This window comes from Eleutherodactylus coqui, chromosome 13 (assembly GCF_035609145.1).
Source record: "Eleutherodactylus coqui strain aEleCoq1 chromosome 13, aEleCoq1.hap1, whole genome shotgun sequence".
In the NCBI taxonomy this organism is placed as follows: domain Eukaryota; kingdom Metazoa; phylum Chordata; class Amphibia; order Anura; family Eleutherodactylidae; genus Eleutherodactylus; species Eleutherodactylus coqui.
The window spans coordinates 30705003-30777091 of NC_089849.1; the positions used below are offsets into that span (position 1 = coordinate 30705003).

The window sequence follows — 72089 nt, forward strand, 5'->3', positions numbered from 1 at the left end:
TGGGGACTGGTTCCCTTTAACTTATTGGAAAGTGTGATTAGTCTAACAAGATCAGCCCTGTACGGTGTATGACAGCTGTAACCCTGACCTCCATAGCTGGGAAGTGACATGCAAGCACTGAAAACCAGCTCCATTCGTGATGTCCAGAGGCTGCTGGCACTGATCACAGTCAACATTTTGCATGCAACTTCTCTTCTGATCCTCTAAGCAAGTTCATTCAAATGAACCAAAAACTTCCATACAAGGGAGACCCATTTCATTTGTGACTTCCACCCATAGTCAAAGACACACATCAGTGTAAAATCTGATGTGTACAAGATAATGAGCGCATGGGCCAAGACAGAAGAGGCTGGCTCAGTTATTAAAACAAGCCACGCCCCTGTGATGACCTCACCGAGGTCCATAGCACATGCGACAACTGCTGAGCCTGAACTGGATCAGGTAAGTTTTTGCTTCCCTGGATACTCAATCAGCAATGACTACTGCATTATGGTGGTATTCTCCTACAGAAGCACTTCAAGGGGATAATCTAGTCCCTCCAGGAGGTGCCATGTAGTTGCACAGGGACTCCAGGTGCAATTATGCATTGCTGTGTACATGAGCAGGTAGGGGTATATTCACACAGGCAATTGCAAGATAGATTTTTTTTACTAATCAGTCTGATTTGTCCGGTGCTGCATGCATTTTACAAGCATTAAAAAAAAATCTTTTTTTTTTTTTAATTTATGGTCCCATGTGGTAAAAAAAAAACAAAAAAAACCCCACCATCATGAGGCAAAAGCAGCATGTTACTTTTTTTTCCTTTTTTGGGGTAGGGGTGCTAGATTTTAATTTTGTGTTGTGGCCCCTGTAAGAGATAGAGGGTAAAACCCAATTGCTCAGTTATAGAGTAGCAGATGAGAAGCAGAAATCTGCTGTGACCACAGCTACGACTGAAGGAAAGCGTATGGGGTGTGGCCTCCTTCCGCTACGATCGGGGCAGATCATCCAGGAAGTAGTCAGTTGTCTGCAGGACATTCAGGTAACGATCCACGTTGAGTTCCTGGCATCAACACCGGTCCAATGAGGCGATTGCGCCAAATTCCAACCCATATGTTCACGCTGAAATCTGCAGAAGGCGGCCACTTCCAGTCTGCTTTCCTTCAGCCATAGCACCAGGCCTACAGGACTTAGAGATGCAGCAAGTACATTTCTGCTACTCTTCAACTTTGCAGTTGGGTTTTAGGCCTTATGTCCACGGGCGGGGTCGGGTTCAGTGAGCGGGAGCCCCACTGCAGGATTCCACCCTCCCGCGGCATGAAGACATTACTTACCAGTCCGGATGCGTGCGGGTCGTCCATCGTCTCCTCTGTGCATGTGGGCGGGCCAGACTGGAAGGTCCGGAAAACAAATCCGCATGCTTTAATACTTTGCAATCCAATTTTGGATTCAGGGTTTCCTAGGGGGCTTGCTTTTTCTGCCATTATACAAGGGTGCCATCTGCTGGCTAGAGCCAGTACTGCGGTATGGGCTATGCTGGAGAGGCCCCCGACAACAGAGCGGCCAGTAATCTACAGTAAGAATACCCTGCCGGACGTCTTCCAACATCGGAGCTGTACAGCCTTCAATCAGAATGTCTTTATATGTCAGACAGTGGATTGGAAAGGGTTAATTAAGCTGCGGGCGCCCATGATTGTCTATGGGTAGCTTGAACTCCGGATCATCCGCGCAGGTGCCCCACGCGGATCCCGGAATTCAAACCCGCCCGTGGATATGAGCCCTTACTCTTAGAGGCCGCAACACAAAATTGAAATCCAAGTTCCAGGGCCCCACGAGCCAAATCATCATGTAGCGCATCCATGCCTTCCTACTCAAGTACACCATTGTAGTTCCAATAAAAGACACCAATACTGAGACATCGCGCTGGATCCGGCTTTGACATCACCCTGTACACATAGCAGCTTTGATGTCCCATTGACCAGACCTTTGCTAAGGTGATATGGACAGCCACATGCTATAAGAGATCCAATCTCTACTGCTCCTGGATCGATCTACATCCCAAATCAGAAGCGCACAACCCCCTTCATAGACTTAAATACAAAATTTTATTCCAGTGATCTCACAGTTGATTGAGTGATTGGACAAGTGTTGGTTTGGCGCAATGAAACCGAAGTAAAAAGCATTAACTTCTGGTTTCTCAAGGACGGGGCTTCAGCTCCTTCCACATCAGATCCCACCGCAGACTCCCACTCCGACTACACTGGGCTCCATAGTTTAGACACACGTGGCCGTACGGACAGCAGTGTACTCTATCGGGACAGCACACCCCCTGCCGAGGAAAGCACACAGTCAGCCGTAGTATACTCAACAGGAGCATAACCCCCCGCCATATACCAAATACTCACCTGAGGGTAAGGGCAGCATGTCCAAATCCCACCAACCCCTACACAACAAGTCTGGCCGTCATAGCATGCGTGAGAGGAGTCGCACCATACATAGCCCAGCGGCTGGATAGGGGTAGCCTTCTCAAGGGCTCCAGATGGTTTATTGCAAGTCCCCGATGCCAGGTCACAGGTGTAGCCAGAGGGACAGCAGTGAAGGTGGTCTAAGCAGCACACCGCCTTATAAGGAGGAGAGAAGAGTACAGAAGGTCAACAGCTGCAGTGCAAGGAGGTCAAAAGAAGACCGAAGACACAGGATATGTCCCGTCCGTTTCATACATGTGGTAAGCAACGGTTGGGCTGCACTCCCATCTCCAGGAGTTTATTGTATAAGAGGCTTTAATCTGCAGATGGACACAGACTATGCAAGCCAATTAGCCCCTTCCCAACACATACGGCTATGTATATTCCAACTGCATATCCCATGTGCAGTTATTATATGGCCATCTCTGGTATATACTGTGTATGCAGTAGGTTCAGGAGGCAAGACTGCTCTATACACAGCGGGCGCCGGGTGTCTAACTGCAGCCACGATCAGAGTTAAGCCTTTAAACCGCAGCCATCAATTCTGACAGTGGCATTTAAATGTCCAGATTAATTGGGATTCAAATGTGCCAAAATGTGACCTGAGATTAAATTGCAGGGCAACATATGGCTGTCACAGCAGCCTGGGGTATTCTGAAGGCCCCCAGGGCTGTCATGATTGGTTGCCTACCAAGACCTGCCTATGGCATGTCCTAATAGGATGGCTGTTAAAACAAAGTATAATCAATACCATAGAATTGCGTTACACTGTATAAGAAATCAAACCATTGTAAGTTCAAGTGACCCTATGGGGAATAAAAAAAAAAACCAAAAAGTGAATTACAAATAAAATTTAACAAATTAAATACCTTTCCCAGTTGTCATATCAAAGAAAGTAAAAACTGGCATTGCTACACCAGTAAAAGTCCGATTTATCAGATATCACATTATTAATCCCACGTGGTAGGCATAGACAAAGTTACACAATCCCAGAATTGCGCATGCTATAGTATCCCCCCCCCCCCCAAAAAAAAGTTGTATGCCAAAGTGGGACCCATAAAAAGTTATAGGCTGAGCTGCCAAACACAAGTCCTCCCCTCCCACATCTGTATCAATGGAGGAAAAAAAAAAGTTTGCCAATTCATAAGATATGTTAAATTGTACTATTGAAAAAACAAGCCCTCATGTAGTCATGTTATTTAAAGAACACAAAGTTATTTTTATTTTTTTTAAAGCGGGGTTGGCATACCAGAAAGGCAAAATGTAACCTGGGCACAGGAGCATCAATGACCCTTAGTCATAAAAGGGTTAACAAGAATCAGCATGAGAAAGACTACAAGCAGCATAAAGAGAACCTGCCCCCACAGGCCTGGAGTGCCATTATAGCTTACAGGGAAAACGGTTAAAAGGGTGCCTTCACCTTCAGAGCGCTTCTGCTCTGTTGGCTGTTTTCGGCTCCTTCTGACAGCTGAAGGTGGCCTTATAAAACCACATAGCGCTATATGGGTCCGTCTTCAGCTGGCGGAAGGATCTGAAGCGCTCTGAAGCTGTAAGTGCAGGTACTTTGAGATTTTGTTACAAATGGAAGGTCGAGATTGTCTATAAGATAGGTGATAGCTAAGATGACCAGGACCCCTATCAATCATTAGAAAGGGAGGGCCAAGTCCCTCATTCTTCCATCAAGCCCATAGCTTCATGTGGAGCTATGGGCATGATGGAAAAAGCTGAGTACTTGCAAGTCAGCAGGGCACATATTTCCAGCCCATAAGCTTTGCTTATAGGGCTAACAGATAGTGACAGTCTTTAATTTAGTGGTTATTAATAATTCAGCCTGTTGCCATAGGCCGGGTCTTGAAGGTACCTATCCCCCATGCAACTGAAAACTCAAGTCACTTCGGAAAGTTCAGCATTCACCACTGTTGGCTGGAATTGTAGCTCACCTCTTCCAGGGGGCAGCATGCCCAGCCTCCACCCTCTGTATGGCAGCATGTGTTACCCTGGGCACAGCTGTGAGACCTGTCACACTTTACCTCAGGAACCTGTGCACTGATCTTGCTGGACCTTGAGGTTGAGAACTGACCTAACACACAGATAGTCTGCTCATCACATGTCGACCCATTGGGACAACAAGTGGCCTATTTAGAGTGGGGAAAGACAGTGGTGAACGACAGATGGCAGAAGAGAAGACAGAAGCAGAGAAGTTGGTTAGCCAGTGTTGGGGGCAAGTTGTTACAAAACACATTAGAAGATACCTTCTCATAAGGACAGCAACCCCACTCCCCAGACTGAAGCCGGCAGCAGGTTGTGTTGTCAGGGCAAGAAGTTGACTCATCACATTGGACATCAGAACCTACAAGGGTAGAAACGTTGAAGTGACAAGTCCATCAATAACTTGCAAACCCTGCAAGTTGACTACAATGGAAGCCGGCCATGCGTATTCCCGCGGCAAATAGGACATGCTGCGGGCTATTTCACGCTGCGGAATTCCGCAACGTGAACTTTGAGCTATTTGGTTGAATAGAATCTAATAGCTGCGGTGTGACGTGGCGGAAATCCGGCCATGGGCATTAGCCCTTACTGGAAACCCATGGCATTCTAAATAGCAAATGATGTCAAAAAGTGTGCTCCCTCCCCGTTAACTCCTTACATGCCGAGATCAGTTTGCTCACAGCATATATAGGGGGTTAAATGTAGTTTATGCAAATTAGACAAAGGGTCTTGTAGGTCAGCTGCTTTGTATTGTTTTTAATTGATTTTAAATTTATTCAGACATTTAAGGGAGTGACGCAACTTCCTAAGATCAGGTGATCAAGATCTACTAATGGAGTAGAAACGCGTCCTGTCTAGGCTCATCTCTTGTGCTCATGCCATATAATAATAATAATCTTTATTTGTATAGCGCCATCATATTCCGCAGCGCTTATAGATGTATGACATAGGGTGGGAAGGGCCAAACTTACTCTGTTGAACACCGCAGGTGACAATTCAATCAGACACTGGGAGTTGTAGTAACTAAAGAGCAACAATGTCGCAGGTACCAAATCATTAAAAGCCAACATAAACCACCCCGGTGAGGCAAGTCTTCAGTAGATACATTTACCTTTCTCCTGTAAGGTTGGGATCTTGTTGTACATTGGAATCTCAAAGTTTGCGTTCACACACTTCTTACGTGGGATGTCACAGGAGGTCCCAGAAGGACAGCAGTGGACAAGGTCACTACAGCACACGGCCTGCAATACAGTCCATGAGATGGGGCTGGGGAAGACGAAGATTAGCCCCAGTTAGCTTGCTGCCCCGAAGATACTTACAGACAGGAAGGGGCAGCAGCCATAACGCTTGTCTGTAATTTGGCAACAAGTTGTCCCATCAGGACAGGAGGATCCGTCCGAACATTTCACTTCCTGCACTTTTCCTGCCAAGTCAAGGAGGGTTGCTTTAAAATTAAGTTACATTAAAGTATTGACCGAGCAAATCTCAGAAAGGTGCAAGCTGGGCTTTAACCCCTTAACGCTGCCTGGCATATAGTTACATCCTGCAGCTTCAGGGTATGTATGAAGGGAGATCGCGGGGCGATCTCGCTCCATGCAATGCGGGTACCGGTTATCAGAGCTACTAAGCCTTTAAGTGCTGCCAATTCTGACAGCAGTCTTTAAATGTCCGTGTGGATGCAGCGTAAAGCCCCCCAACACGTCACCTTACCTATGGTATAGGGCAATACCCCAAGATATGGCCGGCTATCTGGCAGCAGGTTGCATCATTCGGACACTCTGATCTCCCATCAGGACAGATTATGGCCGACAGGTTTGATAATGAAGAACAAGTAGGGTTATTAATAGAGATGAGCGGGCATTGCCCTTAACGAGTACCTGCCCGCTCAGAAGAAAAGGTTCGGCTGCCGGCAGCGGGCGGGGAGCGGCGGGGAGGAACAGAGGGGAGATCTCTCTCTCCCTCTCTCCCCCCTGCTCACTGCCGCAACTCACCTCTCACCCGCGCCGGCAGCCGAACCTTTTCTTCCGAGGGGGCAGGTACTCGCTAAGGACAATGCTCGATCGAGTAATTGTCCTTAGCGAGTATGCTCGCTCATCTCTAGTTATTAACCTGGAATGGGAGAAGTGGAACATGAAATAACAGATTTCTTACCTGGGACACAAGAACCATCTCCAGAGCAGCGACTCCCTGAGGGACAGCAGTGATGTCCATCCTGGCAAGATGCTCCCTGGTCAGGCCAAGAAAACTTCAGTTAGTTATGATGGCCTTATCATGGCGTCTTCCTCCACACACACCAGGAATTAGAAGACGCAACTGGGCCATACACTAGGCACATGTTTTTTAGCACAGTGAGTCACACCATCTAGTAATATCGTGTTTCCCTGAAAGTAAGAACTATCCGATAAGCCCCAGCCTGATTTTCAGGAGGAGGGGTGATGGTGGTCTTGAAATATAAGCGCTACACCAAAAATGAGCCCTGGCTGGAAAAAAAAGGAATACTCAACTAGCAGGCGCCATCCGGGTCCCTCCCACTGCTCTCTGGCGTTACAGCAGTTGTCAGCGCCAAAAGAACATCCCTTGCTGGTAATGGGGTATAAAAAACCCCGCCTCCAGCAAGCGATTGCTCCGATTGTTTCTCGAGTGCCGTGGCTCAGACAATCAGAGAAATCTCTTGCTGGAGGCGGGGTTTTCAAACCCCATTACCAGTAAGAGATGTTCTGTCGGCGCTGATAACTGTACGGAAGCCTGCAGGAACGCCGGAAAGCAGCGGGAGGGACCTAGATGGGGCCTGCTAGGAGAGTATAAGACATCTCCAGAAAATAAGACCCCGTGCCCATTTTGGCGCAAAAAATTTATATAAGACAGGGTCTTATTTTGAGGAAAACAAGGTAGGTGGGGGTCCGTTAATTGCTACATATGTAATAGGGGTTGTCCAGAATTTTACCATTAGTGACCCATTCTTAGAATAGATCGATAGGTGTTCGCTGCTCAAATCCTTGACCACACTGTTGCAATACTGACAGCACCATTTGCTTCCAGCATAGTCCATACAGACAACGGGCCAAATATTCGGCAGTAATACCAAGCATCAGACCCCAGCTGATGTAGTATTGATGACCTGTCCTCAGGATAGGTCATCAATACTACAAGTCCCAGACAACCCTCTAATGCTCTGCGGGTATAGCCCATGTATTATCAGTGCCTACTCCTATATACAGAGAATGCAGAAGACTTCTTACCTGGGTATAAGGACAGCAGGCAGATCCTCCTTGAGAAGTGCCAACGCAGGAGTATTCTTCAGGACAACCCTCATCATCCGAACAGGAAACCCCAGATGTGATCATTGGAAGGGCACGGGTCACGACCTGGCACGGTGACAAGATAACCGATAATGGAGAGAACTGGTTGTCGCTGCCAATCATTACAGTGATGTAGACTTTGCCCGTTACCATGCCAGGCAGTCACACACCAGGAACCTTATCTGATATCCTCTCTGAACAGCCATTCACTATGACAGGGGTGCAGAATTGGGAGTCCACCATATTGTTCGGTGCAGCATCACAAATATCCACAGGACATGCCGTAGATGTCCAATAAGTGGCGTTTCCTTCTCTTCTATGCACGCAGCTCCAAAAATATGCAAGCCTCCTTTCTAGAGAGCCATAGAAGTAATGAACCGCCAATCTTCTCTATAGATGGGAGTCTCAGAGGTGGATCCCCCATAAATCAGATACTTCTGACATACTGCCACTAGGCTATAGATGTCTCAGATGGTAACACCTTTATGTTTTATTGCAGCCCTTGAGTGGTGCAGTCTGACAATATGACCCTTAGACCAAAGCGCCTATAGATATTGCCATGGCCATCCAGGCCTTCACTCACAGTAATCACCCCATAGTCACAGAGCTGTGTCCCATATAATGGCCAGATTCTGTTACCTCCTGCTCAGCAAAATATGGCGGCTTGAAGTTGGAATATAATAGCCAATCAGAAGATACCTGTCTTACCTCATTGTCTGGACAGCACCCGTAGCCATTCCCGTCAGGCAGTTCGCAGCACAGCGTTCCCGCGCCACATTCTCTCCCATTGGGACATCGTACAGCGGCAGCCGAGGCGACCAACAGCAGGAGGGACCAAGGAGGGACCATTCTGCAGTAAAATAAAGACAGACCTTAATAACTCAATCGGGAAGGACCCATGTGGCTATCTCTCAGGAAGCACTGGCAGCATATATGTGGTGCCAACAATGCCACCCCTGTGCAGGACTTCTATTACTAATGGTGTAGAATAACGTCCTCCGACCTATATATACTGCACCAGTTATAGCAGACTATGTGCGGAATCCGATGGTTACAGTACTTGTGGGCATCACTTGGCACTGAGTGCTTTATCCGTCATCTTATCTAGCAGCACTTCTCATACCAGTCTTATCTAGCAGCACTCCTCATAAGTAGTCTTATTTACTTCCTCTTCTACCACCGAAACTTATTATTTTCTCTCCTCGCTGAAACTTGTTATTTTCTCTCCTCGTGATAAACCGCCGTCACCGCTATCAGCAGACCTCATCCCCTGTTATAGCACTATCTCCCCTCAGATAACACTGATTTTCAGATTCCTACAACAGGAAGAATAAATACAGCAGTGCCAGCAAAACTACAGTACTGCCCTCCATATACAGGGGGTGGACAAAAATATGGAAACACCTTAGAAATGCATTTTAACAATTAGCACTGAGCTGCCCTTTGATCCCTGCTTGGCAGAGAGCTTTCCCACCATATTTGTGTTGACTTCACCTCTTACCCTGCTCTGGGTGAGTTAGAAGCCAGCTGGTGCCAGTAGCTGAGTGGCTCAAACCCCTGACTAATGGAACCTTGTTGTCAGGCAGATGTTCACTTCTGCCCGGCAGCATCTGTGTCATATTACCTACACTTAAAATTGGTCTCTACATGTCTTATTGAAATATGATTTATAATTCCCTGTAACTACAGGCATGCATTTCATACAGCGTTTCCGTATTTTTGTCCACCCCCTGTATACCAACTATCCAGAGCGATTGACTGTATATGACTAGGTAAGCTGGGTGCCCACCACTATGGCGGCACTTTCAACTATTCAGCCAATGATACTGGAGTGCAAGCAGTGCAATTAAAAACTGCAACAATAATGCATGTATACCCTACCTAAGGTGCACAAGAATTTGAGGGACCCTCCGGGATGGCCTATCATATCTGGCCATGGGGCTCTGTTCAACAATGCTTCGAGGTTTTTGGACAGAGTCCTCAAGCAGTTTGTGATTGGCACCAAATCGTATGTACAGGATAAAACTGATTTTCTTATTAAAATTAAGGATTTACAGGTATCAGATGGCAGCCTTTTAGGCTCGTTTGATGTTGTATCCCTGTATACGATTATTGAGCATGATCAGGGGTTAGATGCGGTCAAATGGCATCTGTTGAATTCAACCTTGTCTAATCATCAAATGAACTCTGTCCTTGCTCCTAGAGCACAACAATGTTATTTTGTACAACGGTACATTGTACCGTCAAATTCGGGGTACAGCCATGGGGTCAAACGTGGCCCCTGGCTACGCAAATTTGTTTTTGGCACATGTGGAAGAGACATCTCTATATATACCTCCCCAGCCTGGACCAATGTCCAGGGCTGCTGGAAGCTTATTGATGATATATTTTTCATTTGGACAGGAATGGAAGATGATCTCCATGATCACAATGAGCTTAACAACATTTTGCCTGGATTGAAATTCACTATGGTATGTTCTCACACCCAGGTCTAATTTTTGGATGTTATGATCATTAGAAGTGGTGAGACGTTGAAAACAGATTTATATCGTAAGCCCACAGACAAGAACAACAGCCTCAATTTTAGTTACCATCCTCCAGGTACTTTAAGATCCCTCCCATGGAGCCAAATGCTCCGAGTTAGGAGGATAGTAGAAGAGGACTTTGTTAATGTCAGGCTGGATGAAATAGCCAATAAATTTATAGAAAGTGGCTACCCAAAAGAATTGGTTTATGAACATAAAGTAAGAGCTTTGACCAAATCAAGGAATGAGCTTTTACGCCCTAAACAGAATAGGATTGATACTCTTATAGGAATTAATCATATTCCAGAAGATTTTACTGGTTTGCTGCAAATTGGTTATAATGAGAAGCTTCATGCAGGTCCCCTTTGTTTCCACATATTGAACGGCGACGGTGTTCAATGAGTGGAACAGGTTACCACGGGAGGTGGTGAGTTCTCCTTCAATTGAAGTGCTCAAACAAAGGCTGGACAAATATCTGTCTGGGAGGATTTAGTGAATTCTGCACTGAGCAGGGGGTTGGACCCGATGACCCTGGAGGTCCCTTCCAACTCTACCATTTTTATGATTCTATATTGCACCGCTAGTTTCAAAATTTCTAAAATTTTGCAGAGACATTGGAGTATTTTGTCCAAATGTCATCCACATATTCGTGAATTTAGTCAACCACCCTTAAGGTCATATCGTCGTGGTACTAATGCTCGTGACAGGATTGTGCGTACTGGAAGGCTTTTGCAGGGTGTTGAGTCAAGGGATCAGTCAGGTAGTTCCGGGTGGGGGGTGGGGGGGAGGGGTTGCTTTACCTGCTTAGGATGCGCCTCTTGTGGCAACCTCCTCAAGGAGGACACGTTTACCCATCCCCGTATGGGACAGAGTTATCCAATCAAGAGTAGGTTTACATGCAGGTCCTCTTACGTCGTATACACGGTGGTCCCGCCTGTGTGGCTTTTTGTACATTGGGGAGACCACCATGGAGGCAACGCATATCTAAACATAAGAGTACGGTGCGTACGGGCAATAGAGAAGTACCTGTGACTAATCACTTCCTGGAAGTGGGACATTCCGTAAGTCAGCTTCACTTTCGGGTCATTGATGAGGTGCCTAAGGCACATGGAGGAGGTGAAGATTAAAGCTGTGTGAATTACGATGGGTATATGAGCTGGATACGGAGACACCAGGTGGCCTTAATATCGAATACAATATTGCTCACTTTATTTAGAGGTATTCCATTGCATATATTAACCCCTTCCTGACGCGGCCCCCTTTTTTATTTTTATTTTTTCCATTTTCATTCTCCTTTCGTAACTCCTTTATTTACCCATCAACGTCGCTGTATGAGGGCTTGTTTTCTGTGGGACGAGTTGTATTTTCCAATGGTGCTATTTACTGTACCATAAAATGTACTGAAAAACTTTTAAAAAAATTCTAAGTGGAGTAAAATGAAAAAAAAAATAACTACATTCCGCCATCTTTCAGCGCGTCGTTTCTACAGCGCACAAACTCCAACAAAAATGACAACTTTATTCTATGAGTCCATACGATACTAAACGTGTATAGTTTTTTTTTGTACTATACTATTTTTTTTTTTCGAAGACATTTAATTTTTTTCAATTATTTTCTGCTGTCCTCTTGTGCACGCAATAACTTTTTTACGTCGACGTAGTTCAGAAATGGCTCATTTTTTGTGGGATTTCCTGAAGTTTCCGTTAGTACTAATTTGGAATACGTACGACTTTTTGATCACTTTTTATCACGGTTTTTCTGGGAGACAGGATGACTGAAAGTGCATTTCTGGCGTTCTTTTTCTTTTTTTCAGACGATGTTCACAGTGCGGGTAAATATTTGCGCTACCAAATATGTATTTTTATTTTATTATTTAGACTTTTTAATTATAGATATGGCAAAAGGGGGGTGATTTAACCTTTTTTGTTTGTTTGTTTGTTTTACAATTAAAAAAACTTTAATGCTCTTTTTTTCACTTTACTTTTAAGTCCCCCTGGGGGACTACAACATGCGATGCTTTGATCGCTCCCGCAGTATGATGTAATGCTATAGCTTTCCCAGGACTGTTTATGCATTGGGAATCGTGATCCCTCATTTTTGTGCATAAACATTTATCTCTTGGGTATAGCAGGGAGGTTGTCTGATCAGGTCATTTCTCGTTCTTGTGGTGTTTAGGGTAGGTGTATGCACTTTTGTAAGAAATGGCATTGGGGGGGGGGGGGGGGGTGTAATTTCTGTGTACTGTTGACACATCTAGCACCGGCCAATCGGTGAGCCTAGTTCTCCTGATGCTGCAGATGTAGATGCTAAAAGACCGGCAGCAGTGAAGCCCAGGGAAACAATAAGGCAAAAAGTATTTGAATGTCTATTGACTTGGCTTAAAAGAAAAAAAAAAAGGGGACTTTTGGCTCCAACAACCCCTTTAAGGCTGCGTTCGTACGTTGCGAAAACGCTGTGAATTTTCCGCAGCGAAATGTTTAAGTGAATGGGATTAAAGTGAATTCTGTTCACATGTAGCGGAAAAGAAAAACTGCTGCGGATTACTAATCTGCTGCAGAAAGCCTGCGACTACAGCATCTCTGCAACATGTGAACGCACCATAAAAGAGTCTTCTGCAACTTCATAGGTCGCCATGAGATTGGTAGAGATAGTCTTCCAGCACCCTGTGGGAATCAGTTTGAATGGACCATGGCGCTCAGATGGGCACTACAGCCTTCTCACATTGTATACCAGTCATGCCCGCTACCGTTACTCAATCCAATCACCAGAATGGGACTAGGCTACAGAACGGCCAAGGGATTGATGAATGATGTCAGCGGCCAAGTGCCCACCCCCTCTAAACATCTGATAGGTGAGGCACCAAGAGTCAGATCATCAATATAGAAGTCCTGGAAACGGAGCTATGGCATATGCTGATGGATTACATATATGGGCCGAGCAGTCATCAACATGCCAGCACTGGAATTGGTTCCCCTGCCTGGTAAATCCTGTATTGCACAAGTCCATCACTCTTCCACAATGATGAGTCAGCGCTGCAAGAAGTTTCATTTCACAAAACCTAAAAGAAAACAACTCGTTCTCTCCCGCTATTAAAGCTGCTCTCAGTATGGGCTGTTATCAGGTCGGCGCACACCACCCATAGTCACTGCCTATACTCCGTTGTATGGGCCATAACCAGTTTTGAAACCAGTCTAGCATTGCTAATCACAAACTATTGAAATAAGTCAAACGTGCGTCAGCAGGAGGACGGAATCCCTCGGATGACCGGGTCTCATAACGGAACCAAACTGCGAACAGACCCTAGACTATAATGGGGGCCCCCTCGCTTTCTGCATGCACAACTTTTTGTACAGCATTTCCTGCCGGATCTGCGCCCGGGGCTCTGACGCAGACGGGAGTAGCACCCAAGGGTATGTTTACATGTAGAGGGAACGCTGCAGCAACAAATTCCACATCTGAAAACCGTTGCCTATCCGCAGCAGATTGCAGAAGATACGGCTCTCACGTTTGAAGTCTTTGCGCCGTCGGCGCTCCCCGCTGGCCTCTTGTGAGCACAGCACAGCTGGTCAGGTGATGCAACTTCAGCATCACCTGACCTGTGGTGATGGGCTTACTAGAGGCCACTGGGGAGTGCCCCATCTAAAAGATGATTGCTAGAGATGAGCGAGCATACTCACTAAGGGCAATTGCTCGATCGAGCATTGCCCTTAGAGAGTAACTGCCCGCTCGGGAGCAAAGATTCGGCTGCCGGCGGGGAGAGCAGGGAAGAATAGAGGGGAGATCTCTCTCTCCCCTCCGCTCCCCCCTGCTCATGGCCGCAACTCACCTGTCACCCGCGCCGACAGCCGAACCTTCTCTGCCGAGCGGGGAGATACTCACTAAGGACAATGCTCGATCGAGCAATTGTCCTTAGCGAGTATACTCGCTCATCTCTAATGATTGCTCAAACTGTCATTTGTAAATGGGCCTTTAGGCAGCATTAAAACCGCCCAGGAACTGCCAGCCAATGAGTACAGTACATCTGGTGGCTATACGTTTATGGCAGACAAGTGCCACGTGCGCCCGCATCTATGCCTGCTGCCCTCTGGACAAATCCCTCTGAGATTGGCTTATAAATCAGAGCTCCAGCTCCCCGTAGAAGGGTTTCCTATTACGTAACAGGATGTAATTCTCTGGGTGGTGTAATCCCTTTTGTATGGTACCAAGAAAGCGGAAGGAATGGCGCAGACATCTGCTGCTGAACCCTAGCAGGAAATAGGCGCCGTGTACCACCAGGTCTCCATACAGTGAAGTCAGACTACATTAGCAAGAACCGCCCTACGGTCAGATATGGGGGCTGTATATTTTAAAGGGGTTGTCCAAATCTGTTAACACCCCACCTGTGGTACATACCTGTCCTCTTCCACTGCATGGTCCTCCCGCTGTCTGCTTTGGAACGCCTACCTCCTGACTGCTTCCTCCAAAAATCAGTGCAACTGTCCAGAGAACAGCGGCAACACATATCTAATCACATGTACACAGCACATTCACTAGCACATCCCATTTCTCCCATGTTCCTGGTTCCGGTCATTTATAAGTCCCACCTCCAGGAAGCGATGGCTGTGATTGGTTTCTTTGACCACTGCTGAGCCATTGCTTTATGAATCCCGTAACCAGGAAGTGATGTTGTATGAGTGGCTGAGGCCTGTCGGAAGCAGCGGGAGAGACCTGGACCGAGCCTGCCAGGCAAGTATAATAAGACCTCCTGAAAAAGAAGGCGTAGTGCCTCTTTTGGGGCAAAAAAAAAAATAAAAATGTAAGTCTTATTTTGGGGGAAACGTTGTATATGTGCAGTCTATGGAATTAAAAGGTCACTACATAACTATATGCACACTAGTATAAATTTGGGGCCAAGTTTAGAAATAGCAGTTTCCACTAACTACAGAGGAGCAAAAATAGCTTGGAGGAGTGTGAAAAAGGGGACTGGTTGGAAAGTGTGATTAGTCTAACAAGATCAGCCATGTACTGTGTATGACAGCTGTGATCCTGACCTCCATAACTGGGAAGTAACATGCAAGTATTGAAAACCAGCTCCATTCGTGATGTCCAGAGGCTGCTGGCACTGATCACAGTCAACATTTTGCATGCAACTTCTCTTCTGATCCGCTAAGCAAGTTCATTCAAATGAACCAAAAACTTCCATACAAGGGAGACCCATTTCATTTGTGCCTTCCACCCATAGTCAAAGACACACATCAGTGTAAAATCTGATGTGTACAAGATAATGAGCGCATGGGCCAAGACAGAAGAGGCTGGCTCAGTTATTAAAACAAGCCACGCCCCTGTGATGACCTCACCGAGGTCCATAGCACATGTGAAACCTGCTGGGCCTGAACTGGATCAGGTAAGTTTTTGCTTCCCTGGATAATCCCTTTAAATCAGCAATGACTACTGCATTATGGTGGTATTCTCCTACAGAAGCACTTCAAGGGGATAATCTAGTCCCTCCAGGAGGTACCATGTAGTTGCACAGGGACTCCAGGTGCAATTATGCATTGCTGTGTACATGAGCAGGTAGCGTATATTCACACAGGCAATTGCAAGAGAGTTTTTTTTTACCAGTCTGCTTCATCCTGTGCTGCATGCATTTTTCACAAGCAAAAAAAAAAAAAAAACAACAACTTTTATTTATGGTCCCAAGGAATTGCGCTCACATCATGCAAGTGCAATCCATTTTTAAGCCCATGCAAATACCCCATTCAATTGCTTAGGCTACAGCCAGTTACAGTCTATAGCAGTAAGGCTCTGTTCACATCTGCAGTCAAGGTTTCTGTTTGCCTGCTCTGCACTAGGGAACAGGAAAAATGGCAACCCTGTAGGGAATCAAATCATAGTAAGGGTGCATTCACATGAATGTATATCGGCCCGGTTTTCACGCCAAGCCGATATAAGTCGTCCTCATGTGCAGGGGGAAAGGGGCGGGGGGCAAGCCAGGAGCAGGAACTGAGCTCCCACCCTCTCTCTGCCTCCTCTCCACCCCTCTGCACTATTTGCAATGAAAGGGGGTGGGGCTAAGTTCAGAGAATTAGCCCCGCCCTCGTCCCACCTCTCCTCATTGCAAATAGTGCAGAGAGGGGGCGGGAGCTCAGTTCCTGCTCCTGACTCTTCCATCCCCCCCCCCCCCCCCCGCAGATGAGGACGACGTATATCGGCTCGGCGTGAAAACCGAGCCGATATACGTTCGTGGGAATGCAGCCTTGGACTGAGGCTATAAAAAAAAAAAAAAACAGAAGCAGTGGGTTACATTTTTTTTTGTTTTTTTGGGGTAGGGGCAACTGGGAACATTGATTTTCATTTTGTGTTGTGGCCCCTGTAATAGATTAGAGTAAAACCCAATTGCAAAGTTGAAGAGTAGAATGCAAGAAGCAGAAATCTGCTGTGACCACAGCTACGACTGAAGGAAAGCGTATGGGGTGTGGCCTCCATCTGCTATGATTGGGGCAGATCATCCAGGAAACTGTCCGCCGTCTGCAGGAGATTCAGGTAACGATCCACGTTGAGTCCCTGGAATCAACACAACGGTCCAATGAGGAGATTGCGCCAAATTCCAACCCATACGTTCACACTGAAGTTTGCAGGAGGCGGCCACTTCCAGTCTGTTTTCCTTTGGCCCTAGCACCAGTCCTACAGGACTTAGACATGCAGAAGCGGATTTCTGCTACTCTTCAACTTTGCAGTTGGGTTTTACTCTTAAGAGGCCACAACACAAAACTGAAATCCAAGTTCCAGGGCCCCACGAGCCAAATCATCATGTAGCGCATCCATGCCTTCCTACTCAAGTACACCATTGTAGTTCCAATAAAAGACACCAATACTGAGACATCGCGCTGGATCCGGCTTTGACGTCACCCTGTACACATAGCAGCTTTGATGTCCCATTGACCAGACCTTTGCTAAGGTGATATGGACAGCCACATGCTATAAGAGATCCAATCTCTACTGCTCCTGGATCGATCTACATCCCAAATCAGAAGCGCACAACCCCCTTCATAGACTTAAATACAAAATTTTATTCCAGTGATCTCACAGTTGATTGAGTGATTGGACAAGTGTTGGTTTGGCGCAATGAAACCGAAGTAAAAAGGATTAACATCTGATTTCTCAAGGACGGGGCTTCAGCTCCTTCATCATCAGATCCCACCGCAGACTCCCACTCCGACTACACTGGGCTCCATAGTTTTGACACACGTGGCCGTACGGACAGCAGTGTACTCTATCAGGACAGCACACCCCCTGCCGAGGAAAGCACACAGTCAGCCGTAGTATACTCAACAGGAGCATAACCCCCCGCCATATACCAAATACTCACCTGAGGGTAAGGGCAGCATGTCCAAATCCCACCAACCCCTACACAACAAGTCTGGCCGTCATAGCATGCGTGAGAGGAGTCGCACCATACATAGCCCAGCGGCTGGATAGGGGTAGCCTTCTCAAGGGCTCCAGATGGTTTATTGCAAGTCCCCGATGCCAGGTCACAGGTATAGCCAGAGGGACAGCAGTGAAGGTGGTCTAAGCAGCACACCGCCTTATAAGGAGGAGAGAAGAGTACAGAAGGTCAACAGCTGCAGTGCAAGGAGGTCAAAAGAAGACCGAAGACACAGGATATGTCCCGTCCGTTTCATACATGTGGTAAGCAACGGTTGGGCTGCACTCCCATCTCCAGGAGTTTATTGTATAAGAGGCTTTAATCTGCAGATGGACACAGACTATGCAAACCAATTAGCCCCTTCCCAACACATACGGCTATGTATATCCCAACTGCATATCCCACGTGCAGTTATTAAATGGCCATCTCTGGTATATACTGTGTATGCAGTAGGTTCAGGAGGCAAGGCTGCTCAATCCACAGGTGCCAGCTGTCTAACTGCAGCCACGATCAGAGTTAAGCCATATGTACACCAAAGTTGGACCAAAAAAAAAAGTCAGGCAGAGCTGCCAAACAAGTCCTCCCACAGCTGTATCAATGGAGAAAGATGAAAAAAAAAAAAAAAAAACAGTCACAGGGGTCAAAAGATGGCAACAATTTTTTCTTCTTGTTTCGTTTGGGGATGGCATACCAGAAAGGCAAAATGTGACCTGGGCACAGGAGCATCAATGACCCTTGGTCATAAAAGGGTAAACAAGAATCAGCAAGAGAAAGACTACAAGCAGCATAAAGAGAACCTGCCCCCACAGGCCTGGAGTGCCATTATAGCTCACAGGAAAAACAGTTGAAAGGGTGCCTTCACCTTCAGAGCGCTTCTGCTCTGTTGGCTGTTTTTGGCTCGTTCTGGCAGCTGAAGGTGGCCTTATAAAACCACATAGTGCTATATAGGTCCGTCTTCAGCTGGCGGAAGGATCCGAAGCGCTCTGAAGCTGTAAGTGCAGGTACTTGGAGATTTCGTTACAAATGGAAGGTCGAGATAGCCATCACCTATCTTATAGACAAAGATGACCAGGCCCCCTACCAATTATTACACTGGGAGGACCAAGTCCCTCATTCTTCCATCATGCCCATAGCTTCATGTGGAGCTATGGGCATGATGGAAAAAGTTGAGTACTTGCAAGTCAGCAGGGCACATATTTCCAGCCCATAAGCTTTGCTTATAGGGCTAACCGATAGTGAGAGTCTTTAATTTAGTGGTTATTAATAATTCAGCCTGTTGCCATAGGCCAGGTCTTGAAGGTACCTATCCCCCATGCAACTGAAAACTCAAGTCACTTCGGAAAGTTCAGCATTCACCACTGTTGGCTGGAATTGTAGCTCACCTCTTCCAGGGGGCAGCATGCCCAGCCTCCACCCTCTGTATGGCAGCATGTGGTACCCTGGGCACAGCTGTGAGACTTGTCACACTTTACCTCAGGAACCTGTGCACTGATCTTGCTGATCCTTGAGGTTGAGAACTGACCTAACACACAGATAGTCTGCTCATCACATGTCGACCCATTGGGACAACAAGTGGCCTATTTAGAGTGGGGAAAGACAGTGGTGAACGACAGATGGCAGAAGAGAAGACAGAAGCAGAGAAGTTGGTTAGCCAGTGTTGGGGGCAAGTTGTTACAAAACACATTAGAAGATACCTTCTCATAAGGACAGCAACCCCACTCCCCAGACTGAAGCCGGCAGCAGGTTGTGTTGTCAGGGCAAGAAGTTGACTCATCACATTGGACATCAGAACCTACAAGGGTAGAAACGTTGAAGTGACAAGTCCATCAATAACTTGCAAACCCTGCAAGGTGGGCACATTGTAAGAAATTAAGGTCACTCCTAGACTGTTATGATTGTTTGCAGCACCACGAATTCTAGTTCTTGAGGTTGCACCATGTTTGCCATAGAAGAAAACTAAACTAAGAAGCCACCAAAATGTCACTTGTTGGCAACTACCGAGACATTAGGCCCTGAATAAGGTTCATTGTATAGTTATAACTGGATACTTACTAGTCTGCTTTAAAGCTGGCCTCTTCTCAGCCCAAGGGATGGACCGCTCCTGCTGCTCACACTGGCCCTCAACACAGGTGTATCCGCTGGGACAGCAGTGCTGATGATCGTCGCAGCACACGGCCTAGCAAGAGAAGATCAGAAATATCCCATAGCCATTCCTCCATCCCCCCCCCCCCCTCCCATAAATTACTGGTACAAACCTCAGTATAGGGACAACAACCCCACTCTCCAGAGGGCAGGCGGCAGCAGGTCTCATCGCCAGGGCAGGTGGCAGTATCGTCACATTTAACTTTGGCTGCAGAGGTAGGAAAAATTAAGGGAAATCACGTCAGATAGCAAACAGCTACTCATTAGGGCACGATGCTGGTGATGACCCCAAGCTTAAAGCATCCTGAGACAACAGTGTAACTTGCTACTCCCACCAGATCAGAAGATTCAGAGTCAGAAGTTTAAAAATGCTACTTTTAGCCCCTTAAAAAAACCCACTTTTGGGGAATTTTGATCCCCAGTTTTCAAAAGCTATAGTTTATTTTTTCATCGCTATACCTGTATGAGGGATTGTCCGTTCTGCAGTGAGCTGTAGTTCTTGCTAACATTTTTGGGGCACATATAACGCATTGTATAACTTACTTTTGGGGATGGAGGGGCAGAGTGAGATCAATGCTGACATTTTTAGTTTATGGCATTCATTGTGCTGTATAGCCTTTTATGGGTTGGTGCAGTACCAAAGTTAAAAGATAAAAACCCTTCTTTGGAGAATAAAACTTCCCTCATCTCGGCATTGAAAGACCCAGAACTTTGTTTCTCCATGGATTGAGCTGTGTGAGGGCTAGCTGATTGTGACGAGTTGTAGTTTTTATTGATACCATTTTTGGGTATATATGCTTAGCACTTATTGCTTTTTTTAGGGGGAGGCCAAAGGAACAAAACAAAAAGTACAAAACAAAAGGAAAAAAGTGTGCAAACAAGGGTTTTATTTTTTGCACCCCTTTTTTCTTACTTTTCTAGAGGGACCTTGAACCTGCGATTTTATGATCACTCAGACAATACACTGCAATACTTCTGTGCAGTGTATTATCTCTATTCAATTACATTGAAAGGCATAGCAAACCCTGAGAACACTTACTGGCAACCCATGGCACTCTAAATAGCTGGCCAATGATTTTAAAAAAAGTGTGCTCCCTCCCCGTTAACTCCTTACATGCTGAGATTAGTTTGATCACAGCATATACAAAGTGACCTAGATCCCCACCGATAAAGCAAGACCCAGTCTGTCAGCCATAGCCAGCTTCTGCTGCAGATGGCATAGGCTCATCTCTTGTGCTCATGCCATCTACATGTATGACATAGGGTGGGAAGGGCCAAACTTGCTCTGTTGAACACCGCAGGTGACACTCCAATCAGACACTGGGAGTTGTAGTAACTAAAGAGCAACAATGTTGCAGGTACTAAATCATTGAACCCCAACATAAACCACCCCGGTGAGGCAAGTCTTCAGTAGATACATTTACCTTTCTCCTGTAAGGTTGGGATCTTGTTGTACATTGGAATCTCAAAGTTTGCGTTCACACACTTCTTACGTGGGATGTCACAGGAGGTCCCAGAAGGACAGCAGTGGACAAGGTCACTACAGCACACGGCCTGCAATACAGTCCATGAGATGGGGCTGGGGAAGACGAAGATTAGCCCCAGTTAGCTTGCTGCCCCGAAGATACTTACAGACAGGAAGGGGCAGCAGCCATAACGCTTGTCTGTAATTTGGCAACAAGTTGTCCCATCAGGACAGGAGGATCCGTCCGAACATTTCACTTCCTGCACTTTTCCTGCCAAGTCAAGGAGGGTTGCTTTAAAATTAGATTACAAGTCTCAGAAAGGTGCAAGCTGGGCTTTAACCCCTTAACGCTGCCTGGCATATAGCTACGTCCTGCAGCTTCAGGGTATCTATGAAGGGAGATCGCGGGGCGATCTCGATCCATACAATACGGGTGCCGCTTATCAGAGCTGCTAACCCTTTAAGTGCTGCCAATTCTGACAGCAGCATTTAAATACCCAACTGATGTTTGGGGGTCCTGTACGGTTGTCATAGCAGCCGGGGGCCTTCTGAAAGGCTGCGTGGCTGCCATTGCAGAGTGCCTATCAAGTTATGCCTGTGGTGTGGCTTGATAGATTGCTTGTCAGATCGCGGTCTGATGTTAATGCAGTATGGCATTACATCATACTGCAGGAGCGATCAAAAGAAAAAAGGCAAAAACTCAGTCAGAGGGGCATTTTTTTTTTGTGCAAAATGCATGCGCACAAACATTCGCGTGACTGAAGCGGGCGTCACGCTGAAAAAAAAAAAAATGAATAAAAGAAATGTACTTGGCTGCGTTCAAAATTCACACATTAAGTGCACTGCCCGCTATCCCTTGCTGCGGCAGCTGCAGCAGGGGATTCCTTGGATGTGAAACCCCTGGATGCTGTCACATCCAGGGGTTTCATCGTGCAGCCAATGGGGCCGGCGGCAGCAGCGCTGAGCCCATTGAGAACATACAGAGAAGATCCCAATCCTCTGCCACGCTGTGGCTGGGAAATTCTTCATCTCTACAGGGAGTCCCCTCATCACTGAACACTGACAGCATTATCAGTGTTCAGTAAAAAGGGGACTCCCCACGGGGATGAAGAATTCCCCTGCCAGAGCTATGGCACAGGAGCATGATGTTCTCCCATTGCTTTCAATGAGATCGGCACTTCTGCAGCCCCATTGAAAGCAATGGGCTGCCGGCAACCCCTGCAGTGATTTTTAGGGAAGGGCTTTAAATATAAGGCCTTCTCTGAAAATCATCCCTAGAATGTGCAAAAAAATATACTCACCTCTCAGTCGCTGCCGGGGCTCAGGCGCATCTAGCCACTTGTCCTCCTGACCTGCTCTGCAGTGCTTTCAGCAGCAGGGGTTTAAAATCTCCGCCTGCTGAAAGGGCTGCTTCTGATTGGTCCCTGTGTGCGCATGTATATAAATAAATTTGATACTGTAGTAATCGTACTAACAAATAGAATAAAGTGATGTCATTTTGTTGCAGTTTGCACACCGCAGAGACAAGATGCACCAAAGATGGCAGAATTGTTTCTCCCCCCCCCCCCCCCCCATTTCATCCCACTTTAGAATTTTTTTTAAGTTTCAGCACAGTATATGGTACGTTAAATAATACTATTGAAATATACAACTTGTCCCGCAGAGAACAAGCCCTCATACAGCTATGTCGATGGATAAATAAAAGCTATGATTTTTTTAAAGGGGTAGGGTGGGGGATGAAGAAACCAAAAATGAGGGAGAAAAAAAAAAGAAGCCCGCATCCTTAAGGGATTAACTACCCAAGTTGCATCTAGTCAATATTTCAATATATAGGAGGCAACACTTGGTACAAAGTGACCTTCAGGCAGCGCTGCACATGTACTCTACTGCCCCAGGCTGCATCTACCAAGTCAGGACCCTAATGTAATCTGCATATTAGAGCATCCAAGGCCAATAGTACAAACCACACTGGACCCCACAACTCACCGGCACTAGCCAGCTTGACCATGGCTGGGACCTTCTTGAACAGAGGAACGTCTCCATTCTCAGAGATGCATGTGCTGTGTTCCAAGTCGCACACCGAGGCATGAGGGCAGCAGTGCACATGATCGCTACAGCAGGTGGCCTATAAATACAAGGCGGAAGTCAAGCCAACAGATCAGGGGAGCAAACCAAAGCCATTACTGGTTATCTATGAGCATTGTAAGTTATGGTGCTGTTCCCAACAAGTCCATGCTCGGTTTTCTTATACGTACCCAGCTACCTGTGGACCGTGCAACGGACTTGTCTCTGCAGGCTGCACACGGCTGTTGTCCTCTATGGGTGTGCACACAACCTGCAGAGACCAGTCCACTGCACTGTCCGCAGGTGACAGCATGGGAGATGGACAAGTATATAGTGCATACCCCCAACTCATCAGGACCTGCACTATGAGGGCACAGTTTATAAAGCCCATAAGGGCTGACCGGATCCCTTTAAGGGGTTTGTCCAGGATGAAAAAAAACCATGCATTACATCTTCTACAGGTTGTGTGGCGTTACAACCCCTATTCACTTCAATGGAGATGAGCTGCGATACCAGAGAACCCATGGACTGGAGGGGTACTAGGGTCTGTATAAAAGCAGACATGTTTTTTGAATATTCAATATCCCCTTTAAAGGGGTATTCTGGACACAAACTAACACTTTAAAATCTAAAAAGATGATCAGGGAGGCGCTTCAAATGGCTAACTTGGAGAGTTCATTAGGGTGTCAATATTACAAAATGTGAATGAAATAAAATAAATGGGACTCACCCGGTGTATGGTGGAAACTCCTGTGGAGAGGAGTCCCACCAACACCTCCTTGTCCAAGTTGGCTTATCAGATCTCCGTGGGATCTTTTCCTCCGGCGTCGACCAGGTCCCCTGGTTGCTGGAGTCCGCTGCAGGGCTTCTGTGTCCAATACTGGATTGGACCCATGGTGCAGTGATGAAACTTATAAAAAAAAGTAAAAATGCTCCTGCGCTGCCTCAACGATCAACCGGGCTTGACAATAGTGATATTGTCCAAAAGGTTTATTTAAGTACAACGTGTTTCGTCGCATGCAAGCGACTTTATCAAGTACAGAGAGAATTGTATCACATTACATCTTTATATAGACTTACATTTGTGATGTGGCATTCCTGTAAGTGAAGTTCCGGGTGGTTAGTGCTCACATGACCTCCACGTCATGCGAGTAGCGTCAGCTTGAAGGTTACCAGAGATAAAGTGAAACCGAAACTACTTGCGGGAATGTAGGGGTCACATGAGTGGGGATGTTGGTGTGTCTCTCCGCCTACTCTGATGACGTGTGGACGTCTAGTTTGCCGTGGGCGAGTGCGTGACTGGAATGCATCCATGCTAAATTAAGGGCAGCGTCGGAAAGCGTAATGACGCGGGCCGGCGTGATGAAGTCATTGGCGTGATCCCGCGTCATCACGCCGGCCCGCGTCATTACGCTTTCCGACGCTGCCCTTAATTTAACATAGATGCATTCCAGTCACGCACTCGCCCACGGCAAACTAGACGTCCACACGTCATCAGAGTAGGCGGAGAGACACACCAACATCCCCACTCATGTGACCCCCTACATTCCCGGAAGTAGTTTCGGTTTCACTTTACCTCTGCTAACCTTCAAGCTGACGCTACTCGCACGACGTGGAGGTCATGTGAGCACTAACCACCCGGAACTTCACTTACAGGAATGCCACATCACAAATGTAAGTCTCTATATAAAGATGTAATGTGATACAATTCTCTATGTACTTGATAAAGTCGCTTGATGCGCCGAAACGCGTTGTACTTAAATAAACCTTTTAGACAATATCACTATTGTCAAGCCCGGTTGATTGTTGAGGCAGCGCAGGAGCATTTTTACTTTTTTTTTATAAGTTTCATCACTTTAAAATCTAAGGTCCATCACAGTAAGTAATTTTCAAATAAGAGGGATGGAACAATACCTCTGCAGCGCCACCTATTGGAAGGCAGCATTCCTGCAAGTCAATATTAGGCTCTTTATACAAGCCTTGTAACAGTGACTGGGAATGGAAAGCGAGGCTCACTGTACATAGTCTAACTACATCATTTTGTAGGTCATGTGACCCTCCACCTTAAAAGAAAAACAAAATCCAATTCCTCTGACATCCTGTCCACATTTGTTACTTCCTCTCCTGTCCATAGCCTCCAACATTCTGTGAGCAGTGCATGATGGGAGTAAGTACTATTGCTCATGTGCAGTTCAGCGTGCCGGATGGTCCCGTCTGTTCCAGTAGGCTCTCTGGCACTCTGAGGGAGGTTGGTGCGAGTTGTAGGACCTGCAAGCTGTGGGCGGAGCTACAGAGTTGGCCGAGAGACAAGTCCTATGCATGAGGAAAGTTCTAGGTAACTGTTGCATTTACTGCGGAAGTGATGCATGTAAATAGCAGATTGCCGGCCGCACAGGATGAAGAGGGTTCAGAGCGGCAGATAAGCGGTACAGGCTGCCACTGCTTAGCTGTACCACCTAGATTTCAGAATTTCCATTTGTGCCCAGAAAACCCCTTTAAGTGGATCTGTCAACTGAATATGCCGCCCTGTGTAAGGATGGAATATGTAGTAACAGACCCATGTTAAATACTCCAAGTAGAACTACCTCACCCAACTGAACTCTGCCATCTCTGGAAGTTGAGTTGAAACAAATGGAGCAGCGATATACATGCGTACCACCACTTCATTTGGGGACCTTTGTGACCCCTATTCTTGTGATTGGTTGTAATTCCAGCGGTCAACCTCCCAACAACCAAATTGTTATTCCCCATCCTGTAACCAGATGGCTTATCAATATTCTGAACTTAAGGCTGCATCCGCACGGGCTACAAACAATCTCATGTGAAAGAACCCATTGGAAACCAGGGGCTTCACATGGTAGCGATGTTTTGTAGTCCGTGTGGATGCAGCCTAAAGACCCCCCCAACACGTCGCCTCACCTGTAGTAAAGGGCAGCACCCCCAGCTTTGGTCGGGCATCTGGCAGCAGGTTGCATCATTCGGACACTCTGAGCTTCCATCAGGACAGATTATGGCCGACAGGTTTGAAACTGAAGAACAAGTAGGGTTATCAATCTGGACTGGGAGAAGCGGAACATGAAATAACAGATTTCTTACCTGGGACACAAGAACCATCTGCAGAGCAGCGACTCCCTGAGGGACAGCAGTGATGTCCATCCTGGCAAGATGCTCCCTGGTCAGGCCAAGAATACTTCAGTTAGTTATGATGGTCGTATCATGGCGTCTTCCTCCACACACACCAGGAATTAGAAGACGCAACTGGGCCATACACTAGGCACATGGGTTTTAGCACAGTGCGTCACACTGTCTAGTAATATCATGTTTCCCCGAAAGCAAGCCCTACCCTGATACTCAGCAGGGGAAGTGGGGGTTTGAGGGGAATGGGAGGATGGGGGCTTGAAGTACAAGTCCTACCCCAAAAATGAGCCCTAGCTGGGGGGGGGGGCAGGGGGAAGCAATACTCACCTAGCAGGCACCATCCGGGTCCCTCCCGCTGCTCTCCAGCGTTGCAGCAGTTGTCAGTGCCGACAGAACATCTCTTGCTGGTAACAGGATTTGAAAACCCCGCCTCCAGCAGGAGATTGCTCTGATTGAGGCACGGTGTACAAGAACCAATCAGAGCAATCTCCTGCTGGAGGCAGGGTTTTCAAACCTCATTACCAGTAAGAGATGTCAGTGCTGACAACTGCTGGAATTGTGGAGCAGCAGGAGAGACCACGGATGGCGCCTGCTAGGTGAGTATAAGACATATCCCAAAAATAAGACCCTGTGCCTCTTTCAAGGCAAACATTAATATAAGACAGGGTCTTATATTCAGGGAAACAGTAGGTGGGGGTCCGTTAATTTCTACATACATTATAGGTGTTGTCCAGAATTAGTGACCATTAGTGACCCATCCTCAGATTAGATCAGTAGGGGTTCGCTGCTCAGAATCCTTGACCACACTGTTGCAATACAGAGAGCTCCGTTTGCTTCCAGCATAGTCCATACAGACAACGGGGCAAGTAATCGGCAGTAATACCAAGCCTCAGGCCCCAGCCGATGTAGTATTGATGACCTGTCCTCAGGATAGGTCATCAATACTACAAGTCCCAGACAACCCTCTAATGCTCTGCGGGTATAGCCTATGTATTATCAGTGCCTACTCCTATATACAGTAAATGCAGAAGACTTCTTACCTGGGTATAAGGACAGCAGGCAGATCCTCCCTGAGAAGTGCCAACGCAGGAGTATTCTTCAGGACAACCCTCATCATCCGAACAGGAAACCCCAGATGTGATCATTGGAAGGGCACGAGTCACGACCTGGCACGGTGACAAGATAACCGATAATGGAGAGAACTGGTTGTCGCTGCCAATCATTACAGTGATGTAGACTTTGCCCGTTACCATGCCAGGCAGTCACACACCAGGAACCTCATGCGATTTCCTCTGAGCAACCACCCACTATGACAGGGGTGCAGAATTGGGAGTCCACCATATTGTTCGGTGCAGCATCACAAATATCCACAGGACATGCCGTAGATGTCCAATAAGTGGCGTTTCCTTCTCTTCCATGCACACAGCTCCAAAGAGAGCCATAGAAGCAATTGACCCCCCAATTTTCTCTATAGATGGGAGTCAGAGGTGGATCCCCCATATATCAGATACTTCCGACATACTGCCACTAGGCTATAAATGTCTTCGATGGTAACACCTTTATGTTTTATTGCAGCCCTTGAGTGGTGCAGTCTGGCAATATGACCCTTAGACCAAAGCGCCTATAGATATTGCCATGGCCATCCAGGCTTTCACCCACAGAAATGACCCCATAGTCAGAGCTGTGGCCCATGTAATGGCCAGTCAGAAAATACCCGTCTTACCTCATTCTCTGGACAGCACCCGTAGCCATTCCCGTCAGGCAGTTCGCAGCACAGCGTTCCCGCGCCACATTCTCTCCCATTGGGACATCGTACAGCGGCAGCCGAGGCGACCAACAGCAGGAGGGACCAAGGAGGGACCATTCTGCAGTAAAATATAGACGGACCTTAATAACTCATCGGGAAGGACCCATGTGGCTATGTCTCAGGAAGCACTGGCAGGATATACATGGCGCCAACAATGCCACCCCTGTGCAGGACTCCCTGCAGCAGAACAGTTTCAATAGGACCACTTATTAATGGTGCAGAATAATGTCCTCAAACCTCTATATACTGCGCCAGGTATGGCAGACTGGGCGCGGAGTCAGATGGTTACAGTACTTGTGGGCATCACGTGGCACTGACTGTCTTATCCGTCATCTTATCTAGCAGCACTTCTCATAAGTAGTCTTATCTACTTCCTCTTCTACCACCGAAACTTATTTTCTCTCCTCGACGAAACTTATTTTCTCTCCTCGTGATAAACCGCCGTCACCGCTATCAGCAGACCTCATCCCCTGTTATAGCACTTTCTCCCCTCAGATAACACTGATTTACAGATTCCTACAACAGGAAGAATAAATACAGCAGTGCCAGCAAAACTACAGTACTGGCCTCCATATACAGGGGGTGGACAAAAATATGGAAACACCTTAGAAATGCATTTTAACAATTAGCACTGAGCTGCCCTTTTGACCGCTGCTTGGCTGAGAGCACATTTGTGTTGACTTCACCTCTTACCCTGCTCTGGGTGAGTTAGAAGCCAGCTGGTGCCAGTAGCGGAGTGGCTCAAACCCCTGACTAATGCAACCTTGTTGTCAGGCAGATGTTCACTTCTGCCCGGCAGCATCTGTGTCATATTACCTACACTTAAAATTGGTCTCTACATGTCTTATTGAAATATGATTTATAATTCCCTGTAACTACAGGCATGCATTTTGTATGGCGTTTCCATATTTTTGTCCAACCCCCCCGGATACCACCTGTCTAGAGTGATTGAAGAATGCAGGGTTTTTAAAAAATGGCGCTTTTGTAAGAAATGGCGTGGGGGGGTCATTTCTGCGTACTGTTGACACATCTAGCACTGGCCAATGAGCCACCGGTGAGCCTAGTTCTCCTGATGCTGCAGATGTGGAAGTTAACAGACCGGAAGCAGGGAACCCCCGGGAAACGATAAGGCAAAGGGGTCTTTATTGGCTTGGCTTATGAGAACGGAGCTTTAAAACAAAGTGACTTTCGGCTCCAACAACCCCTTTAAGGCCGCGTTTGTACGGTGCAAAAATTCCCTGAATTGTCCGCAGCGAAATGATTAATAAAGTGAAAGATTAAAGCGAATCCTGTTCACACGTAGAGGAAAAGACCGACTGCTGCGGATCACTAACTAATCTGCAACTACAGCATCTCTGCAACATGTGAACGCACCATAAGGGTCTTCTGCTACTTGATAGGTCGCCATGAGATTGGTAGAGATATTCTTCCAGCACCCTGTGGCGAACAGTATGAATGGACCATGGCGTTCAGACGGGCACTACAGCCTTCTCACATTGTATACCAGTCATGCCCGCTACTGTTAATCCAATCACCAGAATGGGACTAGGCTACAGAACGGCCAAGGGATCGATGAATGACATCACCGGCCAAGTGCTCAACCCCCTCTGAACATCTGATAGGTGAGGCGCCAAGAGTCAGACCCCACTGATCAGATATTGGTCATCCTAAGGACAGATCACCAATATAGAAGTCCTGGAAACAGAGCTATGGCATATGCTGATGGATTACATATATGGGCCGAGCAATTGACATGCCAGCACTGGAATTGGTTCCCCTGCCTGGTAAATCCTGTATTGCACAAGTCCTTCACTCTTCCACAATGATGAGTCAGCGCTGCAAGACGTTTCATTTCACAAAACAAGAACTAAAAAGAAAAAAAGAAAAAGTGTTCCCTCCCGCTATTAAAGCCGTTCTCAGTATGGGCTGTTCTCAGGTCCGCACACGCCACCCACAGCCTATACTCCGTTGTATGGGCCATAACCAGTTTTAAAACAAGACTAGGATTGCTAATCGCAAAATATTGAAATAAGTCAAACATGCGTCAGCAGGAGGACGGAATCCCTCGGATGACCGGGTCTCATAACGGAACCAAACTGCGCCGAACAGACCCTATAGACTATAATGAGGGCCGCCCAGTTCCTGCACGCACAACTTTTTGTATGGCATTTCCTGGCGGATCTGCGCCGGGGCTCTGACGCAGACGTGAAGCGCCTATGGGTATGTTTACACGTAGAGGGAACGCTGCAGCGACAAATTCCGCTGGTGCAAACTCTGGTTCAAAAATCAGTTGTCTATCTGCAGCAGATTTCAGAATATACAGCACTCACGCACTAAGTCTTTGCGCCGTCGGCACTCCTCAGTGGCCTCTTGCGGGCACAGCACAGCAACTTCTGCATCACCTGACCTGTGGTGTTGGGCTTACTAGAGGCCACCGGGGAGCGCCCCATCTAAAAGGATTGCTCAAAACAGTCACTCAAACTGTCATTTAAGCGATCATTGCTCCGTGTAAATGGGCCTTTAGGCAGCATTAGAGGCGCCCAGGTACTGCCAGCCAGTGACTACAGTAGATCTGGTGGCTACAGGTTTGCTGCAGACAAGCGCCCCTGCCACTCACAGGCACCGAGTGTGCCCGCACCCATGCCTGCTGCCCTCTGGACAAATCCCTCTGAGATGGTCTTATAAATCAGAGCTCCAGCTCCCCGTAGAAGGGTTTCCTATTACGTAACAGGATGTAATTCTCTGGGTGGTGTAATCCCTTTTGTATGGTACCAAGAAAGCGGAACAATGGCGCAGACATCTGCTGAACCCTAGCAGGAAATAGGCGCCGTGTACCACCAGGTCTCCATACAGTGAAGAGTCAGATGGTATCCTAGAGGCAGCCCTCTGATACGGCAGCTCAAGGAGCATGCGCCAAACTAGGCCTGCGGGCCAAATCCAGCCCGCCGCATCATTTTAGGAGTCCCTTAAGGCCCAGATGCAGAAGAACCAACTCTTCACTTTCCCCAGAGGACGCAGCCAGCGCTTGGCACAGGAAGTGGCGCCATCTTGGATTCTGAGCTCCAGCGCACCTCCACACCGCTCTGTTCAGCAGCTCACAGGTGGTGGCACAGCTCTGCCAGCCTCACCTGGGCACCCTAGCCACCCAAGGTAGGAAGCTCAGTGCTAGAGAGGTGGAAGAGGAGAAACCCCATCCTAGTGCAGAGAGCGCCGCAGCCGTAATAAGGAGTAGTTACATTTAGGGCTCACTCCGTCAGATGCAGCTTCAGTCTGACATATGCAGCGTTTTCATGGAGCGATACTGCATTCACTGCGTATTTGGACCACGGTGTGAGTTTGTTTTTTTTTTGCACACGTATTCAGAGTTTCTCACGTAAAAAAAAATTTATATATATATATCCCCCAAACGAGGGCAGGCGGGGATTTATTTCTTCTTTTTTTACAAGCAGAAAACACATCTGAACACCCGCTGCAGGTTACTGGGAAGTAGGCAGCCTGTATTATGCAGGTAATGCCCCCGTGTGAATGACCCCCTTAAGGCAACCATAACACTGAAGCGGCTCTCGATGATAGCGAGTTTGACCCCCCCCTGGGAGGTCGCACACCTGATCCTACAATAGCGTGAACCGCCCTACGGTCAGCTATGGGGGCTGTAGATTTTAAAGGGGTTGTCCAAGTCTGTTAGCACCCCACCTGTGGTACATACCTGTCCTCTTCCACCGCACGTTCCTCCCACTGTTTGCTTTGGAACGCCTACCTCCTCACTGCTTCCGCCAAAAATCAGCTCGCTGCTTGCCAGAGAGGGCCGGCCACTGAGGGCCGGCCACTGAGGGCCGGCCACTGAGGGCCGGCCACTGAGGGCCGGCCACTGAGGGCCGGCCACTGAGGGCCGGCCACTGAGGGCCGGCCACTGAGGGCCGGCCACTGAGGGCCGGCCACTGAGGGCCGGCCACTGAGGGCCGGCCACTGAGGGCCGGCCACTGAGGGCCGGCCACTGAGGGCCGGCCACTGAGGGCCGGCCACTGAGGGCCGGCCACTGAGGGCCGGCCACTGAGGGCCGGCCACTGAGGGCCGGCCACTGAGGGCCGGCCACTGAGGGCTCACAACCCCTTTATTTTCCATTAGTCTAATTCAGTGATTTATAATGCAAACCAAGAAGACTTGGTCCCCAGACGACTCACTATATACTGCGCCCCACACGCTCGGTGGATGTACCCCACACTATGAGAGGAGTCCCCTTAGCTTCTCCCAAGCTAACCATATAACGCCAGGTCCCTTTAAGAGTCGATATATCCTTATTACATCTCGGACTCGTGATCTTTATACTTTTGCTTCTCAACTAGCAAGTGAGAAACCAGGGAAGCGAGTGGCCTGCCCCCTGACCCGCAGGAAGCCCCACGCCCAGTAATCCGCTCAACTCTGATCATGCCAGTAAACAGAAGAATTAGAGTCTGTGACAATATTCTCAGTTTGCACAACAGTCGAGCGGTCTGAGCTTGTGGAACTACAACTCCCAGCATGCCCCCACAATAGCCATTCTAACTTATTCAGACAAATCCAGGGATCGTCAGCCACCCTACACCGACACCTCAACGGCGAATCTGCGCAGCAGGGAGCGGAGGATACGGGGATCGGGGGAATTTAAGACTAGCGTTTCAGAGTCACATTAAACTCGATATGGGGGGGGGACCACTTTATGAAAGCGTCACTTTTATTGAAGATTTTGACTATATGCATCATGCAAATATATTTGGCGCAAAACGTATTGGCCTTAAATTCACTTTTAACCCTTTAGTGACACCTCATTTTTAGCCTTAACCAGTACACCGCGTCCCCTTTGTGCTCCAGTGGCCATAACTTCCTCATTAGTCATGCAAAACACGGCAACGCCAACGAACACTTCTCATTTTTAGCACGAGCTCTTTTAGGCACATCGAGGGCCTGAAGAACTTCACTTTCTTTTTAATGGCAAAAATAGAAGAAAAAAAAAAAAGTTTACCTTTTTTTAAAATCTTTACAGTGTTCATGCGGTAGAAATACGTTCCCGCTATTCTAGGTTGGCGATTACCCAACTAAGTTATTACATTATTACCTCTGCACTTGTTTTTACATAAAGACTTTGGGGTGACTTCCCCTCCCCCCCCCCCCCCCCGCGGTGTGCGCAATACATGAAGAGGCATTAAGCACATTTTCACAAAACCGTACGCCCAGTCGCCACCAGGTGTATATTTCTGGCGCAAATTATAAATCTGTCGCCCTGACAAGTCACGCCCGCTCTCCGCAGAAGTGGCGAGGCAGACGCTAAAAACGTGCAAGTTTTCATGCAGCAGGCCCTTGTGCCCAATTTTGTGGGGTTTTATTTCTACGCCAGTTTTTGTAGAATCACTTTATACTGGTACTATTTGGGGGTATATAAGACTTTCTGATCACTTTTTTTCATTTTTTGCAGAAGTGAGATGAACAGAAAACAGCTAATTTTGAAATTTCCCTTTTCAGTGTTCTTTTTCTATCCTCTGCTGGAGACATGGGGTTACATTTATAGTACAAGTTGTTACAAGTGCGGAAACAATTAGTGTTTTTTTTTTAATATTTAAGGCATTGTGTAAAAGGGAAAATATTTTTTTTAACATTAATCTTCAAAAACGTTCAGATGGTGCGGTCAGCAGTTGCTGCAAGCATCTGTGGGGTTAAAAGTGGAGAGGAGCGATTAGATTCTCACTCCTTTTATGGGATAAAGAAAAGACCTCAATGTGTGACAATCAGAGAGCAAATATGTACTCTGATTGATAAGGGGGTGATAACATTAAGAAGAGTCCAGGTTACCCTCCCTAGGACAGGAGGGCAGAGCAGAGATTTAGCGATTGCTCTGTGTGGTCTGCTCATCCCCTGCGGCCACCCTACTCTGCACACAGACTGAAGTGACTGCTGTAAATTCAGCATTTCCCAACCCCACTTCAATTGGCTGTAACGCCGGTTCCATTGGTGTCATTTTAAACCCAAGGCCTCTAGTACCAAAAGCCTATTGGTAGCACCAGAAGAACCGGAACACAGACGAGCCCTGGTCATCCAACACTGTAGTGTCCGGTCCCTGAAGAGCTAACAGTCCTAAACTGTAGGGGGTCCAAGGGGTTGTACCAAAATGGGGGATAACTTTTCATCCAGAGAGTGTCTGACCACTAGGACCCCCAACGATTCTTAAACCCCCCGAAGTTCCCCATTAGCACACTGCCAAAAAAAACAGGCCCAAGTGGTGCAAACTTTAAAAAGTTGCAAAAAAACTTTTTAAACAAGTTTTGTGATTTTCATGCCAGTTTTGCAGTGATGTCTCCCCTATGTCTGCATTAATGGCAAAATTAGGAAAGCCGGCAACCAAGGATGCCTCACAGGGCAGAGCGTTACCGATTTTGCAGAACTTCGCTGTTCCTTTGGCCCCTACTTGCTGGTTGCAATCCTCCCCCAACTATCCAAGATGTCTTCACTCGGCGCCGACCTGATGACTCACCTTTATGGCAGTAAATCAAAAAGGGCAAAACATGAAGATAGTGCCAGCGTACCGATGTAGCAGAGCTGAGCCTGGTATTTAAGAGCAGAGGCACATAATTCTCCAATAGGGGTCATACAGAGAGCGGTTACAAGTGACCACTGATGGGCTCCTCCGTGAGACCCCCACAGACTACAGGAATCAGGTATACAGAAACAAAGCCCTGCAGCGAGGATGGGAGGGGCGGGTATCAGAGCACAGATTAGGGGGTTTCCTTTTCTTGCACTCTCCCCAATTTTGCAATAACTTAGAACCCCCTTTTAAATGCCATCTAAGACCTCACTGCTGCAGTTCACACAGTGCATTCTGGTAACTAGGGGGCGCTCTACCTGTAGTCCTATGTAAAACATTTAAAACTCAAGCTGTACCAAATGACAAACTCAGCTCTGCTGCACCTGAACAAGGAGTGTAAAGCTCAGCCGTATGCAGACAACGCCGCGGAGCCCACGGAGGCTGCACCGTGCTGGAGCCACACAGACCGCCCCCACTACAAGGTCCTCACCTGTCTGCAGCTTCAGGGTCTCTTCCTCTCCCTTCAGCAGCGGGTAATCTCTCGTAGACGAAGCCCCGCCCACTCCCCGCTGCTATTGGCTGACAATCCCGTCGCTCTTCATCAGTCACGCGCTTCAGACGTCACATGATCTGCCAGGTCAGAGTCACATGACCATGTACGTGATTACCAGGAAGCGTCAGGGGAATCTTAGTCTGCGGCTCCTCCCGGGGCATGCTGGGAACTGTGGAGACAATCTGTACTGTTCGCTGCATATAGTGTGTAATAAAGATTATTCAAACTCTTTATTTAAAGGGGTTTTCAATTACATAAATTTGCTTCACAACCACTTGTCCTTCCTGGTTGCTGCTGCAGCCAATCACAGTGACCCTCTATAGCAGTGATTGGCTGCAGCAGTCACATGTCCTGGTCAGCAGCAACCAGGAAGGATGGAGTAGTTATGAAGAAATTTTATGTAGTTGGAAGAGCCCTTTAAGGACGACTATAAGGGCCGTCCGATTGGTGTTTTGACAATTACCCTGATTCACAACCAGGAGGGGCGAATAGATCCCTGGGGTGGATTGTGGCAGAGATTCATACATTGTATGTACACCAGACACAGCGCCTCACCTGGGGTCGTGAGGTTGGTAACTAGACCCGAAGACTGGCAACATGTGGCGGGTCTGATGAGTCATGGTACCAATTGTTTTGGGCTAATGGTAGGGTTCATGTTCGGCTAGGGTTGCCACCTTTGTCACAAAAAATACCAGCCATGGTAAAAAAAGGTGCGTGGCTAATTACGGCGTATTATTAGACCTCCGGGCACCCGGTGGCCTCTAGTGATCACAACCTCACTGGCTGCTGCATCACTTGACACAGTGGCCCCAGTAGAAAGAGCGACCCCCCCCACAGTAATATAAACCCCACAATAATAGTAACCCCCCCAGCAATATTAACCCCCACTCAGCAATAGTAGTAACCCCCTCAGTAGTAATAGTAGTAACCCCCTCAGTAGTAATAGTAGTAACCCCCTCAGTAGTAATAGTAGTAACCCCCTCAGTAGTAATATTAGTAACCCCCTCAGTAGTAATAGTTCCTCCCAACCCGTAAGACGTACCCTCTACTACCCACCCAAAATTCAGAAAAAAAAATGTGCACAAAAATAACCCCTAATTACTTACGATACCTAAAAAAACAAACATCAATCCTCACCCACTGCCGGCGTTCCGGTGCGTTTGCGGGTCTTTGTCGCTCCTGCAGGCTGCCGCAATGTCCTCCATGCCGGCAGAGCATTTCTTTCTGCAACGGGGCTTGAATTCTCCTCCTCCAGCAAAGATAATGCTCTGATTGGCTAGCCAGCGCCGGCGTCAGCCAATGAAAGCCGGCGCTGGGTTAACCAATCACAGCTATTCACTGACGTCCTTAAATGGCTGTGATTGGTTAACCTAGCGCCTGCTTCCAGAAAGAAATGCTCTGCCGGCAAGGAGGACATCGCGGCAGCCTGTAGGAGTGACGGGGACCCACAAGCGCATCGGAACGCAGGCGGTAGGTATTAGCCCCCCCAGTGTGATTACCAGCGGGGAGCTGCGGCAGCCCGGTTGGGAATCACTGAGAATACCAGCCTCAGTGTCAGGTGGGCGGTCGGGGCTGGTATTCAAAAATTTCGGCCTGTAATATGGCCGGTAAAAAAAAATACCTGCAGCTGCCAGGTGGCAACCCTATGTGCGGCGCAGACCCCGTGAAGCCATGGACCCCAGTAGACAACCAGGCACTGTGCAGGCTGGTGGTGGTTCCATATTGGTGTAGGGTGGGATCTCATGGCATGGGTTGGGTCTATTTATCCACCTAAACACATCATTGACCGAGGCCTGCTACATTCCACTGCCTGGTAACTATTTGTCCTTCATGGACTTCATGTACCCCCACAATGATGTGATATTCCAGCAGGATAATGCATCGGGCCATCGGGCCCAAGTTGTCCAGAATTGGTTCGAGGAGCATCCTGGAGAGTTCCTACAAATGGAGTAGCCTGCACTTTCACCCAACCTGAGCCCAGGGATGAAGTGGAGAGGTCCATTCACGTGCAAGATCTTGCACCTACAAATATCAGAGCTGTGGGTGGCTATTCAGATGGCTCAACATCCCTCCAGACGCCTTCCGTCCACTTGTGGAATTGCTGCCCTTCACTGAGCTAGAGGGGGCCCTACACAATATTAGTTCCCGTCCCATGACTTTTGGCATGTCAGTTAATACTATGTTATGTATTTAACTCCTGCCACTGTACACATGTAGCAGCGTGATATCTGATACCACGCCATCTGCAGCATATATACAGCTGACAGTGCTGCAATGGCATGGCCGACGCTTTTACCCCTCAGATGGCACGTCAATAGTGGCAGTGGCAACTAAGCGCTTAGATGAGGCGGCTCCCTGTATCACTCCATTGACCTCTCCGTGATGTGATAACAGGCAGCTTCTGGGCTGCTATGACCTTGAGATCTGCCATCTTTTTAGTACACCTATTAGCCCCTGCCAGAGGCACAGTACACTGCAGTACAGAGGTATTGCAATGCATTATAGAAGCGATCACATCATCAAGTCCCCTGATAGACAAAATGGATGGGTTCCTAGTAGAGATGAGCGAGCATTGCCCTTAGCGAGTACCTGCCCGCTCGAGAGAAGAGGTTCGGCTGCCGGAGCGGGTGACAGGTGAGTTGCGGCAGTGAGCGGGGGGGAGAGAGGAAGAGAGAGATCTCCCCTCTGTTCCTCCCCACTCTCCCCCGCAGCTCCCCACCTGCCGCCAGCAGCCGAACCTTTTCTCTCGAGCGGGCAGGTACAAAGCGCCACAATTTTACTTTGGCTTTTGGCCGCAGTTGGGCTTTTCATCATTGATGAGGTGCGCTAAACGTCGAAAAATGGAACAGACTGCGATGAGAATTCTGGGCTGTCTGAGAGGCTCCATTGAAAACAATGGGAGCGTTATGCCGCGATTTGCACGGTACTAAAAAACGCCGCATTAATCGTTGAAAGAAGCGTGTGAGGGGGGGGGGGGGGGGCGTTACTGCGATACCGGGCTTATGGGATGGGTTTATTACATTAGCACAATAAAAACACATTGTAAAGACAGAACAACTGACTCTTCATCGCCGCACTCTAAGACCCACCAGCTATATGTGTTTTTGCAGGAAGAGTTGAACTTCTTATTGGTACCATTTAAAGGTACAAATGACTTTTGGATTGGCTTTTTATTGCTTTTTTTTTGGGGGGGGGGGGGGACAAAGAAAAAAAAAACAATTCTGGCAATAATTTTAAATTTTTTTTTTAACGATGTTCACCATGCAAGATAAACAACTAAATATTTTCATTGTCTGGGGTGTTACTCACGTGGTAATCCCTATTATGTGTTTATTTATCACATTTTTATGTCGCATTTCATCCATTTCAAAAGGGGTTTTATGAGGAAAAATGTGAATTTTTTAACCCCTTAAGGACATGGCCTATTTTGGGCTGTAGGACGCAATGATTTTTGACAGATTTTCTTCTCCACTTATCAAAAGTCATAACTTTTTTATTTTTCTGTCAACACGGCCGTATAAAGGCTTGTTTTTTGCGTGGCGAACTGTAGTTTTTGATGGTGCCATTTTTGTGTACATAGACTATATTGTAAAACTTTTTTTTTGTTTTTTATGATAGCAGGGAGAGAAAACGCATTAATTCTGCCATAGATTTTTTTTACAGCGTTAATCATGCAGCATAAATGACACAATCTATTTTTTCTGTGGACCGGTACGATTACAGCGAGACCAAAATTCTTACATTTTTTTAGGTTTTTCCACTTTTCTGCAATAAAAACCCTTTTTTTGAAAATCTTTTTTTTTTTTCTAAATCACTGCATTCAAAGTCCTGTAACTTTTTAATTTTTTATGTACGGAGCTCTATGAGGGCTTATTTTTTGCGAGACGAGCTGTGGTTTTTATTGGTACCATTTTGGGGTACATACGGCTTTTTTGATCACTTTTATTGCGTTTTTAGGGAGGCAAAATGCAAAAAATTAGCATTTTGCCTCAGTCTTTTAGCGTTGTTTTTAATGCTTTTTTCCGTGCGCAGTCAAAAGCATGTGCAACTTATTGTACGCGTCGTTACGGATGTGACAATACCAAATATGTGGGGTTTTAATTTTTTTTAACCTTTTTTATGCTAATATGAGAAAAAGCATAAAAAAAGTTTTTTTTTAAGGTTTTTTTTACATTTTTTTAAATTCATTTTTTTAATCTTTTTTTTACACAACTTGTGTCCCTCTGAGGGACTTACAACACTGCCCTGATGATCTCTGTGATAAGGCATGGCAGGGCTACTGCCATGGATACGTGTATTTCCTGATGTATAGGATTAGCTTTTTTTCCCTTAGATTTCAGCCCCGTTTTGCACATCTTTACGTATAAGATCGTTACAAAATGACTTTGTTGACCAGAGATACAATGTTCTATTCCAGTTGCCTTACAAATAAATTTACTCTACAAGTTGTACATAAGAGGAAACCGCAAGACATTTGTGAAGAGGAAGTACAGCTCGTATACAGTGCCTAATCTATATCCGCAATTACATAATATCAATCTCTCTTATCAAGTTTTGGTTCCCAACATTCACTACAATGCAGACCACACCTACGTGGCCCCATGCAGACCACACCTACGTGGCCCCATGCAGACCACACCTACGTGGCCCCATGCAGACCACACCTACGTGGCCCCATGCAGACCACACCTACGTGGCCCCATGCAGACCACACCTACGTGGCCCCATGCAGACCACACCTACGTGGCCCCATGCAGACCACACCTACGTGGCCCCATGCAGACCACACCTACGTGGCTCCATGCAGACCACACCTACGTGGCCCCATGCAGACCACACCTACGTGGCCCCTCGCTCCTTGAGTTTCACATGTTTTCACTGTTAGGACTTTAAAACATAACCTTTAATAAAGCAATTAAAATTCAAAATAATCCTCACAAAGACTGACACACATAATACATAAAGAAAAATATTAATACCTCTGGAAGTATCTCAGAGGATTCTTGAAAATGTAGATGCCATATATTGTGCTTTCTAGGTATAGTGTGATGCCTTAACTGGTATCTATTTGAGGCAACGAGTAACCGTTTTAGGGTGATAATACACCCCCACAACGGTAGTATCTACAGTCTTGGGAAACTGATGGTGCCCAAGACTGAGATTATTTGTGCTTTGTATTAGCACCAAGAAGGCTTAATCAATATCTGGTCCTTGGTCCGACGCGTTTCGCTCAACTTGAGCTCCTCAGGGACCTCTTGTGAATATTTAATATGCCTCTCAGGATCTTAACAGCAATTGCATAATAATAACCAAATAGTGAGCATTCAGTTGGTCGCAGGTAAATATATATCTTGCAGATCAGATGTTATCTGCAATGAAGTATATAATACCTCTTAATATGGTAAAAAAATGTAAAAAATAAATTTTTTTCTTCAAAAAAATTTTTTTCTAAAAAGTTCAGAGTAAGCCATGTATCAGAGTCTCGCGTTGTGCAAGAGACAGTGCTGCATGGACTTTACACACCCATGCCTTGCATCTACCTTGATAGCTTGCTGGCCCCTATATATTTACTAATTCCTATCTACCAGTGGTAACGATGTTGCCTAATAGTTTTTAGGTCACACACTGGAGAATTTCTAACTACTATCTCTCTCCGCTAATTAGATTCTATTAGTGCCTTATTCCTAATGCTTCTCTGATTACAAGATAGCAAAAAGTATCGCACTAAGTAGCAGATAGATCAGTAAAATAAAAAAGGATAGAGCAACAGCAAGCCAACCACCCTGATGGTGAGTGATTGGTATTAGGGCAATTACAAGGTCTATTCTGTACATAACAACATCTCGTGTCTATTATACATTGGACTATATGAGTTGTATGCAGACTCCGGCTGATTACGACATCATGTTCAGGTTCGGAAAAAATGCATAGGTTTTTTGGAACATTAAAACCAAAAAACCCCCCAAAAAAGAGCTATCTTTTGGACGTAAAAGACATAATAAAGAAAACGTCCAAGATCGATACTGATCTTGAAGTGTTACTGTATGATACAATTTCACATTCCCTACCAGATAGTGGATTTTTTTGTTTTTTTTTTGTTTGTGTGTCCATAAGGTTTTTAAGCAATATTTATTAAAAGTTAATTTTTATGAATTTATATTTTTGGGTCCTAAAAGTGAGCTTGATTAAGTAATTGGGACCTTACTGCCTCTGTGAAGTGGTATTTGGATACCAATCACTCACCATCAGGGTGGTTGGCTTGCTGTTGCTCTATCCTTTTTTATTTTACTGATCTATCTGCTACTTAGTGCGATACTTTTTGCTATCTTGTAATCAGAGAAGCATTAGGAATAAGGCACTAATAGAACCTAATTAGCGGAGAGAGATAGTAGTTAGAAATTCTCCAGTGTGTGACCTAAAAACTATTAGGTAACATTATTACCACTGGTAGATAGGAATTAGTAAATATATAGGGGCCAGCAAGCTATCAAGGTAGATGCAAGGCATGGGTGTGTAAAGTCCATGCAGCACTGTCTCTTGCACAACACGAGACTCTGATACATGGCTTACTCTGAACTTTTTAGAAAAAAATTTTTTTGAAGAAAAATTTTTTTTTTTACATTTTTTTTACCATATTAAGAGGTATTATATACTTCATTGCAGATAACATCTGATCTGCAAGATATATATTTACCTGCGACCAACTGAATGCTCACTATTTGGTTATTATGCAATTGCTGTTAAGATCCTGAGAGGCATATTAAATATTCACAAGAGGTCCCTGAGGAGCTCAAGTTGAGCGAAACGCGTCGGACCAAGGACCAGATATTGATTAAGCCTTCTTGGTGCTTATACCAAGCACAAATAATCTCGGTCTTGGGCACTATCAGTTTCCCAAGACTGTAGATACTACCGTTGTGGGGGTGTATTATCACCCTAAAACGGTTATTCGTTGCCTCGAATAGATACCAGTTAAGGCATCACACTATACCTAGAAAGCACGATATATGGCATCTACATTTTCAAGAACCCTCTGAGATACTTCCAGAGTTATTAATATTTTTCTTTATGTATTATGTGTGTCAGTCTTTGTGAGTACTATTTAAAATTTTAATTGCTTTATTAAAGGTTATGTCCTAACAGTGAAGAGTTGCACATAACATTTTGGACTTTACTTGCCCCCAGTGACAAATTTGAGTTTCACATGAGTGTAAGCACAATTGCGCGCACCTCAGCACAACGTATTTGCACACTGAACAAGGCTTCTTACTGGACGTTTTCTTCCCGCAGGACATGTTCATTGGCGCTCAGCAAACAAACGTAGCAATTGAAATGGCTAATTAGTTCCAGCGCAATTACACAGTGTTTCACGCATATCCTTGCGTATTGTGCGTTTATTTGCATTTCCCCCCATTGACTTCTAAGAGAACATCTTGTGCGCAAATACACAGAAAGTTAGAGCATGTCCTTTTTTTTTTTTAGCGCGACCAAAATGCGTACACAAAATACGGAAACGTGAATGAACCAAATGAAATCAAGATAGAACATGGCGCGATGTTTCCCGCATCCCATCGCGGTTCTATGCAGTAAAACATCGCTCATGTGTATGACCCATTCAACAGAATGGGGTTCATATTTGTGCATCTCGCACTGCACAAATCGAGCCCAATGTTCTCGCCCCTGTGAAGCCGGCCTCAGGTAGTTGTAACAGAAAAATGCAACTTTGACTACTACGAAGAAATATGAAGAAACTAATTACAGAATTTTGGCCACTTCAATAGAGACCCCATCTAGTAAGGTGGCGCGTTGGAACTCGTGACCTTTAGAACCAAAGCAATTTTTGGCGTGATGTAGATTCCACTAGGTGTTGAAACTGCTCTGTAGGAATATCGGCCCCTGCGGACAGGAAGCTTCTTGTAATTGTTGCAGATTAGATGGACGTACTGACAGGTTCTGGCTGGCTGGTAGGAAGGGTTTATACATCACTGCATTTTGTGTGCTTCTCTATGGAGTGTTGTATACTATTTCCAATTGGCTGCAGAGATCAGGTGGGATGTCTGGAGGACTGGGGATAATAGAAAGGTGCACAGGCTCTCCGGCGGGAATGATGGGAGCTGGACATCCGGTGAGAGAGCGACAGGCTACTGAGTGAGCTGAGTGGGTGCACAGCCTAGAAAGACTGCACTGCAGGAAGAGACAGCTGCAAGAGAAGTCGGCTGAGGGAGCTGTACAAGACGTGTCCTGGAGATTCTGTGCCTGCTAGAGACAGACAATGGCACAAGAGAGGAGACAGCCTGTAACTGAGAAGTATGGCCCCATAATGCATCAGAACCAACATTGCTGAGGGAACAAGGCTGCAGGGACTACAGCTGGAGGGACTGTTACAGAGAGTCCACATTGTCCTACAACCCTGTGCATCGGTGTATCCCTGATGAAACGTTCGGCGGGACTACATATTTTATAACTGAGGTGTATTGATAATTTTTGTGATCTATAAAACATTATAATATTTTGCGTGTATTACAGTTGCGTATATCCTTAGTTAGGGTCAGTTAGGCTATCTAACTTTTCTGTAATAATACCACTTATCTATTAGTTTTCAGTGTTACAAAGTTTAATAAAAGCTGTGAACTTTTTTCCACCCAACAAGAGTGTCCTGGGGAATCATTTGTGGGGTCATCTGCCCATGTGTAATAGGTATGGGGGTTTGGTTGGGCAGAGTATTAACATCTTAGCAGTCTGTTCACTGTTATCACCTGCAGCACTTCATCACTTTCATGTTATTTTCGCCTAATTGAGTTTTTTTTATATTATTACAAAATCTTCCCTGCTGTATATAACTCATAAATGCACAATCGTATAACCTGTGTCTTCTGTCATCATAATCTGTGCAGTCCTGTGTACCCCATCTATACCAAAGATGACACCGCCAATCCCATTAATACACTGATGTGGCCATGTAGTACTATTATATTTCAAACTGATGTCTATGATGAACTTGAGAAGTTTACAGTGGGTCTTCAGCAGGAAGTAGAAGACATTAGTGTGGAGCTTGGTTACCAATGTCAGATGGTGTCCAACTGGGAGAAGAAACAAAAGATGGGTGAACAGTGGCTTACTGAGGGGAAGTCGGGGTTCCCTAAAGTTGCAAAAGAAAGGCGGATTGAAGTACCAGACTGTATTAGCGCCAAGGCGGATGCTGAGAAGTGAACCCTGATATGGGAAAAGCCAAAAGGTGTGGCCCAATGGCCGGTAGAAGAAAAGGAGATCCTGTTGGAGAATATTGAGAAAGAGACGCTCACCTTGAAGCGCCCCCTGAAGATGGTGTCAGAAGAAAAAATGGTATTGCAAAAGTCTGCTAAGAAGTTAAATGCAAAGGTGAAGCTCTGGAAGTCAAAGAGTCCTATTGCTGAAAAGAGAGTTCAGAGACTAATGCGGTCTAGGAGCCAGTTCAGACAGCAAGTAAAAGAGAAGGGCTTGTGGAAGAGTCCCGATAATGATGCTGGAACGCGAACTCTGGTACAAAGAGACCGCAAGGGCGTGATTTAACAACCGGTGGCAGGTCTGAAGAATTGTACGTCGCCCCAAGTTCCGGTATTAGGCATCAGGGGACTGGAGGAGGGTCACGTCCCGCCCTCGGAGATGTAAGAAACCAGGAATGTAATGTGGTCTCCCGCAAGCAGTTGCTGGAGATCCGTTCTTTAAAAGTATTGGGGCCTGTTTTTTTTGGGAATGGATGGCAGGTTGGTAGTGGGGCCGTCCATTTCACCTCCTCCACTCCCGGGTGCGGACGAGCCCAATCAGCCCAGGGGCGGAGGCTGAGCCAATTCTACAAAAGCAGGACGCAAGTGGTGACATATACCAAATTAGATGAAGGTGACCTGGGCACTCCAGGTGAACAGTTCGTAAAGACGTGGACGGTCTGGAAGAAAGACGTCACTTCTGTAAACAAAAGAAAAGTTGTTAAGGTGAGACCTAAGCAAAAGATACAGACTAAACAGACCTCTGAAGTACAAGAAGCCAAGAAGAAGGCAGAAAGTGAAGCTACTGAATCTGAGAAGGTTTCGCAAGTGGCGGCAGAAGTCTTGGAAGAACTACAGCCAAAGAATAATGACGTAAAGAAGCAAACCCAGAAAATAAAGAAACAGTTTGTCCAAATGAGAGAAGCCTATCACAGGGATGCTGGCTCCAAGGACCCACTCATCAGGGAACTGCCCACTGCCAAGCAAAAGTCAGAGTCAGAGGTAAAGGAACTTTAAAGAATGCTATTTGTTTTAACCGATGACAACACTGTACTAAGAGAAGAAATAGAATTGTTACAAAGGGAGAAAAAGATAATTGTAAACCTGAATGAATTGAAAAACAAAGTGGAGACTGTAATCCGTAGCAAGGCCATGCTGGAGCATAAACTGCAAGAGGAACGGGAAGAATACAGAGATAAGACTCTTGAACTAGAAAGAGACCCCCGAGCCTGGAGCTTTGACCCGGGAGGGCCAAGAAAAGGCGATACGGCCTACGGCCTATATCAAAGGGGGAGGGTATGTAGTAGTGCAGTACACAGGAGGGCCTGTAGAGGGCCAGAGACAGGACCTCTATTGCAAGGGTTAACCAAGCGGCGGAGCAAGAACAAGATAAAAAGCCAGTTCCTACCAAGGAAAGACGGAGAGTGTCTGGCTGAGAAGGCCAGGAAAACAGCTCAGGGGAGCTGCCGGGCTGTTAGCCCCGAATGTGTGGCTGATAAGGCCAGAGGTGGACAGGGAGACGCCCCTCACCTCAACACCTGGCAGAGGTGTGTGTCTGGGAGGACCAGACGGAGCGAAGATGGCTGCTGGACCCTAGCAGCCTATGTGACTGGCTTGGAGAGAGAAGCCCTGCTGTGCGCTGCACCTACAACGTGTGACCTGATCAGGCCGGGATGGCCTGATAGCCGTATGTTGGACTATAATTTTGTTTGCCTGAAGCTAAGGCTGGACTTTTGTTTTACTGTTATAAAAATAAATGCAGGTCAAGCCTGCTTTTGGACTCCATCCGCTGGTGTTCCGTTCCTGAATATCGTGAAACCCGCGAGCTACTGAGCTATTTCCCCACACTACATAATACTGTTATACAGAGCACACATAATACTTATATATCATACCCATATAATTATCTATCCCAACTTGTACAGGACCAAACTTGAGGGATGACCCCTTTTAGAATTAATATTCACCAACAGACCTGACAGAATAATAGGGATGCAGGTCGGAGGGGGCACCTAGGAAAGAGTGACCATAATAGAATAGATTTCTTATTGTTTTTCTTATCGGGAAGCAATGAAAATACTAAACTGTAGGAAGGCAAAGTTCAATCAGCTTAGTAATGCCCTTAATATTATTGACTGAGACAATGTCTTCAAAAGTAAGGGTAACGACAATAAATGGGAAATGTTTAAAAACATCTTATATACTCACCGTGCGCGTTTGATATCTTACAGGAATAAAGGGTTAGGAAAAAGGAGAAAACCAATGTGGCTCAAAGATGTAGAGGGGGCAATGAACAGCAAAAAGAAAACGTTTAAACTACTAAAACAAAAAGGCAGCGAAGAAGCACAAAAAAAAGTTGGAACTGCAGACACCTCTGACAGGTAGCAGACTTGGCACATTTGTTCACTAGTGTGTACATAGTAATTTGTACATTGCAGGGTAACTTAATAGAAGAGCCGCCTGGATCAAAGCCAACAAAGAAGGCAGAGTTCATGAAATTACTGCAATACACAAGCAATTCAATATATTGTAGAAGTGATTAGAAGGTCACAGGTTCAAATCCCTTAGTAGGACCAAAAGAAATAGTAAAAATAGCTTTAGTAAGGATATTTATAAGTATTTAAAAAAAATGTAAAATATTACAGTTCTAAACATTCCTTTTCTCATTTATCTGATGAAAAAATCAAAGCAAAAAAAAAAAAAAAGTCTGAAGTTTTACAATATTGCATTATCTATCCTGTAAGAGGAGTACCTTCAAAAATACACAATACCAGAATTGAGGGTTTTGAAGCACCCTGTCATTTCTAAATCCCCAGCATTAGGCAACTAAAATAAAACTGGCACATTGAGTCCTTGCGGCTTTATATTACAAAGCTGTAGACTCTCCCAGTGGCAATACTAGAGATGAATACATCTTTAAGGCCCGACCCTGCCAGTAGCCGAGGACCCCATGTACCTGTCTGGGTCTTATATTTTCTGTACTGCCGATGCATGTGTGGGCACTGGCCAGCGAGCATGCACAGTACTTTTTTTTTTTTAAACTCCTGCTTAACCGGGGATTAGTCCGTGAATTGGACAGCTTCCATTGACTTCGAGAGATGATGTCCGTGCAGAAACCGCACTGAAATGGAGCATGCTGCAATTTGATTTCTGCATCCAAAGATCCGCAAATCAAATCTGCATGGTTTAAATCAGGTGTGGACGACCATGTTTCCCTATGGGCTGCTTCATTTGCAGATCTTATGCGCAGGTGCCCCGCATGGATTCCGCAAATCAAGCCTGCCCGTGGACATTGGGCCCAAAATGGCACCTATCCAGCACGATTTTTTTCCTCCTGTGTGACTACATATGAATTTAAGGACCCTTTTACATTGGGCAATCTGTCAAGCAACAAATGCCCAACTGGTCATCCCAACGCTAATCGTTCCTGCGCTTTTATCACTCAGTGAATGGAAGTTAAGCGGCCGGGGATCATTCTGGTCCGCCCGCCTCTATTCACAGTAAACAAGTAGCTGTTCATAGAAGAACAACTGCCTGTTTACACGGAACAATATGTCATTCAGTTTTGTGCATGCAAAAACTAAATGACCAACGAGAAGCGAACAAATTCTCAGTATGGCTGTACATTTCATCAGGGGGACAGTATGGTTATTTATTACTACAGGTGTTCATTCTCAGTATACTTGCTACAGAGCTTTATAAGAACCCCCCACAAGGTAGGCAGTGACATCCCAGCCCTGGCTAGTCTAGCACTGATGACCCAGCCTCATTGGAAGTCACTCAGATTGTAAAGCAGCAGAATGCATAATGAAGCTGCTTGGGACTGGGGGGCGTAGTTAGAAGGAGATAGGAGTGGGCGACCGAGAGTAGGAGGGATTGATGTACGAGACGACATCTGATGGGATACCCAGGTCATAGAAAGTGAGCAAAGATTTATGTGTCGACACAATTTACTCTGAGGGAATCATATGTTCACAAATTTCAGAGTGGCTTATTACATGACAGGCGTAGCTTTTTATATTGAGTAGGCAGGCTTATTAAAAGTTAACACTTATTGGTTCATATTATGTTTTAACATCAAGAGGTATAGTTTACTTTCACTTACAAGTTTAGAGAAGGGAGGGGTAGAGAGTGGGAGTAAAGGAAGGGGGGTGTTAGTGAGTGAATTCCAACTGCTGCTGCTGCTGGTATCTAGTTACACGGTGTATCTTAGATACAACTAGTATCACACAGGAAAAAATTAGATGCACAGCAAAGCAGACTGCATGTACAGACAACTATGTTTCAAGGGGAAGGAAGCTAATAAGGCTCAAATTAGTATACAGTAGAATAAACAAAACTATATATGATATGCTTCAGCCTTTGGGTTGATAACAGAGAAACAATAGCTTATAAGTCCTCATACCACAGGATGAGTCAGGTAGGAGAGAGGAAGAGGAGGAGCTTGGCATTTGTGGATCAAGAAGAAGAGAAAAAGAGGACACGAGACTGCAGTATGGAGAAGACAGAAGAAAAGAATGGAGAACCTGTTATCCTAGATTCGTGAAGTGGTGTCCAGCGAGGGTCATCTGTGGCTGGAGAAGGTCGTGGAGGAGGTGCGGCATCCAGCAGGTGACAGTGGAGGAAGACAGAGGAGCTCAGTCTGGAGAAGTTAGAGGCGAGGTACTGGGAAGGCCACAGAGGGATCAGAATCCCCTGGAGCGCTTGAGTCCTAGCCCGGTGGCGAAGAGAGGAGGATGAAGAGGCGAGTCCAGAAGCGGCAGTGGGCAGTCGCAGAGAAGAGCCCGTTTGACGATCGTCGGTGGAGCAGAGGCACCATCAGTGGGTGAGTGGCAGGACACCTGTCATCGTGGTGTGCGGTGCATCGGTGGAGAGAGGCAGGACAGCAGCGACTGTGCACGCTCTGGGGAGTGGAGGCCTCCGGAGGCGAAAGGGAGGACAGCAGCGACAATTGGTGAGTCAGGCACGGGGTGTGTGGAGGTCGCAGGAGGCGAGAGGTATATGAAGTTCCTTCAATAGGCCGGCGAGGGGATCCCCAGGCAGTGGGGGTTATATGAGTGAGTCCCTCTTCAGCTCGGTGGCTAGAAGCGATACCGGCTACAGAAGGGAGAGCTGTTACGAAGGGGTAGGGGGTGCAAAGAGGAGGGGGCAAGGGGTCGGTGAGGGGCTGACGCAAGGAATAAGCAGTAAGGGGGAGGGGGAAGGCGTGGGGGTCTGCAGCTTATGCAGGTCATTGGGGGGAGGGTGGAATGTGGGGCAGAGATGACAGACAGGGGAAGTTTCAGGCGACGACTGTTGGGTGCTAGGTCAATGAGGTGGACAACAAAGGTGACAGGCGTCTGGACCCAATTAATTTTGGCTAAGAGACTGCAGAAGACGCCTTTTCTGAGCGGAGCCGCAGGTGCTAGACAACAGTCGGTGGCTGCGGCCCCAAGACCCAATAACTTTCGTTGGTTGTTCAACGAGGGCCATTGTCGATTCTATGCCACATGTAAATTCAGACATGAGTGCTCGGTGTGTGGCAGAACACACGCAGCAGTATGCTGCTTCTGCAAACAACGCGCAAATGCTGCAGTTGGGGTACCCGTTACATCGGCAAACCCCGGTGAGAAGCAGCTACGTGGAACCGTGGTTCGACAGGTACCACAAGAAAGAGTAGTCAAGCCTGCTTAGGCAAGGCTTTGCATGGGGTTTCGTTATACCATATGTTCCAGAAACGTCGTTATTAAGTGTAAATTTAAAATCACCTTTAGATAATATTGGTTTGGTAAAAGAAAAAATGTTGAAAGAGGTTGCGATGGGACATATGGCGGGCCCTTTTCAGGAGCTGCCTCACATGACTTTGCGCGTTTTGGTACCAATAGGAATCGGGTAAATTTCGATTGTTACACCATTAATCTATTCAAGTGGGCAAATCCATGAACGACGGCATTTCTAAAGAGCAAGCGACGGTTTCCTATACATCTTTTGATCGTGCAGTATCTCTGGTTCGTCAGGCAGGCGATATTTTGTTTGCTGGCCCGATTCGCCAGTCTGCGAGTTTTTGTTATCGTCTTTTTGGAGTTTTAATGAAAAAAGTTGGGGTCCCGTTGGCAGAAGAGAAAACGGTCAGTTCTTTATCTTGCCTGGTTTTCTTGGCCATAGAGATCAATTCGGAAAACATGGTTTTTTGGTTGCCAGTCGAAAAGGTAGCACAGTTGCGGCAGATGGTGGAGGCAGTGGGCAGTTGCAGTAAGGCGACGCAGCAGCAAATTCAGGTTTTACTGGACCTGCTCAATTTTTATCCCCATGGGCCGGGCCTTCTCGAGGGCTGCATCTTTTTTTTATATGTGTAACGAAGGCTATGCAGGCAGATTTGCATGTGTGGAAGGTTTTTCTACAAACATTCAATGGGCAAGTGATCTGCCAAAAGGAGGAAGTTTTGACCGACGATATTTGTTTTCGGATGTGGCAGGAGCCGTTGGTTTTGGAGTTATCTTTGGAGATCATTGGTGCAGGTCTCCCTGGCCAAGGTCATGGTTCGAGAGACAAAGGGTCAAAAACATTGTGCTACTGAAGATTTTTCCCATAGTGGTGGCGAGGGAGGTATGGACTCCACAGATGGCAGACAGGAGCATATATGCTTTTGGTCGGACGATGAGACGTGGTTCGAGTGATTAACAAGCAGTCTGCCTCCCTGCCTTTGGTTCTGGCGATGTTGCGACATTTGGTTTTGCAGTGCTTGCAGTACAGTGTAAAATTTCGGTCTAAGCATGTTCCAAGATGTCAAACTCTTTCTCGTTTTCAGATGAGGTCATCAAGGGAGCTACACCCAACAGCGAATGTCGAGGGGGTAAGCTGCCCTTCTTCCCTGTGTGAAATAGAAGAAAGCTCCTGAGTTTGGTACAAGCGTCAGTGGCCAAGTCTACGTTGAGGAATTACAATGCCATTTGGTCATCCTGGTTGTCTTCCACTGGAGGCGTTTTTTCATAAAGGGAACAGGCATGGTCAGTGACTCTAGATTTGATGTCAGGCTTACGCAGAAAGGGGTTTCGTCGGGTGTAGCTAGGAAACATCTTTCGGGTATTGCGTCTTTGCTGCGTTTGCACGGTTGGTCTATTAGATAGTAGGCAGGTGGACGACAGGTGGCCAATTACTTTCACACTGCTAGACCCGATGTTAAGACTTTTAAAGGATATGTGCATGGATTAAAGCGAGAGATTGCTTTTCCACATCGTTTTTTTTGTTGGCATTTTTCGCCATGAGAGTGGGTGAGCTGGTATTGGCTAGTAAGTTCAAGCCAGGAGGTTTAAGGTTTAAGGATGTCTTGGTTGAGGATGGTGTAGCAAACGTATGCGTGAGGAAGTCCAAGATGCACATATACGGCAGGGGCGAATGGTTGAACATGAAGGCTCTGGAGTCGGAGTAGTGGCCCTTCCGTGAATGATGCACATTTTTTTAGCGCATCATTCAGGAAAGGGCCAGCTGTTGGTCCATGAATTGGGATTTCCAGTTATGACCTACCAGTTTTCGGCAGTCAAGCGATCTTGTGTTAGGAAATTAGGTTTGGACCCTAAGGAGTTTTCATTCTTTTAGGATCGGAGCGATGACAATGGTGTATTTGTGTGGTTTGAAAGCGAAGGAAGAAAAGCATCTGGGTAGATGGAAGTCGGACGCGTACTGGTCATATGTGCACCCGGATTCGAGGGTTGTGGAATTGTTCAATCCTGGGTAGCAATGTAAAGGTTTTTGTTTGGTTTGTTACTGGGAGATGTTTTGCCCATTTGTTTTCTTTTTTACAGCCGGGGTAGAATGGAACGTGTTTCTGGTTGGGCACTCCTTCATTTACTGGGTGGAGAAAGAGCGAGTGTGCGATCCATCGGAAAGAACTTAGGATTGAAGAACGCTGTGATGCGGTGGCACGGGATCAGAGCTCTACAGTGGTCCAGGCTACTTCAAGAAGTTTTAAGGATCAGCAGGTGGACCCCAAGGAACGTTATCCTTCTTATCCGTGCCAGTGGAAATGATCTAGGAAAGGTGAAAGTGGTTGAACTCTCAGCCCTGATGAAACAAGATTTGGTATGTTTTAGGTATTTTTCGATAGGGCGATTATAGTGTGGTCAGATATAGTGGCAAGGAGGGTTTGGAGAGAGGCTAGAGATCCGGAGACAATAGGGGGAGTGGCAGTACGTCATTGGGAGCTAGAGAGTAGAGATTGGAGTACGCTTAGGGGAGATGGGGTTCACCTAAACGAGATAGGGTTGGATATTTTCTTGTCTGGACTGTAGGATGGGTTGGAGGCGGCATTGGCAGGTGGGGTGGGGCAGAATGTGGAGTGGGTGGTACACTGCATCCTTCGTGGCATGGAGTTTTATTTCCTTGATCTCAATGGTCAGGAGAAGGCAGTTTTTCAAGCCCAGTTAGCTAAGAGGCTTTTTTTTACGCCTCATTTCATTGGACTCAAATAAAAGTTAGTTTTGTTAGGGAAGCATGGAAAGGATTGTTTTTGAAAGTTTAAAGTAAATGGTTGTTAAGAATGCGTTATTTAATAAATCTGTGGCCTATCCCACTTTAAAAGCCAGCTTTCGGTGTAGTGGTCATTTTATTGGGAGGGAGTGGCTTATTAAGTAAAAGGGAGTGAGTACCTCCCAGTCCGCTGGATTTTCCATTATAATGTGGATTCGCATTAAACTGATCCATGGAAAACTTGTCACGTCATTTTATGAGGCACTCCGGGATCACGGGAATAGTTTCCATACCGAGAAGCTCCAATCGTGAGAGGGCCGGGGCTCTAATAAAATGACTATTTGGTGCATAATATGGAATTAAAGAGGTCCAGTGCCCTAGAAACAGCAATCAAGATGGGGTGCAGCATTGTAGTATAACCCTCGCTCCAATTATGAATGAGTCAGGGGCTCTAATAAAGTGTCTGTTCAGTGTAGATAGAAAAAAAATCATCTCAACGTTATGGATGTGGTTGAGGTTCAGCTCCAGTGCAGACTCCACTCTGGGCGTGGTACAGCCTGACCTGATCTTGGCAGGTCGGTTTTTCTTGTTTTCGGTGTTGTCTGAAGAGGCTCCTGCTGGCGTCTTCTGGTTTGGCTTCTCATGAGATGACCTCTACGACCTTTTCTCTTTTCTTCCTTGATATTTCCACTATCCTTTCTGCAGTTACAACAGACACTGCACAGAGAATGCAGAACAGCAGCTAAAACATGCTGAGGAAAGTGACACCACAAAGGTCAAAGGAAATAAAGAGGGTTTCCTACGTGAGACATGTATCACACATCAACCATATAAACCATAGACGTCTGCCAGGCGAGCTTCCTCTTTTGGGACTCCCACTTCTCAGGTGACTATGAAAGCCGCCAAGCACAGCATGCATATGTGGTCATCTCCCCAGGGCTCCATCCTTCTCCTAGTCTATGGTGTCCTCAGTGATGGAACCTTCACCTAGCAGATCTTCAGAGACTCTCTACATCCGAAGAACGGGGCTGCTCTTAGATAGCTGTGCCTTTCATACTGTTTAGATAAAGGTGAACATTAGTTGTATCCTGATAGGCGGTTGTGCACCAGAGTAGGATCATAAGTAGCATCCTCATCATTGTTCTTCAAGACTTCAGAATCCATTTAATCTCATATTTACGGGGCGCCATCAGGTAAGGAGGTTAATTTTCTAGATCGAATGATGCTTTTAGATGGAACGATTAGCGTTCAAAAAAATCATTCAAACAAACGCAAGTGGATTATAATCGTTCGATCTAAAAGCGAGCCAATGACTGAATGATGAACGAAAAGAGTTCACTTCTCGTTCAGTTTCTGCAGGCAATCACCGTCGGATCGTTCATTTGCCGTTCAGTTTAACCACTTCTCGTTTAGTGCTTCCATAGCGAATCTGAAAGACCTAGCAAGAAGTGAACGGTTCTCGTTGAACAAGTCAACAAGCGAGCTGGTAATGATGTCACTAGTTCATTTGCTCTGTCTAAAGCCTCTTTCCCACGGGTGCTGCGGCTTTCGTCCACCCGTATCGCGCCCAAAAATCAAATGAATGAGAGGTAGCCGCGACCGAAGCGCAGCTGCATCTCCCGTTTTCACACCACAGCCTGGAATACCATCGGCCAGGGGGAGAGAGTACAGCTCTGCTAAACTCCCTCCCCCCCGGCTGCTGGCAAAGGAAGGGGGCAGGAGCTTAGCAGAGCTAGTGTGCTAATGCAACGGCCGAGACACAAGGCACACCACTGAGGAGATGGTGGGGGTAGTTGTCAGGGATGTCACGGTGGCACTACCAACTCCTCCCCTGAGGGATGCGTGTAACCTTGGCCAAGGCGCCACCAGACCTCTTCCAGGCAACGCTGGGACAGCGATTACCTGAATAAATGGTGTGGTGGACTTGAAAAAATATGTCACGGGTGACGCCACTGTTCCTTACTCTGTAGGATGTCCGACGGGAAAAGTAAGAGAATCCACACATGAGTAACTTGACAACTTCAGTGACTGGGAACAGTCAATGGCTGGACTTTACATGCAGGATAAACAAATTCTCACACCAGTGCAGGAAGGACAAATTACAGAGGTCAGGGAGGAACAACACAGGATGATGCTGAAAGACACCGATGAGCGATGGTTTAACGAAAACTACACAATGACAGTGCAGTTAGACACAACGATTATTGCTCAAAAGATGGCTTGGAGCGATTTTTTTAGCGATAGTCATTGTGTCTAAATGGGCCTTTAGAATGAAACGTTCTTACTCCATTGTACAAAGCTACTCTGAGAAACCCAACATCTCAACCTCTTCGTGACCAGCAAATTTTGTGCCTTAGGGATCAAGTGATTTTCATTGTTGCATTGCAAGAGCCATACCTTGTTGACATAGCTGTATGAGAGCTTGGGTTTTTTGGGAACATGTTGTATATTTTATTGGGGTGAATACAATGTGTTATATAACTTTTATGACATTTGCGGGGGGTCGGGGGGGATTTACAATCTGTTTTGTTTTCACAGCGTTCATCATTCAGTAAAAATAACACGATAACGTTCTTATCTGATCCGCAGGATTACTGTGATACCAAATTTATAGAGATTTTTTTTTATATTTTACTACTTCAGCACAATAAAAACATGTTTTTAAAGAATAACAATTGACTGCATCGCTACAGTCTAAGACCCAGAACCTTAAGTCCCTCAAGAAGACGTGAAGATGCGATTGTTTAATACACTGCATTACTTATGTAGTACATTGTACTATGTCTATAATATCAGCCTATTAGACTCTGCCGGAGGGCAGGGTCTAACAAGCTGAGTTACATGGCAGACATGGAGGCCTTTGTCAGACTGCAGACTGTCTTGGGAACCCATTGGTACCTAGCGATTGCATTGCGGGGTGCTGATGGGTGACAAAAGGTGCCCCCTTCCCTGTTATTTGCTTACATGCTGCAGTTGCTATTGATTGTGGCATGTAAGGAGTTAAACTGCCAGGATCTGAGGTTTCTCCATTCCTGGCAGTTAGAATTGGAACCCAGCTGTCAGTTATCAGCAAAGCCACCGCCTTAAAAAGATGTATGTGCAGCTTCAAAGTCCATTAGTGACAGCCGTTAAAAGGCGCATTGGTGGTCACTAAGGGGTTAAGCTCACTATAACTAGCTGCTTGCAATTTCTAACAATCCAACTAGATAAAGAAAAATCACACTGTTTTTGTTGATTGTGTCTTCGCAAAAGACGGACCAAACACAGAGTAAAAAATGTTGAAAGTGGACTAACCAAACGCTGATCAACGAGCTAAGTAAAAGGTGATATCCCCTAGTGGAGGCATCGAGTCATGACCGACTCCTAGGGTGATGTTTTCTTGGTAGACTGTTTCTGCGTGGTGGTCTGACATTGCCTTCCCCAGTCATCTTTTACACCCAGCAAGCTGGGTACTCATTTTACTGACCTCAGAAGGATGGAAGGCTAAGTCAGCCTTGAGCCGGCTACCTGAACCATTCAGGGATTGAACCTGCAACCTTCAGGTCGTGAGCGAGAGCTTAGGACTACATTTCTGCTGCCTTAACACTCTGAGCCACATAAAAGATGCAGTTATATATAATACTACGGTTTTTGTTCTTTTGATTGCTTTGGAGATGCCTTGTCTTCTCTCCTCCCGTCTCCACTGCTAACGACTAGCGGATAGCAATTAACATGATAGAACGCAGACAAATGATAATTGTGAGGCCATCAGAAAAGATTGGATTCAAGGCAAAAAAAGACTGCAGAGACAGAAAGGTCATGTAAAGAGTGCAGGCTGCTGGTCGCAGGGAGCGGCGTCTTCATGTCCTGGAAGATGGTTTGATTTCTAGCAGGGAACAGGCCTTTCTCTTAGTGTGGTTTCAGGTCTCCATCAGGAACCTTCGGCCGAAGTTCTGTCACAGATGGGGCTAAAAATACTGGAAGAAAAAGCACTGCATGCAACGGTTTTCTTTGTCCAAAAGCTGGGTGTGAAGCGAGCAGACCCCATTATAGTCAATGGGGTCCGCCCATCGGTGGTGTTCAGCTCTGTCTCTGGACGGCCATGGGGATCCCCCTTTCCTGCTCCCTGTAAGCAGAAAAGTGAACTTTGCAGTGCTGATGTGAAAGCACCCTTATGTGATCATTGAGAGATTGCTCAAAATTCACAAAATCTCTGTTGTGATTTATTTAAATTAATGCTTTTCAGTTGCGCAACAAAATATAGAGCATGCTAAAAAGGTCCCCATAGAAGTCAATGGAGGAGTGCAAAAAGCAAGGAGATGTGTGAAACACTATGTAATTGTGCAGGAAAAAGAACACATCTGAAACTCATTAGATGAATTAACCATTTCAATCTGTACTTTTGCGCCAAAAAAAAAAAAAACACACCCTGCAGTCAGAAAAAAACCAGTAAAATATACCGACACGTGCACAAAAAAGCTGCGTTAAGGCGTGCCCAATGGCGCTTATGCTAGTGTGTAGCCAACCTGTCAACAATTTTTGGAACGCGCCTAATGGGGTCTGGTATGGTCGAGGCTTCAGCGATGAAGGGAACGATAGATTCGCCCCAAGTAAATCCGGTAATCTAAAACCAACAATTCGAACGAGAGGCGGTTTAGACGAGCAGATTTCTCATTCGAACAAATGAATGATGTCAGAGTTCCCTCATTCAGCCTGTTTATACATTGTTGGCTCATTCAAAACAAGAAATCATTCGTTCATTCATATAAGACAGAAAAGTGACTGAGACCACTGAACGAGCGCTGCTTAATCGAAGGGATTAGCGCACGAGCCAATAGTGATTGTTATGCTGCATACAATGAACGATTGTCTGTTGGCTGCGTTCACACTAAGGGATCATCGGTCATTTTCACTCGTTTAAAAAAAAAAAAAAGTTCAATGATAATTGTTCGTGGATAAAGGGCTTAGGGCTTTATTCCCATGGGCGTACATCAGCCTACTGTTTTCACGGCCAACTGATATACGCCATGATCTGAGGAGTAAAATTTCTGAACGGGTTCACAAATCTGCCATGCCATGCCATTGCCCCATCCCAGCTCACCTCCTCTTTGGCTGTTTGCAATGGGAGGGGCGGGATGGGGGTGCAGCTAAGCTCCACCCCACCTCCTACCATTGCAATCAGCCAGAGGGGAGAAGACAAGGAGGGAGTTTAGCAGTCCCACTGCTAAACTCCCTCCCACCTCCCTTCTCCGGATGCTGTCATTGGCTCCCATAGGAGTCTATGCAGCAGCCGACGTATTCCAGCCCGAAAGATAATTTCAGAACTAACTTTTGGGCCCAACGTAAAAGCAGCCAGCGCTATATTGGCCGGATGGGCGTTTTTACGTCGCGGGAATATGGCCATGTGATCTGATGTATTGGAACTCAATGCGTATATCAGGTGAATGAGAAACCAGTGGGCCGATATCGATATACGCTGGTGGGAAAGAACCCTAGGGGTGGTTTCACACTGGCGCTCGCGATTTTGCTGCGAGAAAAATCCCATCTTTTTCCCCGCTATTTCAGAGTCAGCTCTGCTTGTTCTCAGATGTTCTTTTTAGCGCAACAATCAATGGGACTTTCTAATGTTTAAACCCCACTGCACAAAAATTACAAGTTCGCGCTTTGCGATGCCAAGAAAAAAAAAAATGCGGAAAGATAGGACATGCCTCAATTTTTGTTTCGGCAAAAGTGAAACCATCACAAATGTGAAGGAAACCATTGAAGAGCATAGATTTCATAGTTTTGCATTTTTACTCAATTGCAAAGTTTTATCGCAAGTGTGAAACTGGCCTCAGGGCGGCTTAATATGGGACAACCAGAACCTGCATGATCACATGAAATAATCCCCACGGTGAGCTTTTAGCTTACACACAGCTGTTCTTCCATACAGAGTGATTCTTCAATGAGAGCGCTGGGCTTACTGCTGACAGACAGGCAACCGTTCACACCAGAAGATCAATCAGCGATTACGTCTAAAGGGTCATTTACACGGAAGGACTATCAATAGAGATGAGCGAGCGTACTCGGAAAAGCACTACTCGCTCGAGTAATGTGCTTTATCCGAGTATCGCTGTGCTCGTCCCTGAAGATTCGGGTGCCGCTGCGGCTGACAGGTGAGTCGCAGCGGGGAGCAGGGGAGAGCGGGCGGGAGAGAGGGAGAGAAAGATCTCCCCTCCGTTCCTCCCCGCTCTCCCCTGCAGCTCCCCGCTCCGTGCCGGCACCCGAATCTTCAGGGACGAGCACAGCGATACTCGGATAAAGCAAATTACTCGAGCGAGTAGTGCTTTTCCGAGTACGCTCGCTCATCTCTAACTATCAAAACAAACAAAATTGAGTGATAACCAGCCGGTGTAAACGGAAAAAAAATATATATATATAATTTACGGTTCGTGCGCCTCTCATTATTGCTGACTTTTATTCCGTATATATAAACAAACATTACGCAAGAAGCCCCGATCCAGCAGTGAGCTCTGACTGTCTAAACACTCTACACAAACACCAACGACCTTTGTGACTAGCAAACAAATTACTGTCAGTCATCCTTTGGGTGGCCACGATTACACAGAACTGTCACTAATCCGGGCCTGGCGAAAAAAAGATGGCCGCACTGCTTCTCTGACTACTCATGCACTCTCTGCATAGTGTACAGCGGTAGTCCAAGACCTTGCATGCTGCTCTGACTGCTCATGTGGTCAGCACCGGCCAATCAAAGCAGTATATAGTGTCTTATACAAATGATGTATACTAATTACCCAATGTGCATTAGGTAGTCAGAGAAGCTGATGCGGCCATCTTTGTTTCCCCAGGGTGGAGGGTCACTTTAAAGGTAGTATAAAACATATTGAAAACTTTTTATTTTTTTGCAGGATAACTAAACGTGATATTTTAATAGATGTGGCAATAAAAGTTGTGTTTATATATTAAAAGCCAATTTTTTCCATAAGGGGACTTGAACATGTGTTTTTTTGTACACTACACTGTATTTTACCTATCTAATGTGTGTGACCACCGTTATTGCAACAAAGCCAGTAGAGGTCACATTCTGAGAAGACTAGATGCAATAGTCCAGCCTGGCCAGAAGAGGGCAGCAGAGGGACAGTATCACATTCTACAAGGGCAAAAAAAGGTATCTGTTTTCTTACCCGTGTGCAACCCATTCAGAGATTAAGAGTCTATTATCTCCCAAACCGCTTATCTTACCAGATGGCCTTAAAAAAGGGCTGGCTTACAATTCCACATTTTTAACCCCCCTATTAACAGAAATTTTTATTATTTCATTATAAGACCCCTGTCCATGGGTGAGGCGGAATATCACTAGTGGGGAGCAGGAAGTGGGCAGGGTGAGAACTGACAGTCCCACAAGCGGAGAATCGCTATGATTCTCCGCTTGTGGACAGGGGGCTGCTCTTTCCATAGCAACTCACGGCTGGATTATCGCGCAGAGTAACGCAATGCAAGATCGCCTGTGAGCAGGAGCCCGTGGTCAGAGGAGAACGGCTACAAGAGTCACGCTCTGCTTACAGAGTTGAGTTTTTAGTGCATATTTTTGTGCAGCAGACACGTAACCTGAACTTCTGCACACATCCAGTGAAGAAAAAGAACACCCGGACGAGCAAGTAGAAGGCCGGCAGTGTCCTTGACCCTGGGCAGGGTCGGATTCCGCTGTGGGCATGAGGTCAATCTTCTTTCTCACGACCACTGGCTGGCAGCACTGGTTGGACAAACATCAATTCATTATCAGCTTCAGCTTTTCTGACACTGTAGGGAAAGTGTCAGAAAAGCTAAAGCTGATAATTAATTGAGGATTGCAACAGAAGCCAAAAGCAATAAAAAAAGGATTTGGGGGTATGTCAAAAGCAAAAACAAAAAAACAAAGTTGCTATTGGATGCTTACACAAGATGAAAATGGTGAATTGGTCAAGAATGATGTTGGGAAGGCTGAACTTTTAAATTCCTATTTTGTATCCATTTTCTCTCAGAAAGTAGATGGAACATCAACTGATCTCCCTTGTGCTATTGGGGGAATAAAAGAATGCAGGCTCTCTGTAAGCAGAGAGATGGTGAAGGAACTCTTAGCTAACTTACATGAATTTTAAGTCTCAAGGTCCAGATGAATTACATCCTAGGATACTAAAGGAAGCAGCGGAGGTAATTGCTGAACCACTCACCATAATCTTTGATAATTCCTGGAGAACAGGAGAAGTCCCAGAAGATTGGAAAAGGGAAAATGTTGTCCTCCCCCTCCCCCCCAATAAGACCAATTATAGGATTGACGAGGCAGCTGTTAGGTGGATTCACAGCTGGCTGAGTGATCGTACTCAAAGAGTGGTCATAAATGGCTGCACATCCCAGTGGGAGAATGTATCAAGTGGGGTACCACAAGGCTCTGTCCTAGGCCCAGTGTTGTTCAACATTTTTATAAATGATCTGGAGGAGGGAATTGATGACAAACTAGTCAAATTTGCCAACGACACAAAGCTAGGAGGGATAGCTAACACTAGGGAAGAGACAGTATTGAAAAAGATCTAGAAAAGCTTGCACAGTGGGCAGCGACTAACAGAATGGTATTTAAGAAGAAGTGCAAAGTCCTACATCTGGGCAAGAAAAATGAAAAAACAAATAGACTTGTAGGAACTGGGCTAAGCAGCAGCACATGTGAAAAAGACTTATGTATACTAATAGATCACAGACTGAACATGAGTCAACAATGTGATGCAGCAGCCAAAAAGGCAAACACAATTCTGGGGTGTATTAAGAGAAGCATAAAGTCTAGATCACGGGAGGTAATTATCTCCCTCTACTCTTCCTTAGTCAGATCTCATCTGGAATACTGTGTCCAGTTCTGGGCACCCCACTTTAAAAAAAAGACAGACAAACTGGAACAAGTTCATAGAAGAGTAACCAAGATGGTGAGCGGTCTGCAAATAGTGTCCTACGAGGAACGGTTAAAGGATCTGGGAATGTTTAGCTTGCAAAAAAGAAGGCTGAGAGGAGACTTAATAGCTGTCTACAAATATCTGAAGGGCTGTCCCACTGCAGAGGGATCAGCCCTATTCTCATCTGCACAAGGAAAGACTGGAAGCAATGGGATGAAACTGAAGGAGAGGAGACACAGATTAGATATTAGACAGTGAGGGTGATCAATCAGTGGAACAGGTTACCACTGGAGGCGGTGAGTTCTCCTTCAATAGAAGTGTTCAAACAGAGGTTGGACAAATCTGTCTGGGATGATTTAGTGAATCCTGTACTGAGCAGGGGGTTGGACAAGATGACCCTGGAGGTCCCTTCCAACTCTACCAATCTTATTCTATGACCATACCAGACTATGTAAGGGCATACCATGGTGATAAAGGCAATGGTAACAGCAATATTGTCAGGAGGAACGATACACTGCAGTGAAGGATGCACTGTTATTTCAATGGCATTACAAGTATTTACTAAAACAGGCCAGAAAAGCCAACAAGGCTGCTTTACATCCCATCCCAGACTTATTTGATAGGCAGTAAGACTTCTCATATAACAGACTACATGGATTATGGGCAGTTTTGTCTTTTATTAATCAAAAGCCGGAATCATTGGTAATCAGAGCGAAGGATCAGCGCTTCTTGTGTAAGAGGAACAGAACAGATTGAATAGCCACTTAAGATGTCGGGCTTGTAGTTTTACAGATTGGCAACACTTCTGTACGAGTCAGCTCCACATCAGAGTCAAGTGACCTGACACCGGATGTACCGCAATATAGAGCTACACCAGTATGCGTCATGGAAGATGCCATCTGTGCGCCACCCGTGCATGCATCTGCTTCATGTGACTAAAGGGTCAGTAGGTGACTTGCATCTGTAGCGCTGACTCTAGCACAGTCCGACGCTTCCTGACCTAGAGCTTCACGGTCAAAATGACCAAAATCCTTACTGGGGACACACTGAAATACAGATTACTGGGGTGCAGGCGCTGCTGCCTCAGACTATTGTGGGAGCTGTAGTAGCGTGGACTGTCCAGGCGGCAAGTAGGTTACATTACGAGATCGTGATAGCTGGTAAGCGATGTCTTCAGCAGCTTCCAGTTTACGCAGCTCAATCAAGCCGTCCCCAACTTCTGCTAAAGAGGTTGCGATCAGCTCGGCTGCCTTAGAGTCTCCTTCAGCAGATATGACGGCTGCTTTTTTCTGTTGCTCTGCCTATAGGTTAGGAAATAAAGAGGTAAATGTAAGACATTGGTTACTGCAGGATTACATGCCAGTCATTCTCAGCCTCCCAATATGAAGTTTGCAGCCTGCTCCTTGTTTCAGACTTTTCTCATGTGGTCACGTAATGATGAGATCAGGTCCAGATGCTGCTGCCTTCACTAGCCCTCATGTAGCCGCACACATACCCGTACCAACATCTACACACCCTGTGTGATTTATCTGTGGTAGAGCCCAGAATAGGACATGTTGTGACTTTTAGTCCCCGAACGGGCCATGGGTCAGTACTAAAATTCGCACATGTTAATAGCCTCATAGGCTATAATGTGTTTGTGTGCAAATAAACAGCATCCCGATGGAAATTGAGCCCCAAGCCCGACTTCACACTGGCAAGGGCGTTATCAGGCTGTGATATTGCCTTCGCAATACATGTGAAACCCCTGGATGAGAAGTGGTTTCATGTGAAGACAGCCTTGCATTACTGTGGGGAATCACGTCACCCCCGCGGCGGCTGAAGAGATTCCCTGGCGCAGCTGTCACAGCCACGGCAGGGAATCACTTCAATGGGGCGGGCGTCACTGCCAGCGGCCCCCCATTGAAAACAATGGTCGATTATCACAAAAAGAATGACATCTGCCATGTTACAACACACACAAGCGCAGCAAGTGAAAATATTGGTTTCACAATCATGCATTTTCACTCGCTCTCACATTGAAGAAAATCGCGCGATTTTCTCGCAAGTGTGAAGGCCCCTTTACACTGATCGGAGAAAACATAAAAAGCGGATACAGCCAGAAGTGTGTTGTGGGATTCATAAGATTCAGCAGGTTAACCCCTTAGTGACGGAGCCAAATTTTGGAAATCTGACATGCGTCGTTCAACGTAGCATAACTCCGTAAAGGCTTTACATATCCCAGTGATTCTGACACTGTTTTTTCGCCACATGTTGTACTTCATTTAGGTTGTAAAAAGAGACCGATATCATTTGTGTATATTTATTAAAAGTACCAATATTGGAAAAATTTTGAAAAAATTGTCTTTTCACATTTTCAACCGTAATATCTCAAATATGTCCAAACATACTGTACAAATTTTTGATAAGATATGTATTTCCATCTGTTTACTTTATTCTGGATGCACACTTGGAAAAACTTTTGTTTTTTTAACCATTTAGAGGACGTACAAATTTAACATTACTTTTCAGCATTTGAGGAGCACTTTGTTTTCCTGCACCAAGCCAAGTTTGCAAAGGCTCATAAGTGTCAGAATAATAGATACCCCCACAAATGACCCAATTTTAAAAACTACACTCCTTAATGTATCCACTGAGGGGTGTCATGAGTATTTTGACCACACCAGTTTTTTTCAGGAATTAATTCAATTTAGAGGAGAAAAAATAAAATTTCATATTTTTGCAAATATGTCATTTTAAAGACATATTTTTTTTCCTATAGAGCCCATGAAAATGAGGATTTACACCCCAAAATGGATACCCCTGTTTCTCCTGTGTTCAGAAACATACCCATTGTGGCCCTAATCGTATGTCTGGATGCACAATGGGACCCAAGATGAAAGGAGCAGTCGGGGTCTTTCAGAACATAAAATTTTCCTTGAAGGTTTTAGGCCCCATAGCACATTTGTAGAGCTCTTGAGCGGCCAAAATCAAAAAAGAACCCCCACAAGTGACCCCATTTTGAAAACTAGACCCCTTAACGAATTTATCTAGGGGTGTACTGCCCATTTTGACCCCACAGTTTTTGAATGAATTCAAGCAAAGCAAAAGGAAAAAATTGTGATTTTTGTTTTTTTGGCAATTCTGTCATTTTAAAAACTGTTTTTTTTGTACAGCACACACATGAATGAAGACTTGCACCCCAAAATGGATACCCCTGTTTGTCCCATGTTCAGAGACATACCCATTGTGGCCCTAATCTTTTGTCTGGATGCACAACGGGGCCCAAAACGAAAGGAGCAGCCGGTGGCTTTCAGAACAGAAATTTAGCATGAAGGTATTTTAGGCCCCATTGCCCACTTGTAGAGCCCTTGAGCAGCCAAAACGACAGAGAACCCCCACAAATGATCCCATTTTGAAAACTAGACCCCCTAACGAATTTATCTAGGGGTGTACTGTGTATTTTTACACTACAATTTTTGAATAAATCTAAGCAAAGCAGTAGGAAAAAAATTACAATTTTCATTTTTTTGGCAGTTGTATCAATTTAAAAACTGTTTTTTTTGTACAGCACACATAGGAATGAAGACGTTCACCCCAAAATGGATACCCCTGTTTGTCCCGTGTTCAGAAACATACCCATTGTGGCCCTAATCTACTTACAGGAAACATGGCAAGGCCTGTAATGGAGGGAACACCAGGGCACAACTTGGATTTCAGGGCACAACTGAATAAATCCCAGGCCCCATTGCTCATTTGTACGGAATAAAAATTGACTCCCTTAAAATATCCCCCCCTCCGCACCCTTTTCGGCGTTCCCCAAATCTTAGATAAAAGTAATAATGTGAACTGTGTAGTATTTCCAAAGACGGGTAATTACGGAGGCTGGTTGGGATGGGTACATGGGGCAATAAAACCGTGTATCCCCCCTCCTCATGCTTTTTGGGGATCATTTCTTGACCTCAGTAGCGGGTATGGGGTGTAAAAAGTAGCGTTTCGTGAGTCTTCGTAAGCTTGCGGAGGTGCGGCGGTCTCACACAGAAGAGGCTCAACAAGCTGCTCCTGGAACTGCAGGAAGGCGAGCGTTCCCGGGGCTTCTTGTAAATTGCGTATTACAGGTCTGAATAATTCCGGGCTCACATGGCCATAGGTGGAATCCGCTTGCGGAGGCCCGCAGCGGATCCCAGCTGTAAGCCCGGCTGTGACCGCTCAATGAGGCCACCCGTCACTGCTCCAGGCTCTCGGCGACCGTTGGTCGCTGAGAGCAAGGAGATTTCAAATTTCCAGGGCTCCCCGACTTCTGCGCATGTGTCCGGTGTTTTGCCTGCGGTCGCATGTGCAGAATCCGGGAAAGTTCACAGAAGATTGCGTCGGGGTGCAAATACGGAGGCCTCCGGTAAAAAGTTTCATCTCCTCTCACCGATCGCATCGGTGAGATGAACCTTCACCTTTTTTTAACTTTTACGTGATCGCCATTATTCATTGGATAACGGCGAACATGTCATCAGAAACCGCTCACCGCGGCCCCCCCGTGAAATCTCCAGGCTCTCGGCTAAGTTTTGTAGCAAGGAGCAGGGAGATTTTAAATTACCACGGCTTTTGCGCATGCGCCTGCCATATTGGCGACGCGCGCGTGTGCAGAAGCTGGGGTAAGGTCCGCGGATAAATCCGTGGGCCTTAGGTACGTCATTTCATCCTCCCTCAAGTATATGATCCGCTTTAACTTTTTACCCCTTTTTTAAACTTGATCATGTCCCCAGTGACATCCCTCTGCTCCGGGCTACACATGGCAGCCAGGAGCAGAGGAATTTTGAATTTCCCGGGGCTCGAGCACCTCTGTACACGCGCTCGATGTCAATCGGGCGCGCATGCGCAGATGGGGATTTCAGGTCCCGGGACATCGCAGAGGACCGGGGGTGAGTATTTTCACCTCCCCTCATGGATCCATGAGGGGAGGTGAAACTTTTCTTTACTTTTTCGCGATCGCTGCTATCCAATGGATAGCGGCGATCGTGGGCCCGGGGACCGCTCACAGCGGTCCCCGGTAACACCTCCTGGTTCCCGTCTACCTTCAGGAGCTGGGAGCCAGGAGATTTTAAATTTACCGGGGACACCCGGGCTTCTGCACACGCGCGTGACGTCATCGTCTGGCGCGCGCATGCGCAGAAGGCCGCCGGTGGGTCCGGGAGGACTAGATCTCCGGAGGACACCGCCGACAAGCCGGGTGAGTATTTTCAGCTGCCCTGATGGATCCGATGGGGGGGGGGGGGGGGGGGGGGGGGGGGGGGGACTGCCCGCATCCTGGGATGACAGCTCCATGCTGTCGGCTACCTGCGGGCACCGACAGCATGGAGCTGTCACGTCCTCAGACAAGTGGGCATTAATCCTAAGATGATGCATAAAACTACGTCCTCTAGGATTAAAGCCCACTTACTGAGGACGTAGTTTCCCAATAGGGCAGTCGTTAAGGGGTTAATCAGCTAAGTTAAGTTGTTGCACAGCCTCTACAGCAGCAAAATGGTAGGAAATTTTAATGAAGTCAATTTAAAAAAAAGTTGCTTACTTTTGCATTTACGGAACAAAAAAAAAACCAAACACACAACAAACTAAAAGATTCAGTGCAAAGATGCCCATAGCCTTTACTGGATTTTTTTCTCAAATCCAAGGGTTGTATATCTGGTATTGCAGTTCAGTCTTATTTACTTGGAGATGAGCAGCAATACCAAGCACAGCCCATTGGCAAGTGTTGTGGTTATCCAGGCTTGGAAGAAGAGGCTGTGTACTCAAATAGCTGGGAGTTAAGCTACATTCACACGGCCGATAGAGATACATTATATATATATATATATATATAAAATATCTATCTCTATCTGGTGTGAATGTCATGCCTATCGCATCACACTAAACTTACGCAAGGATATCATTCGTGTGAATGCAATTTTATGCAGACAGCCATACTGGAATCTATACCTGTTAGACTACAAAATATCTATCTTATGGATATACCATAAAGTTCTATGATGAAAATAGGGCTTTAAATGTAGATCCACAGAAATTACAGTTTCCCAGTTCTGAAATAATGTTAGTCACACTTGAGGGGGGACAAGGGTTTCCAGAAAAAGAAGAACACTTTACCTTCTCCACGACAAACCGAGCCCGCTCTGCTTCCTGCTGGGCCACTTGTTTGGCCTCCACAGCTTCTGTGAACTCCTTACCAAATGTCAAGTGAGTCTACAAAAAAAACCCAAAAAAAAAAACCGTTCAAACTTCTTTCATACTGCCATGACACGACATGTCCATTAATAAATGAATGAAGATTAATAATTCTATTAGGACTGTCAGCGACTCGATCAATAGAACAGCGAAGGTGAAATAAAGTCCTTCTTGCTGGACTCCTCAGCAGGATGAAGCTGCCTTATACAGCAGGCAAAATTCTCAGAACGGGTTAAGCAGTTGTAATGAGCCAACAGGGATTGTAAAATCCTCTCTGCTTGTGAAAGACGCCATTAAGGACAGTTCACACATCGGAGTTGTTACAGAATGTGCGCCGAAGTTCTGCAACAATGTACAGTATAAATATAAAGAAAATAAATCTTGTTAATTGTATAGCGCCAACTTATTCCACAGCCCTTTTAAGTAAATTTATGCATTAGCCACTATTTTACCGACCCCGGAAGGCTGAGTCGACCTTGAGCCGGCTACCTGAACCATGCAGTGATTGAACTCACAACCTTCAGGTCATGAATGAGAGCTTAGGACTGCATTTCTGTTGCCTTAAAGGGGTTGTCTCGAGGAAGCAGTGAAATTTTTTTTTGCCCAGTCCCCCTAATTAAGCATACATTACTAAGCCCCCCTGTAAATGACTTTTCTAGCCGGTTTCTACTTACAGTTCCAGCGTTTCAGCAACTTATAAAAATTTTCCCAAGATGGCCACCGACTCTTTTCCCATCGCTTGCTGTAGCCCGACGTGCGCGCTCCCGAGACGCTACCAGCTGTGTCTCCCTGACAACCAGACGCCCCGCAGCCGCCGACCGGACCCCTGGATTGAACGTGGCCGACCACGGCACACAGTCACCCACCGCCAGGCAGCAGGTAACCGGCGCAGCACCCCCCCCCCCCCCCCCCAGGCACAGCGACAGCCCCCCCCCCCCCCCAGGCACAGCGACAGATCACCCCCCCCTGGCACAGCGCCAGCCCCCCCCCATCACAGCGCCAGCCCCCCAATCACGGCGCCAGCCCCCCAATCACGGCGCCAGCCCCCCAATCACGGCGCAGCCCCCCAATCACGGCGCAGCCCCCCAATCACGGCGCAGCCCCCCAATCACGGCGCAGCCCCCCAATCACGGCGCAGCCCCCCCCCCCCCCCGGCCCATCACTTACCTGGGTGGCAGGACGGCGGGACAGCTGGGCGGCTTCTCAGGACAGCTGAGCGGCTCTGCACCTTCCTCTAACAGAGGATGGTACAGAATGGCCGCTCCAGCGCGCTCCCGAGCAGTGACAGCTCGTCTGCGCATGCGCAGAAGAGCTGTAGCAGGGAGCACACTGAAGCGGCTCGTGCTGAAAGGAGAAGACCGGACTGCGCAAGCGCGTCTAAAAAAGCAAGCTGCCAGCGAATTTAGACGGAACCATGGAGACGAGGACGCTAGCAACGGAGCAGGTAAGTGGAATAACTTCTGTATGGCTCATAATTAATGCACAATGTACATTACAAAGTGCATTAATATGGCTATACAGAAGTGTATACCCCCACTTCATTTCGCGAGACAACCCCTTTAACACTGCGCCACATGATGCTCTAGAATGTAAGTAAATGGGGTTAAAGTGGGAAATAAACATGCTGCAGAATTTCAATTCCCCATCATACTTTGTCACGGAAAAGTAACAGATTTTCACCGCAGATTTCTTTGCCATCCAATGAGTCCATTCTGCAGTGAAAATCCCTAAGAAAATCTGCAGGTGGATTTACTCTGCGATGTGCATGTGCATCTAGCCTAAGGTTGTGATCGCACACTAGCCGTAATGAGAGCTGTGCCTAAGAGACTTGGGCACTACTCACATCGGACAGCACATAGCTGCATGGATGAGAAATAAGACCTGTCAAACAGGAACAGGGCATGCCATGAGGTTTTAAGGCAGACCATCGTTCCATGTGAGAGACTGCCCACATGTGTATGTATATGGTCACAGCATCACGAAATGGACCTCCAATGATTCCAGGAAGCTGCTTCATTTACAAGGTCTAGTTACAATGAAGTGCAAAGTAACTGGAGCTTTGTAAACACAGCCACTTTCTGAAGTCAGGTATCTACCTTGTAATGCCATGAGATATAGATACACTCACACTCCGTGGCCTCCTACACCGACCTGCTGGTGCTGTCCTACACATTACTATTGCCAATATGTATACCCTCATAGGCTATAATGAGGCAGCATGCCGTCCACGAATCAACAAGGATAGCACACTGCCCCAAAATATGCTATTGTGACGGAAGGCTTATCCTGCAGGGTAGATGCGGACGCTATTTAGAAGTCCTCTACATGAACTTACCAGAGATACGTCATCCAAGATGAGTCCAAATGTGGCCGCCCTCTCCATCAGATCCTCACTGACCTGCCTGGAAACCAGCTCTCTCTGCGTAATCAGTTCTCCTGCGTCAAAGCGGGCCTGGCACAGAGAAGTGTTGGACAGTCCGATTAATGACAGACACAGTTCTATCCTCGAGTGATTATGGCATGTGGTCATGTTACAGCGGAGGGCTGGTCGCCCACTCAGGACCTCCACTACTAGGAAGCCACCGAGTAATTATACCTTCCCCTTGTACTCACCACCACAGACTTCAAGATCTCAGTAGTAATAGATGGCAAAACTCTCTCATCATAGTCTTCTCCGATACTGGTAAAGATCCGCGGCAACTGGTTGGCGACCGGACGGAAGAGGATACGCAGGGTGATGTTTACATTCTGTAAATCTGTGGAAGGATTAGACCCGATAGTAAGGTCTTACCTCTATATATCCCCATTATGTCAGTGTATTACGACGCTAAGGTTTTATTCTCACCTTTGCTTCCTGTTATTACAGGTACGTTACGGGGACGGGAGCGGCAGTCGAATATTATTGGTTTCTGGACCCAGGGAATAAGGAAGTGTGTGCCTTCATCCACGACCAGATCCTGAACACCTCGGAACCTGTCAAAAATGACAGCGTAGTGACCGGCGTCCACTGGAGGGCGACAAAACATAGGAGCGAGTGAGGTTAGGAGTCAGATATACAGGGTAATGGTACTTCTATATGTAACAAACACTGCGGATTGTTTGCTGCGGAGTCGCTGGCAGAAGATCCACAATGTATTACAGTAAAAAAAAGTGGATTAGGACTTAAAAAAAAACCCCAAAACATAAAAAGTTATCCAGACTCTGCAGGAAAAAAAACCAAACAAAACTTTGTATTGTAAATTGAGCAGATTTTTAAATCCTCAGCATGTTATTTACCCTGCGGACTTTCACCCCTTCATAAGGCTGGGTGAAGTCGGTGGCGTCCACAAACCCTTACACCGGCCATCACTATAGAATAAAGGCACCATATGAAGATTTACAAGCCAAGAAAGGACTTCATGGGATATTCTCATCTGAGACTTCTATCACCATAGGGGGCCAAGTCAATTCCAAGAATGGGGGGTCCCATGGTCCCCTCTTCTCACCAATGTAGAGAGTGTTTGAGCATGCGCAGCTCCATTCGTTTCAATGGAGAGAATGGCAACAGCTGAGGACAAGCGCTCAGCTGGTTCAGGCAGTCCCATTAGAGAGGGCTGGAGCGGCAGAGTGCAAGCGTGACTGTTGCTCCACTTAATGCTTTCCAATTCATTTCCCCCCCCCGCTGCAATTTATTTGAATGCCCATTTGGCATTCTCCCTTCACCCTTTTGATCCCTGCCAGCCAAGATCAGGGGGTGCCGGCGGGTACCTGATCGCCAGAGGAATGCAGAAGTAATACTTCCGCATTCTCTCTTCACCCTCGTAATCTCGGCTGTGACTGATAGCCGAGATCAGGAGGGTGCCCGGTCACATGATCGCCAAGCGGAATGCAGAAGTAACACTTCCACATTCGCTCTTCATCCTCCCGACCTAGGCTGTAAGTGACAGCTG

The 72089-nt window shown here is 46.4% G+C and overlaps 2 protein-coding genes across 2 annotated transcripts in view; both read right to left on the reverse strand.

The window, feature by feature from the left end:
- Positions 1-2065: 2065 nt before the first annotated feature.
- GRN (granulin precursor) lies at positions 2066-35442 on the reverse strand. The gene is made up of 23 exons (XM_066585917.1): positions 35322-35442; positions 28195-28336; positions 27512-27637; positions 26430-26505; positions 26253-26362; positions 23256-23394; positions 21437-21540; positions 21229-21358; positions 19918-20012; positions 19715-19838; positions 19357-19454; positions 19045-19239; positions 17606-17821; positions 16755-16800; positions 11284-11437; positions 8441-8582; positions 7673-7798; positions 5753-5881; positions 5532-5674; positions 5405-5456; positions 4697-4828; positions 2385-2600; positions 2066-2308 (listed from the first exon to the last, which is right to left on the reverse strand). The coding sequence occupies exons 2-23, from the start codon at positions 28333-28335 to the stop codon at positions 2177-2179; spliced, it is 2826 nt and encodes a 941-aa protein (XP_066442014.1). The 5' UTR covers position 28336; positions 35322-35442; the 3' UTR covers positions 2066-2176.
- Positions 35443-62625: 27183 nt separating this feature from the next.
- The window catches only part of PHB1 (prohibitin 1), a 15216-nt gene continuing 5752 nt past the window's right edge, over positions 62626-72089 (reverse strand). The window contains exons 3-7 of the mRNA XM_066585873.1: positions 71006-71167; positions 70774-70916; positions 70496-70612; positions 68083-68178; positions 62626-63269 (exon numbers count right to left, since the gene is read on the reverse strand). Of these exons, the coding sequence (XP_066441970.1) occupies positions 63057-63269; positions 68083-68178; positions 70496-70612; positions 70774-70916; positions 71006-71167 (731 nt within the window). The 3' untranslated portion in view covers positions 62626-63056. The remainder of the gene's footprint in view (positions 63270-68082; positions 68179-70495; positions 70613-70773; positions 70917-71005; positions 71168-72089) is intronic.

Excerpts from the sequence above, each read along its gene's own strand:
- GRN (XM_066585917.1), bottom strand. The coding sequence starts at position 28,335 with ATGGTCCCTCCTTGGTCCCTCCTGCTGTTGGTCGCCTCGGCTGCCGCT. Across the intron at positions 20,013-21,228 it reads CCCAACCTTACAGGAGAAAG|CCAAAGTTAAATGTGACGAT; the intron begins GTAAATGTATCT and ends CTACCTCTGCAG. Across the intron at positions 19,839-19,917 it reads GTTGTTGTCCCTATACTGAG|GCCGTGTGCTGCGACGATCA; the intron begins GTTTGTACCAGT and ends TTCTCTTGCTAG.